Below are 71,446 nucleotides of genomic sequence, written 5' to 3'. Positions count from 1 at the left end.
TGGCAGATGGAAAACCCCAAAGTCGGCACGGAGCTTCGTGGTGAGACCAAGGTTGCTGGTCTGCAGACCAAACTCGGAATTGAAGATGCTGCACAATTTACCAAGTAGATTCGTCCAAGAACAAAATGATTTCTTGGGTCCACAGCTTTGAGTAGATTTCAGATGATTTATTTCTAATCCAAACTGTATGGCTAATATACTTCTACTGTGTTTAGATTTCTGATAAAAAGAGAAAGCAGTTAGTTAGCATGTAAACTTTCACCCGCATGAAACTCCATTATGAATGGGCCAGCTGACTCATCAGCATAGCCCAGAAGTACCCAGGCTCATGGTCACAGAGTAATGGAGCAGGAGGGGAGGCTGGGAGGGTGGGGCTCTTCTCCATTGATTGAGGACTTTCTGTTCCTGTGATGCATGGTGTTGTTCCATAGTTGCTGCATTCCGCCTCCCGTTGACATCTGGCTTCTAATGCATTATTGACTCTGAGTCTCCCACAGGCCCATTTTCATGTTGTCATGCCTTGGCAATAAAGATGTTACAGAGATGGGGAAGTGGAAAGGATCATAAGTCCCTTAAGTAGCTCCCTAGCCCATTGCTCTCTTGTACCTGAAGGCAATAGTGAGCATGCCATTAAGTGAGTGCCGGCCACCTACATATTTTGCAGGGCCAAAAATATAAATGCAAAACCTGTGTCCAAAAATAGAAATTTCAACACTGTGACAGCAGAGAGCTGTCAGTCAGGTGTCAGAGCCGTCTAAAGTCATATATACCCACAAAGCCAACCCTAGAGAGGAAGTCAGAAGATGGGTTTTTAGAAACTCACTCTCTTCCTCTCCTCCCCCTCCTCTCCCTACTTTTATGACTAGAATGGCAGTGTCGTCCATTGCATGGTTGAATAAAAACTTGTTTCCGTGTGTCTCTGCCCTACCTTTCTTCTTCTCCTCCTTCTTTTTTTTTTTTTCTAAACAGCTTGAGCTTCTGATCAAGACAAGTCTTACTAGAGGCCACTGATTCCACAGAGGGCTAAGTACCCTCTACCTTTGGTCTGACTGTGATAAAATGGTTTATCTAATCTATGATAAGAGTATGTACTATGCAAACATGATTAGAGGGGAGAGTGCGTGGTCTCCTGGACTCATAAGCTTCTCCGGTCATCTGACAGGGCTTCCTAAATGACAGTGATTCTCCATAGATCCGGTTCCATCCTCCACACTTAGAGGTCCAGATGAGACCCAGGACATGCCCACCTGTGAGGACCACTCTTTGAGGAGCAAAGCTGGGAACTACCCTGTCCCTTGAGGAACACACTAACAGCAGGGGCAGAATAAGCACCTGAGATGGGGCTTCTCTGGGCATATGTGGGCTCTGGGGGTAGAATACACACCAGATTTCAAACACCCCAAAACAAGAGAAAATGCCCTGTTAAGAACAGTGTGTTTATTGGGTAAAATAAAATATGTTACTAAAATTTCATCGGTTTTGTCTTGTGAAGTTTATTGGTGATGACATGTTCAACAAGTTCAGCAGAGCTTCCTGTGTTCTTCCTCTCCGGTGGATTCTGCTCTCTCAAGAGCAGGAGCACAGAACCAGCCCAGGGAGTGACACACTGATGACTGAGTTCCTCTGGCAAGGAATTACTATGCCAAGTTTCTCTCCCTACTCCAACTCTCTTTCTCGGTCTCTCGGTCTCTCGGTCTCTCACAAGACAATCTTTTAACATAAGAATATGTCAGGCCAGAACAACTGGTTTTTAGAGTTACTTTTCAATTAGTTGAGCATTGCTTCTGGAGTCAAATTCGCTGTATAGTTTTCAATCCTGATATATTTTTTAAACACTACATCAGCCTATTCAGTGGAGTGTATGAGGATAGGAATTAGAGGTCTAAAATCTGAATTCTGGTAGGATGTCATGTTTACTATGTTTCAAAATAACAAATAAACACACACTGCAGTCACTGCAGCACTTTGAAAGATTCAGGTAATTTTTTTTCACAGTATCATTTGCAGATATTATGGACCAGATTCTATCCACCGATGTTAACTCTCCAGAGGCATTCCATGAATGAGATATCCATGTTCCGAATTTACAGACAGCAAAACTGAGGCAGAAGGAGGTAAAGTAACAACTGCTAAGTGGCTGGGTCAGAATTTAAACTCAGGCAGCCAAGGCTACACTATGCAAGCGCCTGCCACAGTTGGCTAGCGAGTGACTTGGTTAGATTACTAAAATGCTTTAAAAAGCAGGGTCATCTAAAAAAAACCCCTCCAGCAAAGTCTTTAGTGTTTATCTTACTTTCTATCCCTGGGGAATTTATATAAACCTAAAAGAAGCATTATAGACAGGAACTCATTCCCACACAATTCCCTATGCTGCAGGCTGACCAGATCACAAGTGGGAAAATCTGTATGGAATCTGATACAGATGCACACACACACACACACACACACACACACCATGCATTACATTTACACACTCAGACACACACTACACACTATAAACATACTCAAGCACACACATCACACACACCATATAACACACTCTCACACATTCGAACACACATGGACACATACACACAAGTATGCACACACATGCACCCCACATACAAACACACACATGTTCAAGCATACACACCACACACACACACTCACACACATTGGAACATGCATGGACACATACACACTAGCACATGCATGCGCACACACACGCTGATGTGTTTCAGGCCAGCAGCATACACTAAGCATGCTGGCTTTTGAACAGGACCATCTTCCCAGCCAACTCCTGTCATCTTCAAGAGTTCAACTGAGCCTGCTTGACCAAGATGAACACATCTGGGTTTATTGTCTGTTTATGTTCCTGCTTATCTGCAGGGGGTGGGAGGTTATAAGACCCTCACCTGAGTATCCAGCCCTTCTCTGCCCTAATTGTACATGCCCTCAGGTTTTCCAGGAGAGGCTGGAGCATAATGAGGGAGTAGGCTCCATTGACAGAAAAGCCCTGATCCTTGGTGAGTAAAAACTTCAGTTTCAGCCTGGTGAGGGAGGAGTACCCACCCCTCTCTAAGTAACCCCTCACCTATGTTCTATATGGAAGCCCCAGTAAATTCGTTGGTTCCCCAGAATGAACTCTCATAGAATTTTGCCTCAGTTTGTCATTGGGACTTTAGGAGGAGGGATAGTCACTGTCTTATGTCTCCCCTTGGAAGGAATTGAAAGCAACCGTGGTGCATGTCAGTGGTCCCAGCATTGGGAGGTAGAGACCCTGGGATCAGAAGATCAAGGTCATCTCTTACTACATAGCAAGTTTGAGACCATTCAATCTACATGAGATCCTATTTCAGAAACAGAACAAAACACAAAACCCATTAAATAGAACTATGAAAGCCTGTTTGTTCAGGTCTTGTTTTTGAGACAGGGTCTTACTTACTATGTACCCTAGACTGACTTTGAATTATCAATTTTCCACCCTCAGCCTTCTGAGTTTTCAGATCACATAAATGCACCAGACAGTCAAACAGCATTTTGCAGGAGTTTCATGGTTGTCTGTGTGCTCCTTACATTTAAATGCAGATTTCTGCCAAGTGTGGTGGTGGTTCACACCTGTTCAAAGTCTTTCTCAACTATGTAGTGAGTTAGAGTCCAGCCTGAGTTATGAGAGACTGTCTTAAACCAACGAAAACACAAAGGATAATAAAAGCAGGTTTCTAGGTATTAGGTCTGTCAGGTAAATCTTTAATAAAACCTCAAATGATGTAGGAACAAAACGAACTCTGCAACAAGAAACAAAATAAATGATGGGTTTGGATCAAATTGCCCAGAAACATTGTGTGTCACCGTTAATGTCAACACCTCAAAACCAATATCACTCTTTAATTACTGCAGCCTTCCCAAGTCTGGAGTTTTCCAGACAGCTCATTTCACAGAGATGTATTTACTTTGAAAAAGTATACTCAGCTAGCAGCTGTGGTTCCATCAACCTAAGGCTCAGTCATAAAATCCTTTTATATTTCTCCCCAGGCAGTAATTACTTGATACCCTTAAACATCTGTGTCAAACACAAAAGAAATTGTTCTGGGTTTTCCTGCCTTTCCATTGCTCAAAATCATAGAAAACAACAAGCAACTTTTGTGGAGTCCAAGGCATCAGAAATCTTAGTTGTACTTTGGGAGTCGAACAGAAGCAACTCATTGCTGAAAAAAATATTAATAAAACAAGCCTCCATTGTCATATAGTGAGTCCTCAGGGAGTATAAAACCCCTGGTTTCAAAGCTAGAAAATATGATGGAGAATAGACAAACCACAGAAAGGGTTATTGTTGCCACTGAATCTTGCATCCCTGTAGGGTCCTAACCTTCTGTCTTCTAAATCAGCCCAAATGAGGTCCCTCCTAGTGGAGTTCTTCCTTCCAGTCCTCTGATGCCCAAACTGGATCATCCGAGGATTGCTCACTTCAACAGAGTGTAGAGGGTGACATTAGCTTATTACCTGGACTCCCTGGGGCTTGTAGATCCACCTGCCTCCCTCAATTCATTATCAGGACTGCTGTTCTGTTCTTACACTCCACACTTCCTGGTCACGTCAAAAAGATAGTGCTCTACATTTGGAACTTTGTCTCTCCCAGTGTTGTTAAGAGGTTTAATAAAGGTGACTTTTTAGCCATGCTGCGTGCCTTCCCTAGGCTGTTTCCTTTCCAGCCCACCTCTGCTCACTTTTACTGCAGGGTCCTTGAGCTCCTGCTGCCCCTTCTTCCCTGCCAGGCACAAGGCACAGGTCACTGAGGGTCTGGGTGAACAAGGACCCTATTCTCCTTTACTCTGTCTCCAAATCTTACACATATCCACGCCTCATCCCAATGCCACTTCTTCAGCCTAAAGGCTTCGCTCCCTCTCTGAGTTCTCAGGGCACTTCCTTCAGCCCTTTGCATTCTTCTCTGATGCCCGCCCATGGCGGTATTTCCTCCACTGACCGCCATCTCTTCCAAAGGTGGACCACCCACAAAGCACTTCCCACTTACTTTGTTTTTCAGAAAAGAAGGTGTTCTAATGGGCATGGTTTTCCGACTCACCTTTCTGAATGTACGTACATTCACAATGCTAAGTATTTTTAGAGTGCAAAGTAATTTCACTTTCACCTACTAATATCAAGCAATAATGGTAACTAACATTACCACATTTCCCCTTCACTTCTTTGAACTTTATCTTAATCATGATATTAAAAATCTTGTAAAATGCAGTTTGTGATCTTATTTATTAGACAGAATACACAAAATATGACACAGGATTGTGTGTGGTTAATGCAAGATCTTTTATTCAAAACCAATTGCTCTACTGAAAAAAAGCAATGTCTTCAAGGGCTAGAATAGCGGGAGGACACATTAAACATCCCAGAACACTAACTAACAACTCAGCTGCAGTTTTTGCTCTCACAGATTCTCCTTGTACTTGAAACTTGATGAAGGAAATCATTGTTATTATTGACAACAGTAGAACATCTCTTCTTTTGAAAATTTCCATTCATGCACATAGTGCATCCTGGCCATATATATAACCCACTCCCTTCCTCATGTTCCCCCAGACCCTTCCCAATAAATCTTCCACATCACTCTCAACTTCATGCAATGTGGAAGTAGATCGCTTTGTCAATAGGACGAATTAAAAAGTAACAACCAAACACCCCCTACACTGTTACACGAACACATCTGCCACTGTATTCTGAAAAGCTAATGAATAATACATCTATTCATCTCATGTAATGTTTTCATATACATTATGCTTTGCCTTGGGACTATTCTGGGACCAATGATGACCTAGAGCATCCTAATCAATTTTCTGCTATTATGCACATGGAAAGATTAGGTCTCCAGCAAGAGAATGGAAAATAGACGACACTGGGCTTATATTGAACTTTTATGGTGGCCTGGTAACCAATTATTTAATTGAGAATGATGTTTCTCAGCAGGGTATTGTTTGCAAAAGAATTTCCCTAAGTCACATAAAGAGCAAAAATCAATTTCGAGAGCAAATATTGTGTTACTTAATCTCCACTTTCCATGTTTGCATTGTTGCTATGGGGAAGTCATTAACCCATAGACGCCTCTGCCATCTCATTTCCAAGACAAGGAGGATGGGCTGTGACACTGATTGCTTCCCGATGTGAGAGCCAGGGTAGTTCACTGCATTTAAGAACTCTCATGAAAGACAAAAATATGTGATGAAAAACTGCCATTTGATTACTTGTTTTAAAGAAACAGTAAATGTGCATTGTTCAGCCATCACAGAAGTACATTCCAAAACTGAATTGCTACCCATCCCTCCCTTGGCATAGCATCCCTACTCTACGAGTGTGAGGAAGTCAGTTCAGTGCTCACGCCTCAGACCTATACAGGGCTGTACACACCAGTTCGCTCTTCCCTCATCCACACAAACCCCATGCTGTCTTCTAACCCCAGGAAGTCTCAACTATCTGGATAGTTTGTGTAAAGCTGACTCCAAATTGCAGCTGCAGGCAAGACAAGCCCTGGATTTGGACTAATGGCATCAGGGGTCTTAGGATTGACCAGGCACACCTAAAACGTGAGGGTACCTTTTCCTCCTCTCCTGCTCATGGTGGGAAGAAAGTGAATGTTTCCTAGGGCCCCATAGGTAGCCTGGCCATGTGAGCATGGTCCTGAGTGGTGTGCTGTGTGAAGGACAGTACACGGAGGTTTTCAACTAAGTTACCTAGTGTTGGGTGAGCAGGTGACAGGGGGGCAGTCATCTGCCTCTTAAAGCATCTTATGTAAAATCTTCAGAGCAGCTCCTTCCTGCATCTGTGCATACAATGGCCACAATAAAGACATGATGGCTAGACGATCGATAGATATAAAGGTCAATACTAATTAATTATTACTATTTAATAATAATGCTTGGCTAACGGTACTCAACCCGTAGCTAGACAGCCTTCACAAGCTGCACTCAAGAAACACATAGATTACACATTTAGATTATCATAATTAGCAAAGTGCTCAGCTTTGGCTTAATGCAGAGAAACAGAAACTATGAAGTCAGAAGTGAGGTATACACCAACGGCATGGACTCTGGGTAACTCATGACCTCTCTGTGCAAAGATCTGGCAGGAGCTTGGGAAGATGGAATGGGCTAGAATTGTGGCAGTAATTAATACATGAAGAAGAAATATGAGACTCAACCAGGTCAGAGGAGACTTGCTCCATGGGCCTTATTGTGAATACCCAGCTTTGTGTTCAGAGGTGAGCATTCATTCGTAGTCTTCATATAGAATGTGTCTATTGTAGATCTAGCAAGTCTCTTAACACTTTCTAACTCTAGAAATTAAGACAACATGTCCCCTTTTGCCACAGCTCCTTCCCCAATCTTCCCCCAGCCCCATCCCTGATCCAGCAAGATTTTTGAGAAATCCCATGATACCAGGCAATGTGTTACAGTGTGGGATTACCTGCAGAGAGCCTTGGCTATTTGTGAAGCTGGGAGGATGAAATCTAAGTGGCAATGAGATTCCCAGCATGTTGGATAAGCCGGCAATGTGGGGCATCCACGGGAGAAAGCTGCAAGCACTGAATAAAGCAAGGTCAGGAGAAAAGTCTATGGGCTGCAAACTAAAGCTATAGGGGTGCAGGATTACCCAAGCCCATTGGAGCTCACACCATAGGTGTGCAGGGCTACCTGAGCCCACTGGAGCTCACATCAAAGCAACATGAGTCCCAGATGATTGACATGAGCTATTGTTAAATGTTTGTCTTGTTATATTCTGATCTTGCTCTGGTCCCATCCCTCCTTTCTGTGTCACCATCCTTCCCTCTCTTTTGGAATGGGAATGTTTCACCTGTGCCGTTGTATACTGGAAGTCTAACTTTTTTTTTGCAGAGGCTCACAGCCAAGAGATGGTCTTGAGCTTCACTATAAATGTTGGGCTTCAACTTTGAATGAAGCTGAAATTGTTATGGCCACAGGGATTCCTGAAGTTGGGCGAGCTGTGTTTCACATGGTGAGATAGTCCGTCGTGAGCCTTTGGGGGCTGGGAGTAGAAGTCTATCGAATCTGAAATGTTCCCCATGGATTCTTGGCTTTGAATACTTTTCCCCTCATCCCCACCCCCCCAACACACGTGTACACACACACCTGCAGCTGGTGGTACTATTTTGGAAGATTCTGGGAAGCCAAACCTAACTGGCAGAAGTAGGTCCCTAGGGGTAGGCCTCTTAAGTTTGATTCATTTGCCTCACATCCTGCTTCCTGGTTTGCCATGAGGGCAACCCTCACCACATCCTACCAGCAAGAACTGAGATGTTCCTCCATGCCCTTGAGAACATGGTGGACTGAGATTCTCTGAACTCAAGATCCCAAAACAATACTCCTTCCCTAAAGTGGCTCCTGTCAGACATAATGGTCACAGCAAAAACAGGTAAATTAGTGGGTCCTCTCCCCCACTGTGACCATTTCAGCTGTTTCCAGATTGTGTTTCACTTCCCAAATAGTGGTGTATTTTTTCTTCTTTTTCTTTAATAACTCACTGAATCTACAATTTTCATTTTCAAACATGGAGTTCCCACACTCAGGACTTTCTGAGCTCTGTGTGCTTATCTCACAGTTCATTTGCAAGTCAAGTGAGAAGACATGAAGATATGGACAAAATTATAAACTCAGTGTAATCACACTTCCACTCTTACCTAGCCTAAAGAGACTCTGTTCATCCTTTTCCTGAGCATTCAAAGACTGGAAAAAAATTAACTTCCTTTACCTCCTCAGCTCTCATCTGCTTTAATACAGTCATGGGGTTATCTATTTGCTTATTATTATTATATTGCAGTAGTCCCCTTTGTCCATAGTCTCCAATAGATGCCTGGAAATACAGAAACCATGTTATCTCTACTGTGGATACTGACTATGTCTTCTGTAGTTGAGGGGGAAGCCACACGGCAGCAGCGTTCACCTGTCCTTCCGTATTTGGTCAGTGCTTACACCCTTACTTCTGTACTTTGGGTCCGTTATTAAGTGAACTTAGAATTGCCTGCACAAATACTGAGGAACTGTACAGTTACTGAGTAGTTTAGGAGGAAGTAGCACACATCACGGGCACCCTGAACAGAATTGATTCCCAGGAGGAAGAGACAGGAAGGAAACAGTGTGAGACTTTATCGTTCTATTCAGCATGGCCCACAGTAAAACTTCAACCTGCTTATTTCTGGAAACTCTCCATTTAGTGTTTTCTGACTATACTAAGTGAGTCTGTGAATCTGGAAACTCTCCATTTAATGTTTTCTGACTATACTAAGTGAGTCTGTGAAAAAAGGGGGACTTTATTTTTTAGTTGTTTGTGTTTTATTTGTTATTATTGTGAGTGTAGGTATAAATGCATGGCACACATTTTTACCTGATATTATTTTTAACCAATATTCATTTAGTCTTGGTCTGCGTTAGTCACTTTTCTATTTCTATGATAAAGCATCATGACCAAAGCAACTTATAATAAAAGAAAGCATTTATCTGGGGCTTACAGTTTCAGAGAGTTAGCATCCATGACCACCGTGGCAGGGAGCATGGCAGCAGGCAGGCAGGCACAGCACTGGAGCAGCAGCAGAGACCTCACATCTTGAGACACAACCACAAGGCACTGGGAATGGTTCCCACCTTCTGAAACCTCAAAGCCCACCCCAGTGACACATCTCCTCTAACAGGGCCACGCCTCCTAATCCTCCCCAATCAGTTCCACCAACTGGGACCAAGTATTCAAACACATGCATGTTTAAGAGTCATTCTCATTCAAACCAACACAGGTGCATACCTAGCTCTTTATTGTCCATCCTCCATTCTGCAACTCAGCTCTTCCATCTGGAACCGCCTCCCTTCTGCAGGTAGTATGTCCTTTCAGATTGTTTCCAGTGAGAATGGAGAAGATGATGACAATTTTTTTCCTCCTGAAAACGCCTCTACATTGCCCTCCTTCAAACTTAGAAACGCTGAACAAGAATAGTCCAGGAATGGTGGTTATTTTTGCCCAGGATACTGAATACATTACCCATTCCCCACGTTCAAGTTGCCTTTGAGACATCAACTATCATGATAAGCATTGTGCCTTTACAGGTCTTTCTTTTCTCTCTACCTTCTTCCAAGGTTTCTTTATGATCTTTGTGTTTTTTGTTCTGATGGTATGGCTGTGATTTATTTGTATCCATTATGTTTGAGGTTAATGAGATCTCCATAGTCTAAAACTTTGTTGCTTTAAACAATTCTAGGCCGGTTGTTGTGGTGCATGCCAGTAGGATTTGCTGAAAGAGGCAAAGGCAGAAGGATCAAGAGTTCGTAGCCAGCCTGGGTTACACATTTAGCCAGGCATTGGTGGCACACGCCTTTAATCCCAGCACTTGGGAGACAGAAGCAGGTGGATCTCTGTGAGTTCAAAGCTAGCCTGGTCTACAAAGTGAGTCCCAGGGCAGGCTCCAAAGCAATACCAAGAAATCCTGTCTCGAAAAACCAAAAAAAAAAATTAAATAAAATTCTACAAAATTCTCATTTTTGTCAACATAGTGAATTCCATCCAAGCCAGCCCAGGCTAACATAAAAAGACCTTGCCTCAAAAAGAAAACATACTAATAAATAAGTAAAATGTTTTAATATGAATATAGTCATCTTCCACACAACATTTCCATAAACAAAGGTGCATGTGTGCATTGTTGCAAATGACTGTCATCCCAGCCAATCAAATGCCATCCTGGAGAGTTAAGCAATTCCCGCTTATAAAAGCATTATTATTCCAGCTGGGCTTCTTGACTATTTGCATCCCCTCAAGTAGGGGTGGAGAGGACTGTAAGACCCTCGCCTGAGTATCCAGCCACTTTCTACCACTCTGCCTTATAATTTGCTCACGGCCTTGAGAGGGGCTAGAATTTTTAAGCCGGGGAAGACTATGGAAGAGGGGGGATTCCACCTATGAAATGATGGGGAAGCCATTATCCCTGCTGGGTAAAGGCTTTTCAAGTGTGGCCCGTTAGGAAGAGGAGCACCCACACCCTTGTGAGTAACCCCTCCCCACGCTCTTTATGGAAGCCTGGGTTTGTTGCTGGCACCTTAGGAAAATGGATGAACATTGCTCACAGAATTTTAGCAACATACATACACATGTGTACATATGTATTTGACTGACGTAGGAGGGCCCAGCCTGTTGGAGATGGTGCTATCCCTAGATAGGTGCTATCCCTAGATAGGTGGAAGTGCATTGTATAAAAAAGCAAGCTGAGCTAGCCATGAGGAGCAAGCCAGTAAACAGCATTCCTCCATGGGCCCTGCCTCTGCTCCTGCTTGAGTCCCTGCCCTGACTTCTGTCACCGGCTGTGCTCAGGACAGATATGTCAACTAGTGACCTCCCCAAAATTGCTTGTAGTCATGGTATTTATCACAGCAATAAAAAGTAAACTCAGACAATAGCAAAAACAGTGTGTGCGCACGGACGCATGTTTGTTTGTGTGTGTGTGTGTGTGTATGCATGTGTGCATGTGTGCATGTGCATATGTGTGTGGGCATGTGTATGTGTGTGTGTACACGAGAGTGTGAGTTGTGTGTCTACCATTTGTGCTGTGTGCCATAAAGCCTTGGTGCGTAGCATGCGAGAGCATCTAGGTTTATGTAATTACACTCCCTAATATTCAAACAACAAGGAAATCACCTAACAGCATACTTCTCATAACACAGCTCTGTTGTTAGGTGACTCATGGCTGTATATTATATTCTCACTCTGATAATCCCACAGCCACCGAGATAACAGATCCATCAAGTCCTCAAGTTATAGCTGAGCAGAAGCGCCAAGTAAGATGAAGCCATAAGCTGGGGGTGCTGGATCAATGCTGTAAAAGGCAACCCTAGTAGTTTAGATTCACTTCATTGAACCCCCCACTCATTTCCCAGCTTCCAGGAAGAATCTACAGTCAAAGTTCTTCATCTCTTCTCGCTCCCCCATGTCCTGGTCCCCAGAAGGAAACCTCTCTAGAACCTGCACAATCTATGTCTCCATATCTGAGCTGAGATAGCTTGTCCTTGCTATAGAAAAACGAAAGTAGAAAGTCCTCTGAGAGCTGTAATAGTGCCCCAAACCACTGCCCAAACTTAACGCTAATCATTAACACTCGGTTCAGTTGTCACTGAGGTCAAAATGCATCTCAATTACATGCAGGAAGTTGTAATCCAATATCTATGTGCAGATGCAGTCACCAAACAGCCTGGAATAGCAAGGACTTTAAATTTGTGCCTATATGTATGAATAAGGGGCAATAAGGTCTCATTCAGACTCTGATATTGTTGAAAAAATGAATTCCTATGAAACAGTAGCTTGATTTCCTGTAATCATTTTATAAACTAGAATAATCTGCCAAAGGGTAAATATCAATGATACATTAAGGACCCAGAATTCTATACAAAGTGCTAGAAACAGATAGAGGCTCCAATCGGAATGCTTCTACTCAAGCAGACTAGTGGAACATCAGCATTATTGCCTTCTAGTATCAGATTTTAGTCCAAATCTAAAACATCAAAAATCTATAAATATTATACAATAATGGGTGGGATAGTGCATGAAGTTTTTTCTTCAGATAACTAAAAATGAGCTTTCTAAGTCTGACTTAAATGTAACTCAGTCCAACCACAAGTAATGATTATGCTGAAGAAGACAATACAAATTATCATGTTTGACAACTGTTTATACTCCTTCCTATGACAAAGCTGTGTTAATCAGCCTTCTGCTGCTGTGACAAACGCCTGAGGTAAATGATGCAGAGAACACTTTTATCTTAGTTCAGGTTTTCGTCCAAAGTCAGCTGGCACCAGTTGTTTGGGTTTGCCATGACACGGTGCGTCACGGCAGGTGCTTCAGAGTCACCATTCTCAGCGTGGCAGCCAGGAAGTAAAGAGAGACAGAAAGAGCAGAAGCCAAACACCCCTTCCAAAAGCATACCTCGGTGACACGCCCTCCTTCCTCCTCTACGGTTCCACCGCCTCCCAGCAGCACCTCAGACCAGAGACCAAGTCTTCAGGGCCCTTGGAAGACACCTCAGACCCACACTTAGCACTAACTATGGAGTTAAGCGGTGCTTTTAAACATCTTCAGTGTATGCTCTGGTGCATGACACTCAATGAAGACTCACCTCAAATTCTGTACAATTTCAATGATGTAATTTTTCCAATGGCTTTAATCAAACAACTTTCTCTCCTACCCCACTAATCAACACCAAGTACTACATTTATTTACAAACACACACACACACACACACACACACACACAGTCTCTGTCTCTAAAAGCTTAATAACTGCCAATTTCAGCTGTGACATCTATTAATAAATTGATTTATGACCCTAACAAACACCGAGAGCTGCTTGCTGCATGTTCAGCCATTGATAGTGAACACTTGGGGAAGATTAGCTGACGGACATGTGAGTAGGGAACAATACACCAGCTACCATATACCGTATACTGTACATATGCCATACAGTCCCTGAAGCAGGGCTAACTTGGTCCGTTTTTAATTTTGTATAGCTTTTACTTTATAAAACTTATAACTGAGATAATCTATAAGCAATTTGTAACTTGAAGGTATGTTATCTAAAAGACAGAAACAATACCATCTGACTGTAATTTAGAAGAACATTATTAAGAAAAGTAACATAAGCAGATTGCAAATGTGTTTCCCTGTGTGGGGGGGGGCGTGCATGCACACTTGCTTTAATCATACTTGAATCTCCAATCTTGTAAGCGTTAAGATGGGAATAGGTGTGTTTTCTGTGACTTTCCCAATCCCTTCTAATTAATTTGATTTAAAGAAGTGGCATAAATGCTTCCAAGGAGGAGGTATTTTCAGTAAGGAGTCTGAATGAGAAGGATTCTGTAAGGAAACTCTTTCCTCAACACCCAGTGGGTGTTCACCATCAGTTACCTGCTGGTGTGATGGTGCCCACCATTAGTTATCTGTGTGCTTGGAGGAAGCTGCAAATCCTCCTGCACAGAAACAGGTTCGGGCTCTGGAAGGAATGTTTCAAGTTAAACCAATAGATCGAGTGGCCAAGGTTCCTAACAATTTCCCTCTTGTGTCAGTAGCCTCTGGGAAGCTGGGTGTGAGTCCCTGTGGCCACCTGCAACCTTCCTTCTCAGGGAACCACTGAATGTAGGAATCTGCAATGAGGAGTGAGCTTCTGCTGTTGGGATCCTGGAGGCAGTTCCAACAGAGTCAGGATGGTAGAAGCAGAGAGCATCTCATGGTGATGTCTAGCTGGCCTCAAACAGGAGGCAGGTATAAAAACTGCTTTCTCGGTGATTTAAATTTTTAAAAACATTTTTCAACCATTAGACACAAGTATTTAAAAAATATTTGCAGGGTTTTCATAATAGAGTTTTTTTTTTCGTTTTTGTTTTTGCTTTAAGAAAAGAAAAAGAAAACACTCAGGAGGGGCTCAGGAGGCTCCTGACCTAGCCTAGGAGTTCCTGGAAGCTGAGAGTTGCTGGGAACCAACAAGAGGGTTGGATTTTCTTTGGAGGTGTGGCCACCTCCACACCCCAGTACAGCTATAAGTGCACAGGCAGCACTAATTAGACTCATGGGTTATTTTTAAAAAGAGAAGGGAGCATAAAGTTGGATGGGAAATGTGTTGGGGAACTTGTGGGGCAAAGTCAGGGCAGATGTTATCAAGATACATTGCCTACTTATATGAAATTTCCTAAGTCTATTATTGAGAATATTTTTAACTCCAAAATCAACACCTATACTCATATACATATTCACCATATTCAGTTCTCAAACTCTGTGTGTGTATGTGTATACTCACGCGCTCATGTGCCAGGCTGGTGTCAAACTTGCAGTAATCCTCCTGTCTCTGTTTCCCAGTGCTAGAACCACAGGTGTGCCCCAGGACACCCAGCCTCATACAAGGTATTTCAACAGGCTGAAAACTATAAGCTCTAAACAAGGATAAATTTAAAAGCAAATCTAAAAATAAAAATAAAAAGCAGAGCATAACACAGAGGTTCTGAAAAGTAATTCATCTGTTCTCCCCATTGTCTGTTCTCACCATTGTGTTCCCACAGCTGTCTTGTTCAAGGCCTAAATTATTCATATAGATTGTAAATATTCTTTATTTGTATACGGGGTGAGGTGAAAAAAACCTGCCAGGGCAGGTGCAAGACCTGAAAGAACCCCCCTTCCTCACTCTTTTGGATACCTGTGTTCATTACAAAGAAATCACCACCACCACCCCACATACACTCACACACACCAGAAAACCTTCAAGAAGTGCCTCTAGTGGTCATTTCTGGGATACGATGAAACATATTGCTGTACAAAAGAGGGGGGTTGGCAAAGTGAACTGTGTCATTCCTGAGGTGACATGGCAGCAGAGGAGGAGTGTCTCTCCTGAACTCTATAAAAGGTCAGCTCTCCAGCACCAGGAGACAGACAGGCTGTGCTCCAACTCCAGGCTACAGGTGTTGCCTCCCAGGATCCCAGATGGATTTCAGCCGTCGAAGCTTTCACAGAAGTCTGAGTTCCTCCTCACAAGGCCCAGCACTTAGCATGAGTAGCTCCGTGTACAGGAAGGGGGGCGCGCATCGCCTGGTGGCTGCACCCAGCGTCTATGGTGGGGCCGGAGGCCACGGCACTCGCATCTCTGTCTCCAAATCTGTAGTGAGCTATGCGAGTGATCTCTCCAGCGGAGGGGACCTGTTTGCTGGCAATGAGAAACTGGCAATGCAGAACCTCAATGACCGATTGGCAAGCTACCTAGAAAAAGTGCGGTCCCTGGAGCAATCCAACTCCAGACTTGAATTCCAGATCAAGCAGTGGTATGAAACCAACGCGCCTAGCACCGTCCGGGACTACAGCCCCTACTACACGCAAATCAAAGAGCTGCAAAATCAGGTAAGTCATGAGACCTGTGTTTTCTACATTACTGTTTAGTAGTATACTAGATTAAGGGAGTGAGTGAATGCTAGGTGAATTCAAACACATGAAGCAAATTAGGTTGAATTTTATAACTGGAAAATGTGAAAAAATGTGTTTTATCACGTAGCATTAGTGTAAACAGGATGAGCTTAACCCACCTAATTACATATAAAATGTGATAATCTTATCATCCAAAATTACAGTCTGTGTCTTTGTGGTGGCTTACAATACCAGGTCTTCATGGAAAGTAATCTTACTTTTTTAAAAGAACTCCAAGGGTTTCTGTGTGAGTTTCCCACTAGTCTTCACCAACTTTGAAGACTCAGATCAATTTAAAGAGATTTTTCTCTTTTCATTCATATAAATGTTACAATTCAAGTGTCATCCTGTTATGGGTATAAGTAATAAAATGGTTCAGAGTGGAGACAGACTACAGACATTAATAGTGTCTGTATGACTGACAGATGGCTGGATGGTGGGTGGCGGGGTGGATGGAAGGAACAGCCTTTGGTATGTCCCAGGCTAGTCTGGACCGCTCCTCTCTCCTGCCTCTACCTCCTCAGTACTGGGATTAGCCACCAGGCACAGTTTTGCTAAGTGGATTTTTTAATGCCCTGTTTAATTATCTGCTGACCATCATCAAGCATTTTATAAAGCACTTCAGCAATAATAAAATATTCTATTGCCCCCAATTCAAATTTATTACAGTCACATCACAATCTGTTCCTGTGTGTCATCCAAGACAGGTGGGGTTCTCTCTCCCTCTCTTTACAAACCCAGTGGAGTAGAAATGGGAGACTTTGCTCCTGGCTGGCGAGGTCAAGCACAGAACACCATTTGCTTTGCTGCAGCATTCTTATCTAATCAAGGAAAGTGTCCCTTTCTGTTTTGCTTATATTTAAAATGATTACCCTTTAGAGCAAAGGCCATTGACTTCCCATAGGCCTCTTTTCTGGAGCTGTGTTATAGGTACCAGTGCAACCTGATTCAAATTCACAGAAACAATCGGCTCAGGAAGCTAAGGTGATTACATCAGCCTCAACAGGGCGTTCCTGCAGGCTTTTGCTGAAACACATTAAAAAGTATTGTTCACTAGCACCCCTCTCAGGGTTGGGGCTTCTGAATTGACTCAGGATTACCCATAATACCTCGGAGCAGCCATTAGTGCCTTCTAGCTGAAAGCCTCTCTAGGGACCTCTCTCCAGGAATAGCCACTGAAAGAGAAGTGTCATTCTCGTGTCTTCTAGAAGTAGACTTCTAGTCTGCATGCATCCTAAAGAATACAGTGCTTGTCTTGCAAGCACAAGAACCTGAGTTCGGTCACCCAAACCCAGGTTAAAAAAAATTGGAGAATGATGGTGTGTTCTTGTTATCCCAATGTTGGAGAAGTGGGGACAAGCAGATCCCTGGGGCTTGCTGGTCAGCCAGCCTGACCTACTTGATGAGAGGCGATGAGAGACCCTGCCCCTCCCCTAAAAAATGTGGACAGCACCTAAGGAATAGCATGCAAGATTGTCCTCTGACCTCCACATGTATACACCTGTACATATGAGCGCGTGCGCACACACACACACACACAAAGAGAAAGAGAGAAAGATATACAGACAGACAGACAGACAGAGATCCAGGGTGTGTCCATCCTTTCATTCTAGTGCCTAATGCCTACCAAATGGCAAGTTCTCATTCACCAACTATCTCATGGACACTAGCTGGGTACTGAGCATCACACATAGAAGAATGTGTGCGTAAATAAAGGGCATGGACCAAAGCAACTGTCACTCAGGTAAACCCAGGAAGGCTGTACAGAAACAGGTTCACTGCTAGCACTGGAGGATATCACTGAAGGCCCCCTTGAGCTCACTAGGTGAGAAGGACTAACAACGATGTTCCAGGCATGACACTTAATAATGTTCAGTGATATGAAGCGCAACTTTCATGGGTCAGACCAAGAGTCCTGTTTTAACTCCATGGCATTAATACCTGTGTCACTGCATTAATAAATACTTGTGTCACTGCTGCGCTTACTTATTCTCACATCCTGGAAATGGACATCACTTCCCATGTAATTACAGTTGTCTCTGAGGAAAAATAAAATCGTTTTAAACTCTGGCCCTGATGAAAATGCCATTCTTTCTCTCTCTTATGCTTTCCAGATTAAGGATGCTCAAATACAAAATGCCCGATGTGTCCTGCAAATTGACAATGCTAAACTGGCTGCAGAGGACTTCAGACTGAAGTAGGTTCTCTAAATCACAGTGAATATATAGGTGTGTGTGTGTGTGTGTGTGTCTGTGTGTCTGTGTGTGTGTGTGTTGGTTGGTTGGTTGTCTTGTTTTTTGGTTTTTATTTTTGAGATGGGGTTTTGCTACGCAGTCCAAGCTGGCCCCAAAATCAGCATCCTCCTTATTCAGAATTACAGATGTTTGCTACTGTACCCAGCACTGTGGTAAATTTTTCTGAAAAATAAATCCTTTTAGTAGTTTTATTCTCATTTATTTAGCATGTATATATGTATGTGAGGAGGGGGGAGAGAGCGGGAAAGGGATAGGAGAGGGGCAGAGAGATGTGGAGGTCAGAGGACATTTGCAGATGTCTCATTCCATCACATCTGGATAAAATTCCAGATGTCAGGTGGACAGTAGGTGCCTCTGCCTGCTGGACCATCTCATTGGTCCTGAAAAATAATTCCATTTAGCAGCCTTTCATCACACTTTGGATGTGCATATTATTGTGAGCTAAGAAACTTCTATTACATTATATCAGAATCTTAGGGATTAAGGGCTGTTAAAAGCTATGTGATCCTGCCCAGAACTCAGAGACAGACATCATTCCCAGGATGCTAAAATTTGTTTACCCACTATTGTTTCTGAACTTTTGCCTCTTCACCCACTTAACCTAATTCTATCATTCTGAGTAATAACAAAGCAACCCAGAACTCCATTTCTGAACACACGTCATTCTGTGACGTGAGAACCACACGTCTCCACTGGGTGACCCTCCACAGAATCATCCCATGGAGCCATGTGGCCGCCATATCACACAGCCAGATTCCATGGATGACTCCTGTACCTCCCAGTGGGCTAGCGTTTTACCATCTCATCCAGCCAACCCAAGACCCAGATCCAGCCAATGATTAATACCCTTGTAATTCTGTTCACCTTCTTAGACACACTCACGTGATCACATTCCTTCCAAACTGCTGAGCGGTAGGGCTTCCAGGCCCCAGTCTGTAGGGCGTGTCCACACTAACAGCACCGCATTTTAGAAGGACAGGTTTTGATGCTAGCAGAGATGAGGAAGACGGAGATCAAAAGGTAGACCTGAAGGTGAAACAGTTAGATTCGTGAAGCCCAGTCCCACTCGGTCAGCAGCCGTCCTGCTGCGTTATCACTCGGCTTGCTTTGGTGATTTGATTTGTGTCTTTGCTAGAAGACTGTAGAGGAAAAGAGATGACTAAGATGACTCACATTGTATGCATCTGTTTAACAAAATAATAAAAATAAGTTCACCCTGTAAAATTTATGTCTGTGTTGTTAGTTTCTGGAGTGTTTGAGGGGGTTGTTTGTTTGATTTTTTTTTAACTTTTTGGAAGGGGTTTGTTTTGGGCTTTTAGCTTTGCTTCCTGTTGTTTTTGCAGCGCTGGGGATCAAGCCTAGGACCTTATATGCAAACACTCTACCACCCAACTATTTCCCTAGCTCCTGCATTTATAAACTTTTCAAAAGTTACATCAGACTGCAAGTGAACAGAAATATATAGATATAAATATAGATAGTCTTATGTGAATGGACATTTGCCTGCATGTATACCCTGGAACTGGAGTTACAGATGGTTATGAACCACCATATGGGTGCTAGGAATTGAACGAGGGACCTCTGCAAGTGCCCTTAGCAACTGAGCCATCTCTCCAGGCCCAGTGACAGATTATACTACAGAATGAGTGATCTGGTTCCCAGGTTCTTATTAATTTTTCACAAATATGTGAAGGGGACTGTTAAAAAGTACAGGAGTTGGTCTATCTTACATTAAATCATCTCCTCTATAATGGCTCTAGGAGGACTGTTATATTTGCATCTTAATTCATTCCCAGGTTTGAGACTGAGAGGGGGATGCGCATAACTGTGGAAGCTGATCTCCAAGGCTTGAGCAAGGTTTTTGATGATCTGACCCTCCAAAAGGCAGACTTGGAAGTTCAGATTGAAGAACTGAGCAAGGACCTGGCCCTCCTCAAAAAGGAGCATCAGGAGGTAAGAGCTATGCAGGAAATGTTTAGGGAATGATGAGACAGCTCCGAGAGTAAAAGAATAAAAATGAGAGGAGGAGAAACAGGAAGGAGAGGTTACGGTGACAGCGGTGCTGCTCACGGTGATGAACACAATGTCAGTCACGACAGCAGCCCTAACTTCTTGGCATGAGGTTTCTCTCAGTTAAAAAACGAAAAGTGGTGCTCGGACCACAGGAAGCCTGCTTCCTGTTTCCTTTCATCTTTATTCGTGCCAAATAAAAGAAGTCCCAAGATTTATGATGTCTTTTCCTCCCAGCCTGATCTGAGAATATGTTTCAGACTAAACTCAATCAGAATGTCACTCTCCTAGGAAGTTGATGTCCTTCGCCGGCAGCTGGGTAACAATGTCAATGTGGAGGTGGACGCTGCTCCGGGCCTGAACCTGGGAGAGATCATGAATGAGATGAGACAGAAATATGAAATCTTGGCCCAGAAGAACCTACAAGAGGCCAAAGAGCAGTTTGAGAGACAGGTAATTCTAGAATGCGAACAGATGTGCAGCATCGTTCTACGGGAGAGAACCAATGTTTTCTTTCTCCTTTTCCGTCCTTCTGTCTTTCTTCTCCCCCTCCTTTTCTTGCCTTCCTTTCTTCCATCCTCTTTCCTTGCTCATTTTTCTTAATTCTTGGAATTTTAGAGTGAAGCTCTGCAGCAGCAAGTCACTGTGAACACGGAGGAGCTGAAAGGAACCGAGATCCAAGTCACGGAACTGAGACGTACCTACCAGAACCTGGAGATAGAACTCCAGTCTCACATCAGCATGGTGAGCCCCTCTGGCCTCCCCTGCTCCATCTAGTCTGTGCTGATGGGGGCCTGTGTTAGAACTCTGGAAGCACAGACCCTGTAAGAAGTAACCTTTCCCCTTGCAAAGCCAACAAGGAAACAGGCCCAACAGCTAATAATAACTACAACACACAAAGAAACCAAGGTGAGGGCAATGAACTGTACAAATACAGAGGAAAGAGTAGATCTTGAACATTCCACAGGGGAAGTCACATTTATCCTAGATCTTAAATCAAAGGTGAGCTTTAAGTTAGGAAAAGAGTAGGGACATTGCAGGATAAGCAAACACCAGCCTACAGCAAGCTATGCCAACAAAACTACCAAGTTGACTCTATGGCATTCTGCTTCTGGGGTCAGGGATAAAGGAACATACTAGTCTGGATCATGTCAGTGTAGTGGAAAGAAGAGAGACGTAGCTGAACTGTGGGGCAGCTCTTAGAGTTGATTCTCAAGGGGGAAATAAAACCTTCTCAATTTTGCCTGCATTTCATCAGCCAAAGAATGACATGATCAGTCCTGGCCCCCAAGCTTTGAGGGATCGAGTCCTCCACTGACACCAAGAATCATATAGCCAGGCCTGCCAAAGGCATGGCCTCTTCCCAGGGCAAGGAAGTAAATGTTGACCATGAGGCACAGTGTATCACCCTGAGGAAAACAGTAGGCCCAAAGCTCTAACAAAAGAAACAAAAATTCACAAGATGGCAGGCATAGCTGGCTGGCTGGGTCTGTCTAGATGGGAAGAACGAAAGAGCTAGAAAAACATGTAGGGCTCAAAGGCTGCAAAAATTCTTCCCAAAGACAACAATTACACCCTCCTTGTCTGTCACTCTCAGAAAGAGTCTCTGGAGCGCACCCTGGAGGAAACCAAGGCTCGTTACGCCAGCCAGCTGGCAGCCATCCAGGGAATGCTAAGCTCCCTGGAGGCCCAACTGATGCAGATCCGGAGTGACACCGAACGCCAGAACCAAGAGCACAATATCCTCCTGGACATAAAAACCCGGCTTGAGCAGGAGATCGCTACCTACCGCCGCCTTCTGGAAGGAGAAGATGTAATGTAAGCACCTCGGGATATGTGCCCCTGATTGTTTGCAGCTCCCTTTCTCAAGGCAATCCCCAGCACAAAGGCAATTTAACACTGAGAGATGAAAATATACCAGAGTATAAAACACCCAACTATCAATAGCCTTTAAACAAGGTCTTGGGGCAGACCCGAGTCAGAAGATGGTTCTCTGAGTGATTAATTCTTATATATTAAATCTTGTGTTGAGTGTATAATTGAATGCATAATATCCCTTTGAAAATCCTTGCTGACTGCTCATGAGTTAAACCAGAGGCCACGGAGGCCCGTGGGAGGTGGTCTGTAAATGAGCAGGATTGGAGCAGCCGCCTGCAAGGATAAACCCATGGACACGAGGAGAACACAGATTTGAACCTCCATCTTAACTTTATTCTTCACTATAGAAATTTCCAAAAGAGGACAAGTAGGTCGGTTTGATACTAGGTGCTTTTCATGTTAAAAAGTAGAGCACTCCAGGGTGGAATAAGCATGGTCCAGGGGACAGAAATAGGAAAATAACATTTAGCTGCCCAGCAACCCAGACTTCTGAAAGCAAAAGGATGAGGAGGGAAGCTTCCCGGCTTTGACATGGGGATAATGCTTACTTCCTCTTTCTTTCTTTTCTTTTTGCTTTAAAAAAAATGACTACACAGGACTACAGAGTACCAGCTGAGCACTCTGGAATCTAGGGGTAAGTGTTCTACACATGTGCACTTATCCCATATGCAGGAATCTCAGCAACCCTCTGGCAACTGTCTGCCGCTGAGGAATAGTCAAAGGTCCTCAAAAGAACCAGGTTTCTATTTATTTACCTGTCTGTTTATTTACTTATTATTTATTTAGTGGGTCTCTGCATGTATGTGCGCCCATACATGCTTGTGTGTATTATATGTGTGCATGCATGTGTGCCCCGTGTGTGTGTGTGTGTGTGTTTGCATATGCCCATGCCATACTGCACATATGAAGTCAGAGGACAGCTTCATGCATGCCATCACATCCAGTTTGCTTTAAAATAAATAAAAAGTGGGTTTCACGACCAGAACTCAGATCCCCACACTGTTTTAGTAAGCGCTTTACCAACTGAGCTATCTCAGCAGCCCCAAGACATCAGGGTTCTGAAAAGCTTGTACCTAACGGAATCCATCTAAGTGGGGATCTTGGCACACCCCCTGTGACAAGGCGATTTTCTTAGCCTGTGCTATTGCAAAGGCAGCAATCCTGGAAAAGAGATGTACATCTAAAATGTGAATTTCACTCAAGATTGTCTATTTCTATCTGAGGTGAGAAAGTGAGGGATAATTTATAAATTTGAGGAGAGTGATATATTGTCTGTGCTTTTTTAAAATATATAAACCAACATAAGACTGTATAAGAAAAAGAATAGGTTCAGGGTTTCTCTTCTAGGAAAAGGAAATAAATAAAAACAGCAATAATTGAAAGCTGAGAGGTATAACAGGACAGCCATGGTTCCGAACCAACCTCTGATGTTTAACACACACACAGATATCAAGAAAACCAGGAAGATTAAGACCGTCGTGGAGGAGGTAGTGGATGGCAAGGTCGTGTCCTCCGAAATCAAGGAGGTGGAAGAGAGTGTATAACCTGCGCCGAGGGGAGGCTGCTCCAGCTGAAAATGAAAAAAAGTGGCCGTCAGAAAACATCAGCACTGTGTAGTGATTACGGTGGATGGGGCGTCTATTTACCAGTCTCTGTAATTAAATATAAATGTTCTCACTCCGCGCTGTAAAGTGCTTGCAAGATTGAACCCAGGGAGTACTAGAATATTTAAGCATCATCACTGCCATCTTCATTACAAGGCACATTCATCACAAGCCTAAAGCTCTCTGTTGGAGGAGTTCTAGCAAACTGCAAATAAACTTCCCAATGTCTCAGTTTTGGTTTTGTTGTTTCTGAATTGCTAAGGCCCCCTGTGGGGATTCCATGGGTTCTCCATGGAGGCAACTTCCTAGATAATCTCATTGGATTTTGTTTCCTTTTATCAGGTCTTTGCCTCCCCCCCCCCACCTCCTTGTCTTTGCTGCCTCTGGTAATTCAATGTAGTTCTTTGAATAATTTAAAAGAATTTCCAATCACAGATGCTGAACAGAATTGAGTGTTGCTTTATTTGGTGAATCTGGAGCATGAGATGTCTCTCACAGTTCTGGGGCAACTGCTTTCATGAGACACAACCTCATACTGAGAAATTCACCTTTGTAACATGTGCACCTTTATGCTCATGGGTTGTACAATGATTACCATTAATCCTAAAACATGCCCATCACCCCCAAAGACAAGGCTACTACCCAATGACAGTCATTCCCAGTAGACGATGATTCTGACACCAACCTTGGTCCCCACCTGTATGCATACACATGTGTACACACACCCACACATGCATGCACATGCACCCACACACATGTGCCCACACAAATGCAAATATGTATACGTATTAATGGAAACAGAAAATAAAAAAGCCATGAGCAAATGACACATGTGCTTTTGCATTTGAATGAAAAATAACTGCTCTGTGTGTTAATGGGAAATTTTAATCTGCCCTTTATCATTTGTTTCCTTAATAGATTGGTCAGACTTAACATTTATTATGAGAGTTTGCAAATAAGCATGACTTTTATGTTGATTATTATATGAAATATGGTTAAGCAGTTCACTTAAAACTACCTAATATTTATTGAACACTTACTGTAGGCTAAGTAGTGGCAAGCATTCTGTCATGTCATTTTCACAATGCCACAAGCTTGAAACTATCCAGTAGATGCACATGAACCTGTCAGCATATAATATCTAAAGTCTTCATACGATTGGACTTTATCAGATCATCTCCATCTTACAAATGAGGATCATACACGAAGACATGAAATAAATGTTTTTTCCCAGAATTATAATTGGCAATCACAGGGAACTGCTGAACCTCAGGGATGTCTAAAGCATCTTAATTAGCAAACTGAACACTGACAAGTGACTGTGACTCACTCCTGAAGTAGGCATATGTCCTTTGCTGCTGTCCTCTGTCATTTTTACTCACCAAACCTAACAGCCAGCAAAGCAAACAGCAGTTAACTCTGCACACCTACTTCAGACTCCAGGCTTCACTCGGCATGACTAAGTCAGGAAAGACATTCCCAGCCATGTCAATCTCGTGCTTTTTCTAAACAAGATTCACCCTCGTTTGTTCCTAACTTTCCTTCCAAGTCGTACCAACTGGTAAACTGCTTTTAAATACGTAACAAATCTTAGCGGTGAGTTCTTTTTAACCTGCCAAGACACAGTCCAGAGTGGCCTGAAACTTTCACAGGCAAATATCAGAGACTACAAGCCTGACAATTGAAAGGAAAAAGAAGCAGAGGCTCCAGAATTGACCTTTATGGTGTGGCGATACAATGTGTTATAACACCATTAACCTTTATGGTGTGGAGATACAATGTGTTATAAATAACATAATTGACCTTTATGGTGTGGTAATGCAGTGTGTTATAACAGAATTGACCTTTATGGTGTGGCGATACAGTGTGTTATAACAGGAAAACTGAGAATCCTAACTCTGTGTCATATCAGAAAATAGAGGGTTTTTTTCTTTTCTCTTGCTTTTTGGCTATCCCTGTGTATTTTTTTCCAAAATAATCTTTCAGAGAAAACAAAAGGAGACCACATGTACATGTAGAACCAGATGGTCAGTTCCTCCTTCCAGTTCTGCCAGTAATTGTGAAGTAAGTATTCATCTCTGTGTCTGTTTGCATACAGGCTTAGAACCAAACAGTGTGTTCCTGCCATGGGTACACAAGCCCAAAGGAAGCTGGTCCCTCTGAAATATAGGATGACACAGTATCGGAGGTCCGAATTAGCATCAGGCACAGTTGGCGGGATGGTGGTGGTGCTCACCTTTAATCCCAGCAGTTGGGAGGCAGAGACAGGAGGATGTCATGAGTTCGAAGCCAGCCTGGTCTACAGAGCAAGCTCCAAAGCTACACAGAGAAACCCTGTCTCGAAAAACAAAACAAATGTCAAGCCCAGTGACATGGCCTGCAGACCTTCTGCCCTCCCCGTTACTTATTAGGGGTCAGCCCCAGATATTTAACTACATTCCCCAAACAACAGCTCTAGCATAAACGTTGGCTGGTGATTTTCTGTGTCAATTCTCCTGCCAACATTTGATTTCTCTTCTCTGAACTCGTTAAAAAGTCGCTGCATCAGGGCCCTACTTCATTTATTCCTCTCCCCACCCACTGCTCCTCCAGAGTCCTCCCTTGCTTCCCAGAACAACTGAGCTCTGGGGTACAAAACTCAGCCTCATCCACAACCTTTGGAATTCATGCTCATCCTAGCCCAGAAGCACAATATACAGCACAAGCAACCCCATTTCTTCACTTGTTCATGGGGTTTCAAAATGCAATGTACAGCAAGAGGTGTCACAGTGAAAATGACCAATGAACTAGAGCAAGTGTGAGTCTAATTTGCAGGAAGTGGATTCAGGTACAAATAGCACAGGGGAACTTAATCAGGGAACTAAATGACCAAGCCACGGTGGAGATGGTGAGCATGTGCTTAATAAAAATCTAAAGATTTATAAAACAGGACATAATTTTCCCCATGTTGAATATTCCCTAAGCTGTGCAAAAACTGAAGCTATATAAGACACACATATATGTGTGTGTATAATATTATGCACACACACACACATTTTTGCAGTACTGTGGATCAAATCCATGGTCTTATGCATGCATGCTAGGCAGGTACTGTGCACCAATTCAAGAAGACATAATTCTTTCTTTCTTTCTCTCTCTCTCTCTCTCTCTCTCTCTCTCTCTCTCTCTCTCTCTCTCTCTCTCTCTCTCTCTCCTCCCTCCCTCCCTTCCTTCCTCTCACTCTATATGTCTCCTTCTCTCAGTTTCCTGTGTACCCTAGGCTGAACTCCAACCTATGATCCTCCTGACTCAGCCTCTCAAGTGCTGTTAATAGGAACATTGGCCACCACACCCAGTGGAACCTTAATTCTTATTAGCAACTCACGCTAACCCTGGTCCTTTCTCTCTGTGCCTCAGCTTATGCAATCACTTCACCAACAAGCCCAGGGTTGTTCTTTCTTGAAGCATCCCCACCTTTTTACCCGTCTACATGGCTGTCAGAGACAATTACGGTCACCTATAAACCCTCAACCACAGAAACTGATAACTGCTACCAACCTCCAACCAACTGAGCTAACAGGCCTCGCCATGGAGGAGGGGGCTGATGAGCACAGCATCCTGACTTCAAGAACAGGCATTGAAGAAGAACTATGGCTCTTCCCAACTTCCAAAGTTATCCCCTCCTACTTGAGTTCAGAATTAAGTTTTAGTCAAGTATTCCAGAAAGCCAAAGCAGTGCATTTTCATTGACACGGTTAAACAAACTACAAATAAGTTCTTTCAGACATGCTGGGTACAGCATGAAGGTTTTTAGCCATAAAATAGGCTGGGCCTCAGGATAAAAGATCAATTAGATGCCTGATCTCTGCTTAAGAAGCTTGTGGTTCAGGAGAACACATGTGTAGAAACATTAAATGTGTATTATGAAAGCTTAATGTGTGGATATGGAGAAAAACTATTTAAAATACACATATAAGCATTAAAGATGCGAATCATACACTTCAGCACAAAATTGGTTCCAAGTTCAAAAGCACATGTCATTCATGTCACACTATTATGTGCTCACAACTGCTAAGTGGTGGTTTTGGTTTGGGTGCATCCCTTTTGACTCTGTAAGCAAATAGCAGCCTCTTTTATTTCTATCGTGATAGATGGAGCCCCTCGGCCTTGGGTGAGTGTTGCTTGTGAGTAATGGTTAACCACAATGTCGGCTCACTTACACTTTATAATATATCAGGACATGACGCCAGAGAACAAGATTCAAACTAAAGACACATTTGCCTATGTGTTGGCAGAATTTCACATGGTGTCATTTATCATAAGCTGTGGAAAATCATTTTGTGGGTCTTGGCTACACCCTTAGAAGTTTCAGGAAGGATGGAGCCAGAGAACTGCAATCCACAATTAGGGAGGCCAGAGTCATCTCGTGTCCTTTCCAGTTTCACAGAGAGCAGCAGCAGTGTTGCCCTGTCTGTAGAACACACTGCAGATTCAAATTCTGCCTCTGCCCTAAATAAGTCAATGTCCCGACCTTGAGATGGCTCAGTTGTATAATGGAATGAAAGTACCACCATGAAAGCCCTCTGAAGAAGTCTGTGACCTGCTTGCTTGGTTCAGTGTCTGAACAACAGCAAGAACATGAGAACTGATAACAGCCCAAACAAGGACGAGCTCAGCCAACAAACCTGGGACATAGCTTGGAGAGAGTCTTGGTGAAAGGCCTCCATCTGGGGCTGCGTTTCTTGTCATTCCCAATTAACAACTTTGCGTTCTCCCAACAGATGAAGCTGGTGGGTTGCAGACTCTCTCATCAAACTTTGTCTGCCTGAGATTGCTGCCCATCCTGCGTTCGCAGTAAGTGGGTAACTTCTGATGTTCGCAGTAAGTGGACAACTTCTGATGTTCGCAGTAAATGGACAACTTCTGATGTTCGCAGTAAGTGGACAACTTCTGATGTTCGCAGTAAGTGGGTGACTTCTGCAAACCTCGTGCTTGGAAGCCCCGCTTGTTCTTCGTGACTGTGAGCAACCATGTAAGTGCGGGGAATTGAACCCCGGTCCTCTGGGAGCATAGCAAGTGTTCTTAAACACTGAGCCATGTCCCCAACCCCTGGATAAAATTCTTAGGATGTGCTTCCCAAAGCTTTCACATAAATTTAGTAAGACAGACTTCCGTGAGTTGTTCTATGCTGCAAAACTGCACCCCTCCTCATCAGAGCCATCAACTGGAAAGGCTCACTGGCTTCTTAAGTGTAGAATTGTAATCATTTCTTATTTTGGACCGTGTTGGTTTTTTTCTTTGTAAGTACTGGTAATGGTGAAAGGCTGACACACAATCCATCAAGTTAACACATTTATTCCAAAATTCCCAAGGGCAATGCTGTTGAAGGAATAGCAGTGAACATTCAGCCAAAAGCCCCAGTGTCCTGGTTTCTAAGGACACTTCTGATGTAACTCTAACATCCAACTTCCAAACAGCACTTTGCCATGTTTAACTGTTCTGCTTTCCAAAGTCAAAAAACCAAGAACCATGAAGCACCCTAACAGCAAAAATTTTTTTAGAATCTTGAAAACTAAAATTCTAGTATCTACCCAGAAAATTTATTTGCTCCCACCTTCCACTAAGGCACTCCTCGTCTGCCTCTGAAACGGTTTCTACGGAAAGAGCTACAAGCCTGATTGGCTGGGATAAAAAGTGTTTCCAAGGGAAATAGACAAAGAGGAGGGAGGCTCTTCAGGAAGCATGAGGCTTCCGAAGGGTTCCTTGGCATTCCATCTGTTCTTTTCCTCGTGTCTGGGAGACTCTGGCAGTGCTGAGGATATAGGCGAGGAAACACTTGAGGGTGACAGATCCCTAACGACAGTGTAACTGCCCCACCCAGCCTTCTTACTTGTGTGACAGATGTCTACTGGAAATGATTATTCAATTATAGCTACATCAGTGAATTTTCATGATGCATAAATCACCTCCTCACTGAGCTGGCCAGCTGGGGTAGGGGTGGGCATCCTCGTTGGAATGCAGAGTGAACTCTTCAACTGCAACGCCCACCTCACAGTCTATAAAGCCGTGACCCTTCTGGTAGATCAGCACTGTCTCCTCTCTGGGGTCACCACCTTGCCAAGCTCCCTCTCCAGCAAGGCCATGTCACTCTCGGTCTGCACCTCTGGACTGTCCAGGAGGTCGTCCTCTCAGAATGGGACGGCAGCAAGACCTTGGGGCGCATCTGCTTCCAGTGTTGCAGGCGGCTATGGAGGGATGGCCTCCGGCTTTGGAGTTGGCTGTAGGGGCCTCATTTCTGCTGCTTCCATGTTTGGCTGTGGCTCTGGCTTTAGTGGTGGCTCTACATGCTCCTTACCAGGACTTGGCACTGCCTATGGGGGACCTCTGGGAGGTAGCTTGGGAGGACTGGGAATAGGGGGAAGCTCGGGTGGTGGCTCTCTGTGTGTCCTCTCTAACAATGATGGAGGGCTTCTTTCTGGTTCTGAAAAAGAAACCATGCAAAATCTGAATGATAGACTAGCTTCCTACCTGGGTAAGGTCCATGCTCTAGAGGAGGCTAATGCGGAACTGGAAAACAAAATTCGAGAGTGGTACGAAACACGACGGACTGGAGACTCTGGGCCCCAGAGTGATTACAGTAAATATTACCCACTGATTGAAGACTTAAAGAATAAGGTAAGTGGAAGGGTTTTAGAAACCTTTGTTATATTATTACAATATTTTATATTAATAAATTAACTTAGTTTTTTTAAAACTAGATTGTACTTAGAGAATTTTCTCCTCCCAAGAAGGGCAGCTCCCATTCATGATAAAAATGACTGTATTTCCATAGTCTTCCTGAAATGTACATTTCTTAACTTTTGACATTATTTTATCAATAACTTTTCTTTTAAAATGAAGCTGTCAGCCGGGCAGGGGTGGCACACGCCTTTAATCCCAGCACTCGGGAGGCAGAGACAGGCGGATCTCTGTGAATTTGAGGCCAGGCTGGACCGACAGCCTACAAAACAATACAGAGAAACCCTGTCTCGTAAAACCAAAAAAAAAAAAAAGAAGCTGTCTTAAACCCTTTGGGGATTTTTGTTTTGTTGTGGTGCTGGGGAGAAAAAGCAGGGCTTCAGGCATGTGACCAAGTGTTCTCTCACTGAGCTGCATCTACAGCCTTTGCCTTAGGAAAACGGAACTGGAGACCAGGACACTGGGTGAGGTAATCCAAGCCCAGAAAGGCAAATGCACTCTGCTGTGTTTCTGATGCAGATTCTCGGTTTTGGATGCTGAGATTTCTATGTTTGAGTTGAACTGGGTGCCTGCCCAGGCAGAAAGCAAGAGAGGAGCCACAGGGAGGAGAAACTTAAGGGGGAGGTAATAAATCATAGGCCGAGGGAAAGCAGGGGGGCAATACGGGCCGGCATGAAAAGCTTCAAACAAGGATGAGGTGGAGGTGGAGAGGAAGGTAGGGGTGAGGACAGAAGAGCAGTCGACACTAAGGATGCAGGAAAAGCTGTATAGAAACTTACTCCTTGAAAAGCTCAGAGGAAAGTGATTTAAAAATAGAGTCTGAATGGAGGAAGAAAAGATTTATTTAGCATGGCCATTTACTCCTAATGTCCAAAATGACATTTGGGAACTACAGCGTCTCCCTCTTTTCTTCCAGATCATTTCTGCCAGCGTTGGGAATGCCCAGGTCATCCTGCAGATTGACAACGCAAGGCTGGCTGCTGAGGACTTCCGGGTGAAGTGAGTCTGGGACACCGATGACAGATAACTCCTTCCTCCCCCCACTCCCCACTTCCTGCTTCCCAAAGGAGTCAGCTCTCCTCAAGCCCACAAACCCCTCACCTCCAGGGCTCTCTTAAATCCACACACACTTAAAGAACCATCGAAAGCCAGACAGTTCACTTTATACAGCTTTAAAATTTAGGTTGCTGCCACCCGGAGCTATGGATCATCTCTTCGTAATGACTCATGATTCAATATGATAATTGTGTCTACGTTTAAACCTGAATTTTCAATGTATCAAAATGAACTAATAATATTTTTGCCAAGGGGTTAAAACGGAGTGATTGTTCCCTGATGACACATACAATGGAAAGCTTAACCATGCATTTATTTTTATATCCCAGTTTCTTTCCCATACCCTACCCTCCTAATTTCCTTTCTGTATTACAAAATGTCCCCACAGGAAGTTGTAATGACAATAGTCCAGAACCTGTAAAGACCCAGAAAAAGCTACTAATGAAGTATCAAGGTTTAAAACTACCCACAAAAAAGAAAAAAAGAGAAGCTATTAGCTTATCACCAGCTAGCTTTAGGCTATCTTAGAGTCAAACCACAAGGAACCTTCTAGAGTTCACTGTTGGTAGAAGGTTATTGCCTCATTATTTCTTCATTTTCTTCCCTTCTCTCCAAATGGGCAGGAAGCAATCATACATAGACACAGAAGTAAAGTCACAAAATCAAAAATTGCTTCATACACTCTTAATGTATTATTTTTCCTCTTTTTTTTCATGGTCTCGTGCATCTCAGGCTGGTCTAGAACTCACTATGCAGCTGACAATGACCTTGAACTCATGCTCCTCCTGTCTCCACTTCCCAAGTACTGGGATTACAGGCAGACACCACTGCGTCTGGCTCTCCATGTACACAGATCCATGCATCAAATAGCCCTGAAGATGGCCAAGGCCGCATGGCAATGGTGTGTTAATGTTGACTTCCTAATCTGTTGCCACTTGGTTTTCAGGTATGAGAATGAGCTGGCCCTGCGCCAGACCGTGGAGGCCGACATCAACGGGCTGCGCAGGGTGCTGGACGAGCTGACCCTGGCCAGAGCTGACCTGGAGGCGCAGGCAGAGAACCTGACTGAGGAGCTGGCCCATATGAAGAAGAACCATGAGGAGGTCAGAAATGGCTTTACTTTTTTCTCCCAGATCCAAAAATTACAATATTGGATTTAAAAAGCTATAGAATGTACTATCTCTGTGTTAAAATGACTATTAGTTTTGGTGGTCTTGCATTGCACCCCAGCCCCCACCCCACCCTCTCTCCCCTCTGTGTGTGCATGTGTTATGGTACTCTTTGCTAAGGTTTGCTAGATTAGAGTATTTGACTCAGGATGGCAAAGAGTATTCTGACTTTGTTCTTTCCATTATTAAGTAATGGCAGGACTTTTTGTTTGTCTTTCAAGACAGGGTTTCTCTGTTTAGTTGTTGCTGTCCTGGAACTCTGTAGGTAAGGCTGGCCTTGAACTCAGAAATCCACCTGCCTCTGCCTCCTGAGTGCATTACCACCACCCAGCAATGGCAGGAATTTTAATTATCTTCATTAACTATTTTCTTTAAGTACGGGGTATTTTTAAAGCTAAAACAAAAGCCTGCAGATAATACGCATGCCACATATGCTAGAGAAATATAACCACTATAAGGCATCACAAGGAATTCTGACATGGGTATCAGAGGCTGGGGCATGGAAAGAAGGAAGGGATGCAGGCAACAGGCTTCTAAGGAAGCTTCTGCTGTGGTGTGAAACAGTGTATAAGTCCAGGTATCAATTACAGTCCTAGCTTTGCAGCAGTTGCTGGAGCAACCTGCACCAGGTCCTTTTCCTTTCTGTAAAGTACAGGAAGAGGGTGTTCTAGAGGCAGAGTCAGCAACCACTGGCACTGACCATGGAGTCCTTTGTCATTCAAGAAATCTGTGAAAATATCTTGGTTTCTGGTTTTTTTTATTAGAAGAAAAATAGGTTTTCAAGCTAAAAAAAACTATGTTGATGTCTTGCATTAGTATTTTGCTTTTATACCAACTCAGTCGAAATTATAATCTTGTTATTATCATGGGTGAAAAGACCCTAGAAGGCAAAAGTACCTGGGGGCACTAATTATGTGAACGCCTACATCCTTTGCTCTCTGCTGCTGTCCCTAGGAACTCCAAAGTTTCCAGGCAGGTGGGCCAGGCGATGTCAATGTAGAAATGGATGCTGCACCTGGAGTGGACCTCACCAAGGTCCTCAATGAAATGAGGGCCCAGTATGAAGCCATGGCTGACCAAAACCGGAAAGACGCAGAAGCCTGGTTCCTTGAAAAGGTGACACAAGACAAATTCAGTACATTCCCAGAAAGCCCTTTGCGCCAGCACAGAGCTCACCCATCCACCCACTTGGCTGTTGCAGAGCGGAGAGCTCAGGAAAGAGATCAGCAGCAACACGGAGCAGCTTCAATCCAGCAAGAGCGAGATCACCGACCTGAGGCGCATGGTGCAGAACCTGGAGATTGAACTCCAGTCCCAGCTCGCCATGGTAGGGCAACACGCGGAGCGAAACGCGGCATCCTTTAACTTCCAAAGAAAATGTTGCAACCATAGTATGCTGGACCGTGGACTGCCCTCTTGTTTGCAGACCCCGACGTTGCTCTGTCTCTCTCTCCTTTGCAGAAAAAGTCCCTGGAAAACTCACTGGCTGAAACCGAGGGTGGTTACTGCTGCCAGCTGTCTCAGGTGCAACAGCTTATAGGCAGCCTGGAGGAGCAACTCCAACAGCTACGGGCAGATGCAGAGCGCCAGAATGCCGACCACCAGCGGCTGCTGGGCGTCAAGGCCCGCCTGGAGATGGAGATTGAGACCTACCGCCGGCTGCTGGATGGAGAGGCCCAAGGGTGAGCAGACAGACAGTGAGATTGGAAATATCTCAGTGACTGATGGGCAGTAGACTCCTGATGCAGACTGTTTTTTCTGCAATGGAAGAAGAGGTCTGTAGTAGATTAAACATAGAGTAAATCTTGCCAGTAATCCCAACACACAGAAGGCTGAGGCAGCAGGAGCCCAAGTTCTAGACCAACCTGGACTACATCTTCATAGTCAGACAGTCCCCCAGGGAAAAGAGGTGGGCTGGGGAGTAACTCAGAGGGAAAAGAGTTTGTAAATGTGAAGAACTGAGTCCAGAATCCCAAAACCCACATAAACTTCTAATCTCATCTCTCCTACTGAAGTTGGAAGGTGGAGACAGGAATATCCCCAGAAGTTTGTGGCCCAGTGTGTCTCAAACAAGGTGTAGTCCAGGACCAACCTGGGATGTCTCTGACATCCATGTGTGAAGCTGCAAATACATCTTTATATTTATACACATGAACATGCACGCACATACATCATGCACACACATAATACACAAAGATTTTTTTTAAAAAAAGAGGAGGAAGAAAGGATAAAACAAGAAATCTAGGAAAACGCATGCCTGAAATTTATTAAATACTATACAAAATGTATCTAGCCACTATATTACTTGATACTAATTAATAAAATTAATAAATGAACACTTACATGTTCTAGAAGAACCATCTGATGACCCGATGCTAGGGATGATGCCTCAATAGCAGCCATCTGGACCACCTGCATCCCACAGTAGCCAGCCTGCCATAAACAGTAGCAGCCCAGGGTGGAGGGAAGAATGCTCCAAGTTGTAAATTAAGAAAGCTGGTTTCTGAGACCAAGCTGCCTCCCCTCTGTGCCCATTGTAGGCGGTTCAGAAACAAATGTGTGTTGACCCAATTGGTTATCCTTGTGGTGCATCATTCAGCCAAGAAATTTGCAATAGCATCTCTATTTCTCGCTGTGGTTGTATAGGCATTCCTAATGTTTAAACTCAGACAGCAGATACTCCTTACCCAGCAATCCTGCGAGCCCAGCCTTTGTTTTCTTTACAGGGATGGTTTTGATGAAAGTGTATCCCTCACTGTCTCCAAACCTCAGACACCATCAGTCGATTCCTCTAAAGGTATGGAGATGATCATTAAAAATAAACCAGAATCCCACTTTTAATGACTAACCTGTAAGATCTCATTAAGTGTTGAGCGTAATTAACTTATGATGTATTTCTGTTCTGAGCAGAGGACACGACAGTGTCTCTCCTGAAGCAAGGTGAGCAGTGGGTGGTGTATTAAAACTCTCAGCAGGCTGAGCAAGGGAAATTGTGTTCCCAGAAGGTGTGTTGAGTATCACACACACTTCTGAGATGTTTTAGAATATTCCAGGCCTGGTGGTGCTTGCCAGCCATCCCAGCTCTTGGAAGACAAAAAAAGGAGGATAATGAGATCTAGGCCAGCAAAACCTTGAGCTGAAGGAAAAAGAAAGGATGAGGGGAACAGAGAGATGGAAGGAGAGATTGAGTATTTTGATTTGTGCACAGGACAGTATTGAATGAATTTTCATTTCCACTGAATAAAACTATTTTAGTTTGTGGTAGTGCATGCCTTTAATCCCAACACTCAGGGAGACAGAGGCAGGTGGATCTCTGTGAGTTCAAGACCAGCCTGGTCTATAAGAACTAGTTCCAAAGCCACAGAGAAAAACTGTCTGGGGAAAAAAAACAACTTGGTTTGGAATGGAAGTCACTTCTGAGAGCCTAAATTTGATGAAAAGCTTAAGATGAACAAGAATAAACTTTGGGTTGATAATTGGTTCTTAATAATCATTACCCCCCTTTTCTCTGTTTTTACTTTTAGACCCAAATAAAACTCGAAAAATCAAGACAGTTGTGCAGGAGATAGTGAATGGTGAAGTGGTCTCATCTCAAGTTCAGGAACTTGAAGAAGCAATATAAGGCCTCACATGGCTCCTCGGGAACACAAAATTTGCAACTAGAAAGTCTTGCTTCCATAGCTTCCATATGCTCTGTCAATTCAGTATCTGTTTTGGTGGTTTCCCCTTCTTTGGATTCTCTGTTCACATTGCATCTTGATAGTATGTCTGAAATGATACCAATTACTAGTCCTTGTTGCTATGATGATTGATCTTCATTGTAAACCCAAATCATCTTACACCTTCCTGGGCCTGAAGGAGTCTTTCCACATGGTTTTCTTTTCTGGTCACCTGGATCATTTGTTTAATCCGAGAACTTTGAGGGAATAGCATTGTTTTCACAGAGCTAACTTTGATTAAAGACTACTGGTAAAGTGAAGTGTGTGCCTCCTTGATTACAATAATAATGCCAAGGACATAGACACAAGCTATCAAGATATTGATAATAAAGTACATAAGCACTCAGACCGAAAAAATGAGGTTGGAGATTAAGATTATTTTAAGGGGCTGTCCTCTGGGCCAGCCCATCGAGGTCACTGAAATTTTGTGTTTTCCACTATAGGAGACTTGTTCTATTCATTTTCTAGGGCCTCATTTCATACAGTCAATGAATCCCTGTACACTTAATTCCATTCATGAGTCCCTATAGAATGGAAGACAGGAGAACCAATGATAAACAAGCCTTGGTCCTTGTCTGAGGACAGAGGTAGACATCTACAAGGCGTGGTGACACCTTGTCAGAGGGCTGACAGAAGTTCCAAGGACGCATGGGGGAAGAAGGGGTCAAGTTATTTAGGGGCAACTAAATGTTTCATTCAGAAACCAACCAGGCAGTGGAGAGAGAAAGGAACAGAGCGTGTGCATGTAACAGTATCCAAGGGTGGAGACCTGCCTCGCTTGGTCCTCCTTTCTCCTATCTGGCAGTGGTGAGGCTGAGGGTAGGGCTTTATGAGAGTGATTCAGGGCCAAGGCCAATGACAGAAGTCAAGCAAGCTCTGAGATAGAAGATAACCAGAGTCTAAACCGGAGTAGATAGTGCATTGATCTAGGTTGTCAAATCCAAAGGTCCCGAAAGAAAGCAAGGGTAAATCAGTGAGGAAGACCCAGGATTCCAAAGTCAGACTGGGTTCAAGTCCCCGTTCTGTTCCTTCATCTTGAGTAACTTCTCTCTGCATGCCTGTCTCCACATGTGTGTCACATGCTCATTACCTTGCAGGTGCACACATCCTCGGCCATGTATGTGCAGGCCAGAGCAGAACATTGGGCTCCTCCCTCTAGCGCTCTCCCCCTTGAGACGGGCTCTCTCACTGAACTGGAAGCTAGGTGGGCTGGCCAGGGAGTTCTCTGGCTCACAACACTGGGTTATATGTCTGACTCATAATGCTGAGTCATATGTCTGGCTCACGACACTGGGATCATATGTCTGGCTCACGACACTGGGGTCATATGTCTGGCTCACGACACTGGGGTCATATGTTTGGCTCACAACGCTGGGATCATATGTCCGCCCTGATTACTGTGTGTGTGTTGGGGATTCTAACTCAATTGCACATGCTTGCAGAGCAAAGGTTCTCTTTCCACCTCTCCAGCCTCCAGTTTTGTGAAGATTAAATGAGGCGGGCTACATAAATCAACAGGAACCTAGAAAGTGGTGTCCCGAGGCAGCACCCAGTTGAGGCAGAGAAAGGCATAGGGCGTTTTCTTTCTTTTTCTTTGTTGCAATGCCCAGGATCAAACCCAGGACCTCAGTATGCTATGTAACTGCTCTACTACTGAGCTGTGCACTCAATCTCAAAGTGCTCAGTGTGGGTCCCATTAGTGTCCACTATTTGGAACCAAAATGGGATGGAGAAGCCCGGGGAAAGAAGTGGGCAGAGGAGAGAGGAAGCTGGGAGATTTCTACAGCTGAGAAAGACCTCAGAGGGTTACTCCAGTTTTTGTCTGGTTTGCTTCCTGAAGTCACCTTCCTCTAAGTGTTTCTAGTGGCTTTGGGTCCTCTGTTTGTCTCCCTCTAGTATGCACTCGTCTCTATGTTTAGGTATCCTCTTCCAACACCTGTCATGGATGAGCTTGACCTTTCAGACCCTAAGAGATGCCCTAGGTCTGTTCCTGAGCAAGATCCTCAGTCCCGAGTGACAAATGATGTCACTGCTGTGGTCTTCCACAATGCTTATAAATAGTTATTGCTTTAAGCAATATGTTTCCCTTATAGTTACATCTGAACATCTGAGTGACGACAGACTTGAAGGATTTTAAAGGGGGTATGATCAAATGCAAACCTAATGGTCATTCCCAGGATATCTTGGTTTTTTAGACTTCCCTTGTTTTGGAAATGCCACCATCTCTGCAATATGGCTCAGAGACATCACTCCCACTGGAAGCCTCCTCTTAGGTTTTTGTCTATGAACCTTGGGCTCCATCCTCCCATCTTCCCTCTATTCTTATTCCCTGGTTACTCTCACATAGTCCTATGTTTTTAACTGTTGTCTATACTTTGGTTACTTCTTGAGATGGCCTCCACAATGATCCCAGTTATCCTCACCTCCTGTGGAAGGAAGTGGCATAACATGACCTCCAAGGACAATCCTAACCCTTATATTACTCAACCCAACCCTAACTCTTCCCAACACTGAACCTAACTCTAACCCTAACCTAAATAGTACAAAGCTATCTTGGCAGAAGGAGGGAAGTGACGATGGGAGAAGGCCATGGAAGTGACTGTGGTCAAAGTACTTAAAATATCGAGATTAAAATGCTATTTGCTGTTCTTTGCTCTCAGGCAATATCAGATGCCTACAGGGTTATACTAAGGGAAGTCCGCTGGCTAAAATATATTGGTGATTTCACAAATTCTCCCACCGAGGCTCCAATGGCCAGGACTTAATGGAATGGCAGCAGGTTCCAAGTCACAACCAGTTTTTTCACAATATCTTTGTGGGGTATTCTCCAGTCTCCACTTGGCAATGGAAGTCTGGAATTTGTATTCTCACTGGCAAGAGATGCAGTTAGCACAGCATCCCTCCTAGTCAACTTGGACTGCTGTGACAAAACACTTTAGACCAGGGGAAGGGGGCATAAAAGACAGAAGGCGATCCCTCACAGTCAACAGGCAGATTGGGTGTCTGCTCAGGGCCCACTGCCTGGGCACTGGGCACATGGCAGAGGATGAAAGACACATGCATAAGGCACTGATCCCTTCCGCCATTAGAACCTCCCAAAATGCCCCGCCTCTTGATGCCAGCACACTGGCAACTATATTTTAATATACGTATTTGAGGAGAACACAAACTTTCAGGCCACAACAATGACCTCATGAGAGTCCAGCTTCTGCCACCAGACCACAATCCCTGATTCAGCCCAGTTGTGAAAGACCCCTCGACTCTGCAAGACACAACTTGTGAAAATGTCAACGCTCAAGGGGGCGGGGTAGGGGGTGGTAGCTAAGAGATCAAATAGCAGAAGACAGGCATATTGTTTCCAATTATGTTAAAGTCTAAAATTTTGCAAAATTTAATTTCTTATTTAGATATATAGTCGTTGTTTTGTCTAAGCTAAGAAAAGACCTGGAAGATTCATTGTATGCTGAATTGTTATAGCCTTCTCCTGGGACTAGCAAGGGGCTTCAAAAATATGCTCTATTAGTCCTTCTATGTATGTCTTAAAAGTTTAGCAAGCACATGTATTGCTCTAATAATCAAGAACAAAATGGATTTTAGTCATCACAACAAATGTGTTTGAGGAAAGGTTAACAGAAGAGGGGAAACCACCCAGAAACATGCAAAGCAAGACTCCTTTTGGCTTGGTAAGAGCGCCACCTGCTGTACCCTTTAAAAACTACCCCCTTTGTTCAAATCACGAGATTAGAATATCAGATTATAAACTTTATTAAAAAGGAAGAAGGAAGGCAAGAGAGAGGGGAAGAGGAGCGAGCAGAGAAATAAAAAGAGGTTTCTTTTCATTATCAACTTAATAAGCTAAGACTGTCTTATTTAACTAGTAATCACTCCCCAGCAGGTCCACTAGACAGTTTATGGAAAACCAAGTAATTAACGTTTAGCATACCAGGAGGGCAATCTGATCATCTTGAGCTCTTCAAAATGTACTTCAGTATTAAATAAAATGAAAATGTATTCATAAAGCTTAGTAAATGACCTTTTGTGAAATAAACATTTCTTAAATGTTAGATTTTAATATAAGATTAAATTTTATTAAGATTAATATTGTGGGCTGGGGAAATAGCTCAGTCAATAAAGTAATTGCCACATAAGCATGAGGGCCTGAATCTGATCCCAAAAATCTCAGAGACTGAGACATGTGGATCTTTGGGGCTCACTACTCAGCCGGCTCTAAATTAATGGTGAACCTCAGTGGAAAGAGAGACCCTGACTCAAAAAGCAAGTTGGATAGAGCCTGAAGAACTACATCTAAGGTTGACCCCTGGCCTCCACAGGTATACATACATATGCTCATGTTTCTGTACACATACGTGAGTGCACACACACACACACACACACACACGGAGAGAAAGACTAGTATCACACACTCAAGATAAAACTAAAATGTCAGTGCACTGTCTGTATCTTTTTCATCGCTGCAGCTGGTTCCAAAAGCTGTGGCAGCACCGTCTAGCAACATATTGGCAAAAGGTTATTAAGATCAGAATTCGTGGTCCTAAACCTAATCGCCTGATGAAGTCCACACACTAGAATATAACCCTCTAATTTATAAAGACTAGAAATGTGATAAACTCTGTGGGAAGCAGGACATGGGGACATGCAACAGGAATCCCAGTTAACTCAGGAAGCTGAGACAGAAGGATCAGTTCAGTCCAGGAGTTTGAGGCCAGCCTAGTGGCTAAGCTAAAGAATCCAGGCACAAGAAAATACATCTCTGTGATCCCACTTATATGAAACTTTAGGAAAAACAAGTCTCCTTTCCTATGACAGCAAGTCAGTGGCCTCCTGGGACAGAAGGTGAAGGAGAATAAATGAACTAGCTTTCTAGGGAGGTTCCCAAGACAGCCTTTGGAACTGAAGGCCCTATTGACATGGGTACAGCTAATTCTAAATCTCTTCAAGCTGAGAGCTTTGAGCAGGTGCATTGCTTTGTATGTGGATCTCTCTGCGAAGACAACCTTAAAATGACAGCAGCCAGGCGGGGGTTGCTTTGTCTCCAAGATGCTGCTGCTGTGGAAGCATGGGGGCATGTGGGACCAGCAGGGGTATGCCTGAGTGAGCCAGGGCCTGCTCTGAGCACCAACCTAAATATTCAGGGGTTTGGAATACTATGGCATAAACCCAGGTTTCCTCGTGCATGACCTCGGAGAGAGCACTCTGGCACCTGATCTCTGCTATGCACACTGGGTAAGAGCAGAGTCAAAGGCTGGTGGTCTAAGTTTGGTTCCAGTTCTAACCATTTCTGGTAGCTTTATGTATCACTCTCATCTATAAAGTCATGGTAGACTAATGCCTACTGAGTTGGGGATGTCACACAGTGGTAGAGCTCTTGCAGAGTGAGTTCAATACTCACTCCCAGGAAAAAGTAAAGCACCCACCTCACACAATTATGAGGATTGAAGGAGTTAATTCACTCATGACACTAACTCAATGTTGGTCATTATCAGTTAGAAAACAAAAGCAAAGTCACTCTGTGACTCAAAACATCAGCTAATTTGCATATCATCCCCCTTGACATATATGCTTTTCCATCCCTTCATAGACATTCCTGAATGATTCGAATTATAGAAAATCAATGTGCAAGTGTTCTTGTTCACCTGAAATATTTCTTACCTGATACACAGGCAGGGGATCAATCATATTCTACTCCCTGGATAATAGGTTACCTTCAGAGTCAGATAAGTCCATTTCCCTGCAAGAGTTTTTTGAGCAGCAAATCCCTTCCAAACTGTAAGATGACAGCTCTCCACAGCAGCTCAAATGGAAGGAGAGAGCTCTACACATAAACACACTGTGACCTATAAAACAGGTCAAGGGAACCTTAGCATGTTCGAGGTTTAACTCTTGTGACACTGGGGCTCACAGTGTACCTTATAATAAATAAAGCCATGAACAAACCCATAGCTTTACAGGCATGCAATAGTGTGCTTGCAAAATTCAGAGTAGATATTTAAGCTTTGTAGAAAGCAAGAGCATGGGCATAAAGCATTAGGAAATAATTTCTGTACTCCAGTTTTCCTTAAAATTCCATTGTTGCCACTGCTGATGTTATGTTCCACATATGTTTTCTCTCTCTCTCTCTCTCTCTCTCTCTCTCTCTCTCTCTCTCTCTCTCTCTCTCTCTCTCTCTCTCAATGTGTGTATGTGTGTGTGCATGTATGTGTGTGTGTACCTGTGACACACACACATGCTGCTACAAATTATGCAGAGGTCAGAGGTTGGTGTCATATGTCTGTGTCAGATGTCTTCCTTTGCCATTCTCTGTCCACCTTACTCTTTTAATACTCATTATTACTATTTTTGAGACAGGGTCTCTTTGCTGGAACTGGAGCGAGCCTTTGGGGCTTACATGTGCAGGATATCACACGCAGTTCTGTTTGTTTTTAGCATAGGGGATCCAAGCTCAGGCCCTCGTGCTCCTGCAGCAAGTCCATTCCCACTAAGCTATCTCCTCAGCCCTGTCCACACATTTTTAAGGAGATGCTATTTTCTTCCTCAAAATCATGGTTCAGAAGCAGGCCTTTGTTTAAATGAGACAATTCACAGAGGGTGGTGGGGTCTAAGCCTGAAAGCAGATGGGACTTCAGGCTCTGCTCAGTGAGTCATTGTTTTCCTGAGAAAGTCGCCCCACTTGAGCTGGTTCACCTCTTACAAAAAGATGGCCATGATATCATGTATATTCATAGGAGTTCGACGTTTGGAACTGTGGGAAACGCCATAGCACAGGACACTGTGACTGAGACTGCTCAGTCTGTTCATTGGGATCTACCTCCTACATTTACATAAACATGAAGCTTCCACCCAGAAAAGTATATGTGTTTTCAAATGTTTCATGTACTGGGAACTAAGGGATTGTAAGAATTCCCTTAATGGTACAATTTTAGTTTTCAAGGCAACGGGCCTACAAATAAAATGTTTAAACGAGTTCAGGTGTAAATTTTATTTTTAAGCAATGTCCAGTTGGTTTTATATAGTATTACTTGTTCCTTTGCTTGCATATGAACCCAATGGATTTATTTACCATCGCGTATTTGTAAATATTTATTCTATTGACAATAATGTCAAGCGGTATGGCCTAAAGGCAAACGCATGATGCAGCACCACACATTGATTTCCTTATCAGACTGGTGCAGACGGAGGTGTCATTGTTGTGCATTGGCAAGAGCTACAGTTCCAGGCAGAGCATACACAATTGTTTAACAAAGGTGTGAGGAGGAGGCCCCTGTGTGGAAGATATGACGTTCCTCACTCCCTTTTCATTGGTTTTAAAAGGAGCAACTCATATTAGTAAACATCTGATACTCCTGGGGCGTGTCTTTTAATGGTGTAACACTCTTAAATATTTTATTAAATTTTACATTATATATAAATACTTCCAGAGCGCTTTATGTTTTGGGACATTTATTCTATACTGTCTTGTGTGCTGATTCTAGATGACAGTGTAATTTTGATGTTAAAATGTCCTATCTTATCTAATAGCAGCTGGGTAAGCTAGCAGATAAATCTTTATCAGGAAAGGAAGGAAGGAAGGAAGGAAGACAGTCAGCATCCAACCAAGAAATAACCCTGGATCACAGTCTGCAGAATCCCATCCACACTGGTCAGAATTCACCAGCCAGGTTATATATAAAAACACAGCAATGGTGTCAAGCCTCCGTGTTCCTGTTGTTCACAGGTTGGGGGGTCAGGGTAAGTCTTCCGGAACAGTCTAACTGGAGGAAAGCTTGACTCGGTTCCCCACTGGTGTCCTCAGCTGCAGATGTCTCCCCCATGTGACCTTGGACAGTGTTTGCACAGCTTGCAGGGCCAAGGGAGCTGAAAGTTGGCCAGCAGCAGCATGAGAGTCGCTCAAGGGGAAGGCATGGCTCAGCAGGGAGGAGAGTCCACGAGTGCGTGAGTCATCATTATCATGACTATCCGTCACCTTGAGGGTACACAGGGAGCAGTTGCATGACAGAGGAACATTTCTGAGTGAAGGGATGCTACATGTCAGGTTGTATTTCCCAACATACACTAAAATAGCAAGTTACACAATTATTTGTCAATTTAGACAGGATATATTGTCATACTGTTACCGAAAAGGGCCTGTATGAGTTTTCATCCTATTGAGTAGACTTAAGCTGCATTTTCCAAAGTATTGGCACCCTGAAAACCTAATAATGTAAAACTACATTCCAAAAATGTATGCTGTATATCATAAAATGTGTATATGCTGTATGTGATATGTTGTGGTAGATACACATATCCAAACCTTCCTTGTTATCATGACAATTTATCTCTAAATCACGGTTACTAAACTTATGCCTGATATCCTCAGACAAAACATCAAATGAGAGAACCTTATTTAAACAAGTTCTTATATTTCAGTGAAATTGAACTTGAGCTAAGCAATCCAGGAAAAAAAGTATTCTTCCACCACTGCTGCTCTGGAAATCCTTCTGTTGGGGTTTTTTACCTAGAGTAAGCTGTATACACCCTGAAACTGAGTGTCTGAGTTTCCGGATTCCTCCATTCAGCCATGCACTAAGCTCATTGATCTGGTCGTTATTCTCCACTGCCATGACCATCACAGCCCCATCTGAGCTGGGAGCCACACAGCTTCCGCTTGCAGCCTCTTCTTTCTGCTCTCACCTCACAGAGCTGATCTCATCACCACGTTACTCAAAACTCGTCAAGGACTTGGAGCAAATACCAAAACTCCAACCAAGTCTGACCTTCCTCAAACTGTGGGTCCTTAAGAGAAAAAAACACAGTTCCATCACTACAAGACACTTTGTACCCACTAAGAAACCTTGTCTCAAAAACAAGATGGCCAGTTTTGGTAGCAACACCCAGAATTGACCTCTAGCCTCTACATGCACACACACACACACACACACACACACACACACACACACACACACACACGTCCATGTGCATGCATACACTAGTACACACACGTACAAACATGCACACAATAATGGCATCCAGAACAGTCAACAAAGCATCATGTGTATCCCACTGCAGGAGGTGACCAGCGCTTGTTAGATAGAGGTGCATAGAATCGTGTACAAGTGTGAAAATACTGAACAAAAGCTGCAACACCCATGTTGCCCTCTAGGCAGCTCAAGCACCTAGCATGTAGCTACCATGATAAAGTGCTCAATAAACATTTGTTATAAAAACTTTGGATGCTGTTTTCTGGAAATATCCATCAGATCACAGGCTGGCCGGAGACCTGGGCTGCTCTCAACCTTGGTCAGAGAGGCACATTGTTGCAGTAGACAGCAGTTGGTGCAGAGATGCCCAACTGGTCAATGTGTTGACATCAAGAGACCAAGTGCTCAGCCCTAGATGGGGCAGCTATACGAAGCTCACCACCAAGGCTTGGGGACCATTATGGAAGAAGGACATAAAGAATGTAAGAACTGGAGGGTGCTCTGATGTGCCATGTGCTAAACATGATCATGAACTCACAGCAGCTGTGTTTACTTCCTAATTTTCCATCACTCGCTCATGATAATACTGAACAGATAAACCCATGCTTATCAAGACACAATAGCTAAATAGTTTCCATCACAGAGGAGGCATCAAGAGGATGCCTTGAAAATATTCCACCTGGATCTCTTATTTGTTATCACTCTGTTTAGATATGCTTCAGTCCCCTGGAAATCAATTACTCTTATTTTGTTCTTAATTCTTAATAAAAGAGTTTGACTGACTGTTGCACAGGGGAAAACACTGGGAAAGGTGTTTCCATTTTACTGAGGTAGTCATTGGATTCGGTGAATGTTTTCACTGCACTCTGTGGGGTTAGAAAACTTACCGAAAGCATGCAGACCTGAGCTTGGTCATTTCACAAGCTTACTGATAGAAATCATGTTGCTCAATGACTGGTGACTCAGTAGAAAGTGTCCTTCAGTTTCAACAAGCAGGCTTTTAGCTCATGACATTTTCTAAGGAAATCAACCTGAAGATTTTCTTCCCACACATATTAAGAATACCAGAAGTTGTTTTGACAAAGTAACTTGCTTTTTATTTGGTGTTTATCAGATAACAATATGTGCATAGATGATATGCAAAATTGGCATTTCCTAACTCATCCATACAGAGTACAATCTACTAACTATGGGTATAAAAGAGAATTCTCCTAAAGCAACTGATGAAAGACTAGGTTTATAGGAAATAAGAAGAAGAATGATTTTGGAGCTAGAGAGATGACTTAAAGGTTAAGAAAAAGCATGATTTTAGTGTCAAAATAATCCTCATATTCTAGATCAAAACAAAATGTGTGCCTCTCAGCTCTTATCATCAGGGGTCCTCTAAAATTTACTTTTCTCTCAAACTAATATCGACCTGTGGCAACTGTAAGTGGCCACAGACATGACTGTCAATCATCTTACCTTGATGCATAAAGACGCCTGCCTAGGAGAGAAGATATAGACAGGATGCTGCAGACCTTTGCAAGACAGTGGAAAATGCATAGAGATGAGCAAGAGAACCACTCTTGTGGTGGAGCAGATCTGAGCAGAGCCTACATACCCAAGCAGAGAACTATAAAAAATGATATAACATTTCTCTGCATGGTGTGATGCGCAAGATGATGGGAAAAAATAAACCAAGGCATCTGACCCATAAGAACCCCAAGTTCCTTCACCACGGCAATCCAGGCTTCAGTCTTAGAAGATGAACTCTTAATAAAATGATTTGTGTCACGTGTGTGCCTGGTGTACATGAAGGCCAGAAGACAGCATCAGGTCTCCTGGGACTGGAGTGATAAATGATTGTGAGCCACCATGTGGGTACCAGGAATTGAAACGGAGTCCTCTAGAGAGAATAGCCAGGGCTCTTTACTGCTGAGTAAAAATTTACAGCCCAATGATGAACTTTTTAAAACAAATATGGCAGCATTTACTTAAATGGTTCCTTATTTCAGGAAGTCAGGCGATTAGATGTGCAATGCCATCCCCATCAAAATTCCAATGAAGACTTCCAGGGGACTAGAGAAAACTATCTCAAACTTCATACAGACACACAAAAGACTCAGATGCCAGAGCTGTATTCGTCAAAAAGAACAAAGCTGAAGCATCACACTGCCAGAGCCACACATAAAGACAAGACACAGACAGATGACTCAGAGTAGCAGCCCCAGGATCAATCCAGGAAGCTGACAACCAATTCTTTAAGGTTCTTTATTAGCATATATCAAGTGCATATAATGGAACATCATTATGAAATTTTTATACCTACATATATTGCTTTTGTTCATATTCACATACCAGCTCATGTTCTCTTATCTCCTTTCCACTCCTATAGACCTTCTTCCTCTTCCCAAATAATCTTCATATTTTTTTTTGGTTTTTATGAGACAGGGTTTCTCTGTATTGTTTTGGAGGCTGTCGGTCCAGCCTGGCCTCGAACTCACAGAGATCCGCCTGCCTCTGCCTCCTGAGTGCTGGGATTAAAGGCGTGTGCCACCACCGCCTGGCGTAATCTTCATATTTTTAATATAGATTTGGCATATTATAGAAACATGCAACATCTGTATTTCCAGTCTGACTTACTGTATTTGGAATGCCAACCAACAGTATCCCCCATTTTCCCGCAAATGGCATAATTCTGTCCTAGAAGACCAAAGCAAAGGTAACACCGTGTATCATTGGCCATCTGGAGACAAATCCCTGGTACTTAATGAAACATCTGGGAGAAGATGGGCATACCACCTACATGTGAGATGGAATGATGTTTATAAATGGCACATGAGGTTGATCCATCGTTTACATGCCACTGAAAAACTCACAGGAAAGTGAATTTGGGGCACAGTTCACTGAGAGCACCCATTCATACCATGTACAATTCCCCAAATCAATCCATCAATAAAAATTTTTTTCTTTTTGATCAGAGGACAAGATTGGCTAAAATCCAGTGAAAACCATTTAGTCTGTCATTTGGCATATTTTCCAATAAAAACTTATACTGATTGAATTTTTCATCTTGGAACCAATTAGGCTGTCATATATGTATGGCTCTAGTGTATGAGTCACCCAAAATTATAAAATCTGGGAACAATCATAATGTTTTAATCACTACTCTGCAACAAATGACTGTAGAGCATTCTACAGCAAGGGCTAGCCAAACTAACCATATTATAAAGTACCTACTGATCAAGCAGTATTGGGAAGAGTGTCCTGCCCAGCAGGGGGAACAGCAGCATCTAACAGATGAACAACTATAATATGAATACGCAGGGAAAGTTTGTTTGGAGTGAAACAAAAACCCAATATGTGTTATTAGATTTTGCAACGGCTGTGTTGCAATAAAGAAATGTGATTTTAATTGAAGAGGAAGATAATTACAGCTTAAGAACCAAGTACTTAATCAACACCACAATCAGAGAAGTCTGAGTGACAAACCTTGGCCCCACACCCAAGAAAAAAAGGTGAACCCAGAAAGTTCCCATTACAAATGTGTCAAGACACATGAGCCACCCTGGAGTCACGCCCTGAAATGGGGAGGGGATGCGTTTATGTTCCTAATGATCATTACATTTAAATAATTTCCATGAGTTTACATAAGAAAATGAGTTTTGAATTGTATCTCGAAAGGCTGTCATGTTACTCTGGAGATGGGAATAGTGGGATAAAACACAACACACATTTCTCCAAACAGTATTCCTTGAGATAATGCCACAAACAGAAAACAACAGAAGGAAAAAAACAAGATTAAAACTACAGATTTACAAGGGATGCAAGTAAAATCAGCTCCCATGATGCTGTAGGTGGAAGCCGGGTCTTCTGAGGCACAGGTGAATGGTGGGAAAGACTCTAGGAGACGAAAGGGCTCTCCAGCTGAATGGCCATGTCTGTCTAGCAGATTTCAAGTCAAGATAAAAAAATTTAAGAAATCATTTGTAGCATCTTAAGTAATGTAAGTCAGTGAGGTTTTCCATCACCAGAAATATTCAAGCTGACATTGCAAATATTTGGTAAGGGGTTCTTCTTAGTGTTGGATACTGAACAAGACCAAAAAGGGGAACAATAAGTGGATAACGTTTGAGAATTTCTGCTACAGTATCCAGTTATTTTTTTAAATGTCTTTTTTAAGAGTGTAATGAGGTGTGTTTGTTTTTAGTTGTGTGTATGTGAGTGAAAAACTATCTCTAGGACATAGTATCTAATTCTCCTGTGCTATCTAAATTGTTGATCTCAAGTTTAAGATTTAGACACTGGGTTGGATATCATTTCTTTTGCAGGGATTAAGCAAGATTGCATCATTTAGCAAAGTCCTCATAAAGAGACACAGCTGGAACTTGAAAGGTGGTGACAGTCTCTGAGGTCCTTGCAAACTCTGTTACAGTTAAAGCCATAGCAGTAAATATGTTGGCGCTCATGTCTGTCTGTCTGTTCTGGCATTCTTTCTGTTAAACTGTCCAGTGTCAATAGGAGGAAGAAGGTTTTAGCTTTCTCCATGTTGTTAAACTCAAAAGAAAGACCATGCCTCAGGTCCTTCCCAGGAGGATTTGTATTTTTCATGAACACATGGTCGCTGACAAACAATTTAAGCTAGAAAGAAGAGACAGTTTTCTCTCACACCAATCAAGTCTAGAAAACCAATTGTGATTTCCTTAACTGGAATTATTAAGAGCAACCCAGAGGCAAACCTAGGTTCATCAGAAAGCTGTGTCGTTGTCAATTAGCAATGTCTGCTCTGAATACAGAAGAGTGGCATCAAGGAGGCTCCGTGTGGGTGCTGTGACCCATGTGTGTGATCCCAGCACTCAGGAGGCTGAGGATGAGGATGGGAAGTTTGAGACCAACCTGGGTGTATAGTGAGGCTGTCTCAGAAGAAATGGAGAAAGGGAGGGAGAAAGACAATTGAGAAGGTTTAGCATTTGTTAACTCTGATCTATAAAGTCCCTAAGACTATTTTTCTATTTTACATTATCAGTTCTTGAATGTATTCAGGAAATAAATTGCTTTACCAACTAACTAGTTAAAGTTACGAATGCTTACTAATATTAATCTAAAACCCACTAATGGAAGTATGGGAAATATAAGATAAAGCAAACAAAGGGTTGTCCACAGACTAGATCAACAGATTTTCCTAAAGATGAGAATTAGAATCAATGTAGATATTTTGTCATGGGTCCATAATCTGTTCCTCAGCTTTTCTGGTCCATACATTGAACGTTGCCGTACCTAGATTCACCTGACATTTGACGCCAGGCTACGACAACTGCATTCACATAATATGATGTACAGGTGATAGTTCCAGTTTAACAAAGAGGACCATATTTTCCCAGTCACCCAAGAACACTTTGCTGAGAACTCAGTTTCGCAAAATTCACCACAGTTGTTTTTTCTTTTTAAAAAATCTTTATTGTTGTTGTTGTTTATTTTTGTTTTGTTTTTACATCCCAAAGCTTCCCCTCTTTCCAGTTCCCCCTCTCCCCTCCCCCCCACCTTTGCCCCACTCCCCTCTACAGTTGGTTTTTTTAATTGACACCACATGTCTGTTTTTTATAAATTCCTTATGATAAATTTTATTCAACCAAAATTTTGTTTTATTGGGCTTCCGAGGATACAAAAGGAAGCAAAATGTCATCCTATCCTTACAGGAAGCCATGCCTTCAAGAGTTTGGAAGCTGGAGTACAAGATGGACATATCATTTCATGCGATGGGTAGATACAGACTTACAGTCTCAAACCCTCACTGAGGGCTCCTTGTCGATATTATTTCTAATGTTCTTCTTTTTCAGGCTCCTGCCTGTGCTGCCCACTTCTGGGATCCCTGAGTTCTTCCTTTCTTTGCTTCCTGGAAGGAAACATTTCCTAAATGCCTTTGAAGACTCCAGCATCCAGCCTGCTTCTGCTTACCAATGTGTCCCACACATTCTTATCCTAATGACACCTGTTTTCCTCCTTGCCATTCCTTTGCCGTGTACACTCATTTGGAATGTTCTAGCAACTCAAGATGTAGGTGACTTCATTCTCTCTCCACCCTCTCCTTCTCTAACGATAAACGAGCTGACTCCTGTGCCCTAAATTATCTGAAAAATTGTTGTTCCAGAATCTCCATGACAATAGTATAGATGTTTTTCTCTTGGCCCCCCCTTCTCTATGGTCTCTCTCTACAGAGTGTGAAACTCACAACCTCAAATAACCTCTGTCTGGACGCTGCCGGGTGAATTACCATGCTTCCACCCACACTGATTTCCAGAGCTTTCTTGGGCTTCCAGACCACTCCTCATTCACTTCTTTGGCTGGGTGCTCGTCCTCTGAGCCAAGCCTAACTTTGAAATTTCCTCCCCATTCAGTCTTCACCTTCAGTTTGTTCTTCTTCGTAGAAGTCAGGCGTTCCCGATGCCTCATCTGCTGCCTCATGTGGGTCAGCTTCTCCTTCTGCTGTCTCTTAACCACACATCAGTCTCAGGGCTCCTCGCACTTTGCATAAGCGGTCAGATTAAATGATCTATGAATTATGAGGACTGAGGCTGTGAGTGTAATTTTAGTTAATACCTAGGGAGTGATTCACTCCCTAGTCACGGAAGACAATGGTAACTTGCAGGATCTTTCCTGAACATCCTAATTGAAACACAAGTTTGAATCTTTCATAGTGTTGGTCAGCACATGTGGAAATTCTCTTCTCTCTTGCCTTCTTCTAAGTTCTGCCTCCTGGTTCTCTCTCTCTCTCTCTCTCTCTCTCTCTGCCTCATTTACATATTGCATGCTGTGGTGTCCTTGGTCTTCTGTTTCTCCCCAGGGGATTTTGTACAATCCATGCTTTCTCTTTGCCAGTAACTTCCAAGTACAGCCACACACACTTTCCTGAATCCCACCCACTGCCATGGCATAGCTAGACTTGGTTGTTCACTGGGTGCCTCCTCGCCAATCTTCCTATCCCAAATTCACTGTCTTTCCTACAAGGCCTGCCTATCTTTAGTATTCATATCAATTAATGATATTCCTCCAGCCCAAACCTAGGAACCTCTTGTCATCTTAGACTCGGCCACCACCCACTTGTAACCAGCCACAGTCAAACACCACCATTTAGTCCCTCCCTTTCCTTCCTTCCCACACCACTGCTCCCTTCTTGGTGTCTCGTTGTCTTCTTCCCACCTCAGACACTTGAAAACTCCTATTTTGACTTCCTACCTCCATTTTCCCTAAAATCCTTCTAGTCCAAGCTTAAGCTTTTAAATGTTGAAGTCGCGCTTGTCTGCTATTTAATGTCTCTCATTTGTCTACTCCAGGATTCAGGAAAGGAACTTCCCAACCTATTTTCAGGCTTATCTCTTGGCACCTATGCATATCAACTATGTCCAGCCCAAGTTTTCAGTTTGTCCTGTGTGTTTCCAACTCCTCCACACACAGAGGCCTCTTTGTCTAGTGTGTTGTTTCATGTAATGACTTCCCATTTGTTACTGAATGTGCAGCTCCGTGGCTTCTCCAGAATCTCGATTCTATTTGCCTGTAATTTACATGCGCAGTGTAAATCTGTACTAGGAAACTCTCCTGCAGCAGGCGTTTGGGTCTCCTTCCCAGAACTTAGCCCTCCCTCTTGAAGAGTTGGCTTCCTTAAGGATCAGGACTATGTCTCTCTCTCACACCTTAGCATCTACAGAGCCAAGTGTCTAACATAACACATGTAGAGAACAGAGAATAACTATTATGCAAAAATAAGAAAACCAGAGCCAATCCCTGTCTTTGTCCTTTGGGACAAGGGGCTGGAGACAACAAAGGGCTTTCCTAACCTTTCTTGTTACCGCAAACCTTATGGTCAAGTTGTGTTAATAACTGGAACAATACAGAAAAATCTCTTCTCTCGGGTTTTCACCCCCACAGTGTCCCAAATTCCACTCAGATCAAAGGTGTATTTTTTTATCTAAATATCTTCGGTGATAATCTGAGCAGCTTTAGTGACTACCTCTGCGTTCCTACCCTCCTCTCCCATCAGTAAATCACACGCCTGAATTAAACTAGCCAGATGATAATCCACCTAACACCTATTCTCACGGCACTCTCCACAGGAAAGTGGAGGCCAACAGGAGAGGACAGACTAAGCTGGGATGTGACTTTGGGGTGTCGACCTCAAGTAACACAGGATTATTGCTGACGATGTTGGGTGGGGGGGGATGCTGTAGAAAGAAGAAGTCAGCAAAGCAAATATCTAAAATCAACCATGGAAACTCGGGTAGATGCTGGCTCCTTTCCTTAGCAGTGCAGGGAACTCCCTCTCTCACACTCCGTGCAGCCCCGCCTCTACACTGGGGCTTGGCTCCGCAGGGGAAGAGCTCATTGTCCTCTGTTACTTAACTCCTGTTAACAGTGGTTTCCACCCTCTGCCCCCATTATCTTTCCTTTCATCTGGTAAGGAGGTGCAGGAAAAAAAAAGGGTGAGCTGGTTTCTGCAGTCCCAAGACAGCAGCCACAGAGGTGACTCCATCTCAGCCCACCTGAGCCAGTCTCTTAAGGGCACCAGTGAGCTGGCTTTCCAAGGCAAGGAAGGAGTCTGGGCTTCCAAAGAACAAACACGCCATGCATCCTCCGCTGTTTCTGCCTTGTGAGCCCTGCACTGGCACGCCTTCGAGAAACTCAAGCCAAGCGGTGAAGATGTGCTACCCTAGTCTGCAGGCAGACTGCCATGTTCTCAGTCTTGTTCACTCCAGTACCATGGCAAATTATTATTGTTTCTGTTAATTCACTTTGAAGTTTGGAGCTGGGGTGAAATGTATCCCTCCTACTCTCTTCTACCATATCCTCTAAGTCACTCATTAATATGATTCCTTCCTCCCTCCTGGAAATGCAAGAACTCCCCTCCCCCTACCTGTGCCCTGTCAATGGGAAGCAGAGAGGGTCTGACATAAGCAGTACTATGGACTACTCACCAACCATGCCCTATGAAACCTCCTGCTACCTCTAAGACCTCTAAGAAGAGACTCCCACTCCACCTAGTATCCCGTAACTCCACCTGGAGCCCTGCCTGTGCCATCTGTCTGTCTATGGTGTTAACAACTCTTCTCATAAACCTCTTATCTAAAAGGCCAATCCAGCCCAGTGTTCCCCTGGAATCCCCAAACCTTTCAGAGTTTCTTTTCCTATGCTACAGGGAGCACACCAGAGATGACCACTCAGACACAGTGTATAGCCAATTGAAAGTCTTTGTTCCAGTTTTCTGGGACCACATCCAAGTGTTTGGGGACCTAGAGGTGACCCCCAAGTGTCCAGAACAGGGAGTGTGGTTAAAGGCAGAGACTTCATTGAGGCATCTCGCACAGCAGCTGCAGAGTGGTTTTCTAAGAGTAAGCAGTTGAAACAAATAGTTTTAACAGGAGCTAAGATAAATTGTTGTCCCACTGGAGTAGGTAATGATGGAAAGCAGTTTTAAGAAAAGCTAAGTTAGCTAGAGCATCCTGACCTTTGGCTCCTAGAATAGAGGTGAGCAGCTTTCCATGGAATTCTCCATCAAGGAGAATAACTTCTACTTAAGGATGAAATGGGCTCAGCAAAAGGACAAGGCGGAGGACTTGGCACTCTCTTGCCCAGTCACACCTGTGGCCATAGTGGTGCAAATCCATACATGCATATGAGGGTGTCCTACTCAATTGTCTTTTTTTTAACAAGGTTACACTGAACCTGGAGATCATCAACCCAAGGGATTCTCAGGTCACCACCCTCTCACATCTTGGATTACAACCATGAGCCAGCAGACCCTGCTTTTTATACCATGCTGGGGACCCACACTAGGATCTTCATGTTTGCATGGCAAGCACTTTTCAGACTGAGGCATCTCCCCAGTCTATCCATATGTACTCTTGAAAAGGGGAATCAGACTTTTGCTGGAAGCTGGCCTTTTAAGTGGGCAGAGTGAGATTTCAGCCCAACATCTTCCCCCTCCTTCTCAGCAATATCTGAAATTCCTGTCTCTAGGAACAGTCTTTCATTTCACAATGAAAAGTAGCGAGCTTGAAACACAGAGGCTAGCGTTCTGAACCGCATAGGGTGAATAGGCAGTGTTTTATCAATGTTGGTGAGCAGCACCACGCCCCTTGACACGAATGAGAAGTTAAAGCACAAGAAAGCCCACAGCGCCCAATGAGGTGCAGAGAGGTTCAACAGGAAGAGGAAGAAGACCAGGGTGATGATGCCAAAAACCAAGCATGACTCCACTGTTTGTTCAAAGGCAATTCAGTCCAGTTTGAGCTGACTACCTAGACACTAGTCTTAAGTACACCTGGTACCCAGAACCAGTGTAGTTCAGATGCAGGCCTAGAAAGACCATCAGTGAAGAAGCATGTATGACAAAAGCATATGACCAGGGCCCAAAACAGCCCCATAAACTGCACTTCAAATACTGGCTAAGTCAAAAGGAATGTTCTTCAAACCTGGATGCCTTAAAATCTCTTTCACTTAGTTCAGTTATAGGTAGCAAACGTCACCCTCTCCTAAGACAGCCTGTGACGAGAAAAAGGTTCCATCTTCGACACAGCAATTTTTATTTCTGGAAGATTTTGGAAGCACAAAGGGAAGTTTAGTTCCGGGTCTGGCAATGAAAGATCAGGTTTAAGACTATACGATCTAACAACAGGCTTAGTGTCCGTTCCAGCTGGGCCACCAACTCATCACTGTGCTGTCGCCCTAACTTAGGTTTCCTCCTCTGTAAGCAGAGACTAGTAGTTTCTGACTTCTGGGTTGTGAAGTGGGTTCTCTGAGAAAACACACATAAAGACCTGACAGTGTTTAACAGAGTAAGAGTCAGTGATGAAAGATGTTGCTTGTCTGAAACGCATCCACCCCTACCAGTGCTGGGGGTCTGGGCTGGGGCCTAGAGCAGAACTGTTCTTACTCCTGATGGTCTCCATGTAATGGACTAAAACCACAACCAACATTACAGGATGCAGGGTCTTCATTTGTAATCAAGTCCAACATCTTATATAACTTATCTAAACCAGAAAACGCCTCTATTTGCAGTGACCAGCAGTGAATGCAAAGGCTCGTGGCTATTCAAGGTTCAATGGTCAAACGCTCAGTCCTAAATAAGACATTTATACCACCAACAGTCCCCAAGGCTCAGGGGACACCGTGGAAGAAGGGAAAAAACATAAAATCCAAGTGACGGGAAGCATGGCTGTGAGATGTCATCCTCTTGGGCACAACACAGTCATCTCAAACATGAACACAGAGCAACTGCTGTTACGTGCACTGGGCCTGCCCAAAACTGGCCCTGTCAACAGTCAGTCATGGGTAGGGGCGGGGCCTTGGGGCTCTGCCCCTTACTCTGGACCTACTAGCTGACAATAGAGTCACCTTTAGTTGTGGACTCACTGGTGAGCCCATCAGGTCCTGGTGAATTGTTCCAAACCCATAGCCACACAGAATGCCCTGATTAAACTCAGTGAGCCACAAAACAAAGCAAAGGACATGAATGTGGGAAAGGAATAGAGGGTTGGTGACAGAGTCAGAAGGGAGATAACAGAGGGTTGGGGACAAGAGTAATCAGAATGTGCTATATTCATGTACGAAATTGTCAAAGAATAAATTTAATTACCGTTTTAAAAGAAAGAAAACCTAGAAAATTCTACTTAGCCCCACCTTTTAACCAAAATAAACATGTAGAAGCTGAGGAATTTCGAGCCATCAGGCGCACTCCATGGTCTGGTTCACTAGCACGTTAAGTCAGGTTTGCGCCCGGTATTGCACTTTATTCCCCAAGACTTAAGAGTTAAAGCCTGAAGAAAGGGACTAAGCTCTGTAATGGGAGCTAGCAGCTTCTGGAAAAACCAGCAGTCTAAAAGGATTAAGGCTGCAATTATGCATGGTGGCTAATTGCACCGATTTAATGACTGCATTGGGGCTGAGCACAATCCTGACAAAGACTTGAGAACCTCCAGACACCCAAACAGAGGAGACCCCCAGGAAGTGTGCAGAGCCACGGAGTGCAAAGAAGACCTGCAAACCTGGCCTCCCCAGGACAGCACCACTCACCCACTCCTTCTTTTTCTCTCCAAATCACTGTGCCATTTTTTCTAGTAGCAATAGTAAAGAAAATCTGCCTACCTTAAAAAAAATAATAAAATCCCTACGTACTCATTAGTTTTCTAAACCACAATGCTGGAAAATGCAGTTTTAAGTCATTTCAAAGGAGTTTGAGAAGTAAATAAATGTGATGAGATTCCAGCAAAGCCCTTTCAGGAAGACTTTTGAGCAAACTTCATAAAGTTGCCATTAGGATTTGATGAGACAAAACACAGGTAAAGTTCTTACCACAGGACTTGGAACTCGGAACTCTTAAGCTTTACATACCTGGTCAGGGACTGACTTTCCAAATAGGATCTGCATACTTGTTAAGTGTGTTTAATCCAAAAAAAAAAATAAATCATCTTGGAATGTGATCAGTCTCCAGGCCTGTAGAGCCAGAATGGTCACGGTCAATTTCCGTCACACCACTGCATTACATTTTAATGGTTATTTAAGTCTAGTCTCCTGCATTCTTTCCTGCTTGGGAAAACATGTGACTCAGAAAAAGAGCTACATTTGTTATAGAACTAGTCATTTGTTTTTTTAAGTCAGGCATAGAAGAATTTTCTGAATAATAACATTAAGAGATTAATTTTACTCTGTATGATTTCCCTTCAATTTAAGCTTTATGTATTTAATTAAAATAGCTAGGGAAGCAAATTATTACTGTGCAGTTTAACCTCTATGTCCCATTTCTAAGCGGAAATCTTCACCATTCTATTTAGATTTGCATAAATTTCACAAGTAAGAGTGAGGGGGAGTTATGTTCAGTTTATACCCAACCATTCTTTAAATTTAATCAACATGAATGAACAACAAAGAATAGTCCTAAAAGAATTATGAGAGTGAAAACCAGCTGCCAAATTTTGATGGGTCTCTCTTCAGTCTTTTAAGATTGGAGTTTGTGCATATTGGCTCATTTGGTTCTTCCAGCTTTCCTGTTTTCTTATGAAACCAAAAATGGATATTACATTTCTACTTTCTGTTCTTTGCCACTATTTCCCTCCAAAGGCAGCTTATTCATCATAGGCAACTGTCTTTTACAGAATGGTGTTAGCTTGACCAAAAGAAGAATCCTGTGATAAATAAGAGAAATTTAAAGGCTAAATCATATCATATTTAATCTACTTTACTACATACTCACAGGGTACTTAAAGAGAAGGCCAACCGATAAGTGCCCAAAATTCAGATTTCATAACACAACTACTTATCTCAGTAGTTTACTAGCATCAAGAAAATATCAGCAGATCAAACAAATGACTTAATTGAAGAAGGAAAATGCGGGTTTGAGGTCTACCTAGTCTCAGATACACACCAAAGGTATCCTGTGACTGTTGTGCAGAATCTTGTATTTCTTCCTCCAACAAAGCATTTTCACACTCACAAGTGTCATAATTTTTTTACCAAGCAAAATCAACTTTTGACTTAGCCCTTCAGTTTTCAACTTGTAAGAGTATCAATGCATTCAGGACAAATGTTCAGAGAACAAAAGCAAAGAGAGTGGGGGAAGGCACTCAAAACTCCTTAGAGAACAATAAGTTTCTATGAGGTGTGCCAAGAATCAAGGAAGTATCACAAAACTCAGTGCAACACAGGAACTAAGAGAGAGACCGCCACAAGCTAGCCTAATAGTGAAAAAACTCTCATGAATGAGATGGCCTCTCAGCCGGTCTGCTGCTGAGGTACGAGGATTTGAATGCTGCAAGCAAGTCATCCACAGGAAGAACCAATGCTATTCCAAACTGAGAGCAACAAACAGGGGCCTCAAGGCGGAACCATGTGTGGTGTCTTGATTGAAAGTGAAAAGGAAGGCCTGCTTGTAATTAAGCAATATTTTAGGAAATGCTAAACGTTTTCACTGAATTTTGTGCTGCTCATATTTTAATTTTTAGTATCATCAGGCTCCATATTTTATGGGATAATAACTTGAAACACAGAAAAGCTGAGTGTCTTGCCCAAGGCCATGTAATTACTTTATGAGAATGCGGCTCTCCTTCTACCCAGCCACCCTCACCGCAGGGGGCATGGGGTTGGCTGGACAGGAGAGAGCCAGGTTATAGAAAAGACTTAATCCAGCATAGAAGCTGGAGCATGCTGATGAGGTAATGACAACACTGCTTCCATAGCATTAATCACGCCACCGTGAACAAACTAGATCTCAAGTGACACAATGAGGAGCCAAAAAAAAAAAAAAAAAAAAAGACTACAGAAGCTGGTGAAATCATCTTGGGGAAAATATCTGAAAGCCAAGATATGATAAAAATTAGTCAGTTCTTGGGTAGTAGAAAATGGATAAAATGAGCTTTAAAAACACAAATGGAAGCAAGTGTCACAGAAAAATGGACAGCGAGTTCATCATAAAGCAGGCTAAAAGTTCTTTCCCCTCTGCTCTCCTCTCTGGCCATTTTCTACCCTCTAACCCTATCCTTTCATCCTCCCTCCCTCTCCACCCCCTCTCTCTCTGTGGGTGTGAGTGTGAGTGTTCATGTATACACACATGTGTATGTACCTGCCTGTGAAGACGAAAGGTCAAAGTTGGGCGTCTTCCTCACTGTCCACCTTATCTTAGAGACAGCGTTTCTCACTGAACCTAGAGTTTACCAATAAACTTGACCAGTTGGTCAGACAGCCTCAGGGATCCACTTGTTTTTCACACAGATTCTGAGACTGACTCAGCAAATACAAGCACTTCCGCAACTAAGCTGTCTCCCATGACCCATTCTTTCATATTTTGCAGCCCTGAGTGGGTTAAGCTGTAAGAAACAGAAATCAGTGATAAAAACAAAAGTACCTGCCTACCTCTTTTTCTATGCCTGCCATCTCCTGTCCTAATGCATTATATTAATTAACTCATTAGGCTCCCCAGGTAACTCCATAGAGAAAGCAAAGTATTCCTACTTTAGAGCAAGGAAGCATGGGCCAAGCTACACAGTTAATAGTGAGCTGGTTTATAATCCAAGCAGTCTGATTCTAGAGTCTACCCCCTGAATCTTCACCACCTTCCAAAGCTACCAGGCAATTTCCATCTCAGTACAGACAAAAGCATTGGAGCAGTGGTGACATAAGATTATCTGCAGATCTTTTTTTAATCTCTGCAGATTTAAGATTATTGAATTTTATAAATTTCCCAATGAACAGGCATGGACCTTATCAATACTTTGTCATAATTACTCAGCTATACACCTCTCTCACAGACTCCCTTAGCATTCTGTCCATATCCTCAAATGTAGCCTAGATTGCTCCATCGCTCTCCTTGGTCCGTGGGTATGTTTGCTTGCCTCTCCAGGGAGCAGGAATTCTAACTTAGTCACCTATGTAAACCCAGGTCATATTGCAGGTGCTCAATTAACCCTGTTGAAGAGATGAATAAATTAAGGAGTATGAATATGGACGACGTGTTCCAGTCAAACTGGTCCACTTCGAGTCTCCACCTGCTTGATGTCTTTCAGTCCTCACTTCCCAGAACAGTCCTCTCTCTGCTGTCGCACACACTGAAAACTCCAACCCACCTTTCACAGGTCTCAGCTCAGTTCCACTTGTACCATGAAACTAGTCCAGTGGCCTCAACAATCTTGAGTGTCAGTTCAGTGTCATGGGAACTAGCATCTCTGTCACCATGCCTTTGATTCCAAACCAGATTCTAGCACAACTAGCTGTGCTCCTCTGGGATAACTCCTATAAATTTCTAAGGTTTAGCATTTTCTAGCTATAAAATTAGACAAATAGTACCTTTCTGAGAGAACTAAGGGAAGACTGAAAGAAAACCATCTGAACACCAGGCATGCTAGAGAAATGAGGGCTCCTGCCAGCCCCCACACTCCTGTACCATTCCGGTGGCACTTAAGTGGCAGTACTTAGATTTTCCCTTCAATGTCTGGAGAGATCTTTAAGGACAGGGAGGGAAGCTCATGCACATACTTTTGAAGATCTCCACATGCCTCACACAGAAACACAGCAGACACGGAGGACAAAGCGATTATGAGGTAGGCTGTGACAATCACATGTGGGTGATGGCAGGGCTAGACTCAGACATTTTCATGCAGCTATGCTGTAGAATTATCACATGGCACCTCTGTGATTTCACTCATGTCAAAGACTCAATTCAGCCAGTAAGTGCTCCCATGGAAAGATGGCTCTCTCCATACTACCTTTCAAATCCATCTTAAACGAGATTGGGGTTTGTATGGGTTTCATTGGCACAGAAAATAAAAAGCTAAAACTAAAGCAAGCCTAGGAAAATCAAAATCCCAAATCTGTGGTGGTTGTCAGTAAAATCAAAAGCTCTTTGCTTTTTCCCTAAGATTCAACACCCAGGCTTCCCCTCTCTGAACCTGCCAGAGTCCTCTTTTTCCCCAGATTTGTCATGACCTCCATTTATTGTACGTTATCTTCGCAAGAATCAGTTCCCATGCTTAGGGCTTTTTGTTTCTTTCTTTGTTGCCCTACTTGCAGGTGCTGACAAGTTAGAGGAGCTGCAATCTGTTGGTATAACCCGCTGCCTAACAAGCACTCTTCACTAATGCGCTCGCTTTCCCTGCAGAAACTATTTCTGTAGCTCTCGCTCTGTGGGATGTGCAGCTACAAATTTAATTTGAAACAGCAATTACTAATGGAATCCTGCCGAGTCCCTGTGCTTTCAAGATTTTCCTGCTTCCATCTTCTTTTGGTTTTGCCTTTTCCTGTGGGGGAAAGCATGGGGTGAGAATTGGAGTCTAACACCAAATCCAGTGCAGCAGAATAGTAGAATAAAGCAAAGCCAAGACTCGACCACACTTCAGCCAGCTACCATTAGGAAAAGCCGCCACCTCTCTCACCTTCCAACACAAAATTGACAAGAACTGCTAACCCTGTGTCAGTAGGTTACTCTAGAGACTTTAAATTACCCTACCTTAAAAGCATTACATAATTCTAAACCATGTGTGAATCTATAAGTATGAATGTATGTATAGTATATTTTAACAAAAGCAATAGCATAGCCCATGGGTATTACAAAACAATTTTATATCATGTAAAGTGCCAATTAAATACTTTACTAGATGTGTGTTTTGCTTGTTTACTGACAAGGAAAATCTAGCTTGAGGACAGAGGTACGAGTCTGGGTTCTAAGTCTCAAAGCAAGCACATTCTATAACCTGGGTTTATACTGTTGCAAGAAAACTATTACTTGCAGCCAAATAGACCCAAATTCTCTCTCTGTAATCAGTCAGAGCTTAAAGCACTGCAGGTTAGTTTGTGGTCTCAAAGTTTCTGCACAGTGGTCTTCATATGGACCTTAACCATGAGTTTAAAAGTATGAAATAACCCAGAAAGCTTCATGGTTTCATACTTAAAATAGTAGTATCATTACATTTGAATATTCCTTAGTTATTCCTTGTGTATAGTTTCCTAGGCAAAAATATAAGTATAGTCTCATTTACCAAATAAAAATCATCTACATAAGAGATTATATGTGTGTGTGTTTATAATGCATACTATGTGTGTATGTGTGTGTGCATGTGTGTTTCCTAAATTGTGTTTCTTAAACATGGCAACTTTCAACACTAATAAAATAGTTCAGCATATTCTGTCTTTGTTGTTTACTTAGTTAATAATCCTTATTACAGCATGATTACAGTAAACACTTGCTACTTACTGCAATTCTTAAAGCTGTTTAAAATATCAATCTGAAAATTCTTATTTCAACTATAATCTGCAATCAGATTTCCTTTTCCATACTTAGAAAATACTGAATACAACCTAAATTAGCATTAGAAAAATCGTTACCCAATGGTCTCCCAAAGGTAAAATGTACTCATCTGAACTCCACCCATTTTCAGTTTCAACACAGTAAGTCTCCTGCTGTACCCAGGGCAAATTTAAAAGCATTGAAAAGGTATTGGTTATTACTGCATATAATTTATGCAATCATCAGTCAAACATGCTAAGCTGGCAAAAAGAAAACCGTACAAGCAAGCAAACCCGAAGCCCTATGAGACACACCCTCTCAGTATATAAAGGCCTGTCACTGTCCTTGGTAGCAGGCACTCCCTGGGCTACACTGCTTCACCATGTCTGTCCGATACAGCTCCAGCAAGCAGTTCTCTTCCTCCCGCAGTGGAGGAGGAGGAGGAGGTGGAGGGTCATCCCTCAGAATTTCCAGCAGCAAAAGCTCCCACGGTGGAGGTTTTAGCTCAGGGGGCTTCAGCGGTGGCTCTTTTAGCCGTGGAAGCTCTGGTGGTGGTTGCTTTGGGGGCTCATCAGGTGGCTATGGAGGTTTTGGCGGAGGCAGCTTTGGTGGAGGCTATGGAGGAAGCAGCTTTGTTGGAAGTTGTGGAGGAGGCGGCTATGGAGGAGGCGGCTTCGGTGGAGGCAGCTTCGGTGGAGGCAGCTTCGGTGGAGGCGGCTTCGGTGGAAGTGGCTTTGGAGGAGGCATTGGTGGTGGATATGGAGGAGATGGTGGCGGCCTTCTCTCTGGAAATGAAAAGGCAGCCATGCAGAACCTGAACGACCGGCTGGCTTCCTACCTGGACAAAGTCCGGGCTCTGGAAAGGTCAAACTACGAGCTGGAAGGTAAAATCAAAGAATGGTATGAAAAGTATGGCAACTCAAGCCAGCGAGAGCCCCGGGACTACAGCAAATACTATCAAACCATTGAAGACCTTAAGAACCAGGTAAGGGGCATTTTAAATTCCAGCTTTAAATCATTTCTACCCATGTAATGGCGACAGATGAAACTGAGCTAAGCATAGCATGGCTGATCACTGTGTCCTGTTATTTTTCCATGTCTGCTGTAACCAAGTCTCATCAAAGATTTTATGAAGGCATGGGATGTCTATCTTCATCCAGCATGTGCATTGCCTGTCTTCCAGGGTGATAGACAACTGAGAACCTTTCAGGTTTTAACAAACATATAATACATTTAAAATATGCTAGATCATGTACAAATGTATGAACTAAAAGAATTTTAAATGGATATATGTGTGTGTATATATATACATACATACATACATACATATTGAGGTTGATAACAAGTAAGCCATATCCAGCACCAACAATGCAGGAACCACCAACTTTCCAATATTGAAATGATATACTCCTGTCTCTAGGGAATCTGTAAACCACATCTATAAATTCAGATTATATGCACTTACAAGAATTTATAACAAATTAAACAAATACACATGTGAGTCGCTCACAAAGCTGCAGTACAAAGAAAAGTCACAAGCCATAAAGGAAAGAGTCATAATTGCAGGAATACACCTACATAATACCAGCCAATGTTCAGAAAGGAATCATGGCTACAGAAGAACTGAAAGTGCAGGGGAAGATTTTATTATATATTGTACTATAGATGGCAAGTTTGTTATATTCTATGCTTAAATTAGCCTCCCTCAAAAACTCTGGAAGAGAACTATATAAAAATGCAATATACCTATGCGGCTCTATAAGCCATAAGCCCTCCTGACCTTTTGTCTCCCTCCAGATCCTCACCCTGACAACTGACAACGCCAATGTCCTGCTGCAGATCGACAATGCCAGACTGGCAGCTGACGACTTCAGACTGAAGTACGCTAAGTGAATGTGGTACAAATAAAGGGGGTTTCAGCAGCCACCTTGGATGCCCATGACAGCGTCCATAGCTTCCTAAACTCACCCAGAGTGAGACAATCCTGAGCTGCCAAAGAAAGTCTGAATTGTAGAAATGTCTTCTGGGTAATCTTCAAAGGAAGGTTTTAAAGTAACAGTTAACTCTTTGTATCGAACTATTGGTATTCCCTACATGAATTTGTGCATTACATAAGTTTTTGTCCAGGTTGTATCTTCCTGGGCCTGCACCTCCAGTGTCTGTATCCTGCTTGTTTCAGGTATGAGAATGAGGTCGCCCTGCGCCAGAGTGTGGAGGCCGACATCAATGGGCTACGCAGGGTGCTGGACGAGCTGACCCTGAGCAAGGCTGACCTGGAGATGCAGATCGAGAGTGTGACTGAAGAGCTGGCCTACCTGAAAAAGAACCACGAGGAGGTGATACAAAATTACACTTCCCCCTCAGGGGAAAAAAAAAAGTTCATCTTGGTCATGGTGCATTCATTAAATCTAACTCTTCCTCAAATAGGAAATGAGAGACCTTCAGAACGTGTCCACTGGTGATGTCAACGTGGAAATGAATGCTGCTCCAGGAGTCGACCTGACTCAGATGCTGGACAACATGAGAAGCCAGTATGAACAACTTGCAGAAAAGAACCGCAAGGATGTAGAAGCCTGGTTCAATGAGAAGGTAAGGTAATTCCCCTTCTCAGCGAAGCTCGTGGAGGTTTTGGTATCATGCCCGGATGTTCTCATCTTTGCCGGTTTCTAATCCTCTAGAGCAAGGAACTCACCACAGAAATTGACAGCAACATTGAACAAATGTCCAGCCATAAGAGTGAAATTACTGAATTGAGGCGCACTGTTCAGGGTCTGGAGATCGAGCTACAGTCCCAGCTGGCTCTGGTATGTTAAATCTTGTAAAACGGCTTCCATTTTATCCTGCAATGTTTCATACTAAAAATGAGTTGGGGGCAAGGGAGTGGAACCGAAATTGCAGCTTGGGGGAGGGGGAGAGACTGTTAGCACTGAGGCAGTGCTCAAACTGCAGGGCTGCCAATAGGCACAAACCCTACCCATTTCCCTTCCATGACGCCTTACTGAAGAATTTCCATGTTCCATTGACTTAATAAAACTTTCTTCTCAGAAACAATCGCTGGAAGCCTCCCTGGCAGAAACAGAAGGTCGCTACTGCGTGCAGCTGTCCCAGATCCAAAGCCAGATCTCTGCCCTGGAGGAACAGCTGCAACAGATTCGGGCTGAGACCGAGTGCCAGAACGCCGAGTATCAACAACTCCTAGACATTAAGACCAGACTGGAGAACGAGATCCAAACCTACCGCAGCCTGCTAGAAGGCGAAGGAAGGTATAATGGAAACCTGGACAGTTCCCCAAGTGCTCTCCTTCAGGATTGCACACAGCCAAGCTTACACAAACCCAAGGAAACGCCAGAGGGTGGGGCAAAGGAGGCGGGGAGGGGCAGAGATGTTTTCAGAAATTCGGGCTGTGTGTATAAACATTTATGGATGGATGAATGGATGCGTATTAATAACGAACTTGACTGGATTGTATTTTCTCAAAATGCTAATCTGGAGAGCAACTTCCAAGTCAGAAGCGACCCCATTTGACCCTCACACTCTGTTTAGTTCCGGCGGCGGACGCGGCGGCGGCAGCTACGGCGGCGGAAGTTCTGGCGGTGGAAGCCACGGCGGCAGTTACGGCGGCGGAAGTTCCGGTGGCGGCGGCGGCAGCTACGGCGGCGGAAGCTCCGGCGGCAGCCACGGGGGCAGTTCCGGCGGCGGCTACGGCGGCGGAAGTTCCGGCGGAGGTGGTCACGGCGGCAGTTCCGGCGGTGGCTACGGCGGCGGAAGTTCCAGCGGAGGCCAGAGCGGAAGCGGAGGGTTCAAGTCTTCCGGGTCCGGGGGCGACCAGTCGTCTAAAGGACCAAGGTCAGCAGAAATCAACTGGGGTAATCTGAATTAGTTTTAATTTTCTCCAATGGTTTTGTTGCTCTTTAAACTCAAGAGCTGATTTTAAAATAATGAAAATCTCCAGTTAGATTTTTATTTATGTTTTTAATAGACGTCAATTTTGGGAAAATCCCATCTACAGCTTGGAAACGATGTATTATCTTACTTTTGTAGTATTAGCTTGTTAAGCTAGGATCCCTACAAGTCGTTTCATCTAAGTTCTAATTTTTTTTCTATTCACAGATACTAACAAAACCAGAGTGATCAAGACGATTATTGAGGAGGTGACACCTGATGGTCGAGTCCTTTCGTCTATGATTGAATCAGAAACCAAGAAACACTTCTATTAAGCTGCGCAAAGAAGAGTCTCTTCACACAGGCCATTGCACAGACATGGGGAAAACAAAATGTCCAAGAAAACACTTCTGTCTTAATGGTCTACAGAAATAGGTTCACTCCTTGAGAATAAGGGTCTAAAAGGTGTTTAGTGGTTTCTGTATTTCTTCTTTTCATTTATCAGAAAGTGTTCTTTTGTGGAGAAAAAAGAAGAAAACTTTCTCATCTACTAATGAATTTCTCATTTACTAATGAATTTCAATAAACTTTCTTACTGATGCAAACTATCTAAATTTGTCAGAATTATTATTTAATTGTGTGGGTGTGCTCAGTCCAATAGGAGTAATGTGGGTGAAAAAGTCCATAATTCCCCCCAAAAGTTACATTTTCTAAAGCTACACAATGAGTGGAGAACTCCCTGCTCTCTGGCTTTAAATTGTTTCAACCTTGGAAATTTTGAAATCATCTCAAACAAGATTCCCAAAATAAAAGGAAGCTTCACAATCTATTATTTCTCATCATTTCTGATTGTATTTTCTTCCAATTATGACATTGGTTCTCAATTCTCATACACTATTTAAAGATATATCTTCCATCAAAAACATAACAAGCCGGGCGTTGGTGGTGCACGCCTTTAATCCCAGCATTCAGGAGGCAGAGGCAGGCGGATCTCTGTGAGTTCAAGGCCAGCCTGGTCTACAAGAGCTAGTTCCAGGACAGCCTCCTGGAACCTCCAGAAACCCTGTCTTGAAAAAAAAAAAAAAAAGAAATATAACAAAAATTCTACCAGTCCAACAAAAATCATATCAAAATTATTACATGGCCAGTAAAGTTATTTTGTGTGTGCCAAGTGATACCAGTGTGCCCAAACAGACATCTCTAAGTCTCCTGCTTTCCCCAATTCTTTTGTTATTGATGTGACCTTGTCCTTTCAGTATACACTGAACCAGTTAGACCCCAACGTGCTGGCTAGTTTTGTGTCAACTTGACACAAGCTAGAGTCATCTGAGAGGAGGGATCGAGAAAATGCCTCCCTAAGATGTAGGCTATTGGCAAACTTGTAGGCATTTCTTTTCATTAATGACTGATGGAGAATGATCCAGCCTGTTGTTGGTGGAGCCACCCCAGGCCAGTTGTCCTGGGTTCCATAAGAAAGCAGGCTGAGCAAGACATGAGGAACAAGTCAGTAAGCAGCTCTCCTCCATGGCCTCGGCATCAGCTCCTGCCTCCAGTTTCCTGCCCTGATTTCCTTCAACGATGAACAGTGGTAAGGAAGCATAAGCCAAATAAACCTCCTCAAGTAGTTTTGGTCATGGTGTTTCATCACAGCAATAGTAACTAACCGACAGTACTCTTCTTAGAAGTAGTAAAAGGGGAAAGTGTCACTTTGCTTCTGGATTGCCTATGTCCACTGAATAGCAACTTCGGCAACCTTCTTGATTTTAATACCAGTGTTTTTCAAGATCTGATTCCTGATCCCTTGCCATTTCTGTGGGACTCTACTAAATAAACCCTACCCTGATATATAACACACTTTAGAATGCATCCTCGGGGAAAGTGCCCTCTTCAGACAATGAGAAACAGACTTTCTTTTCATATCAAGAGTCTCTATTAGAGAAACTTTCTCAGTCTATATATTTTGAGGCTCCTTTGTCAATCTATGTACTTTTAGACTCCTTTGGTATACTAAATTGTATCCTGGTGTAAATCTAAACTAGATTATAATACTAGTAAGGAGAGAACTGGCTCTGTGTTAGGTTTCACTGTAAACTCCACCCTAGCACAGTTTTCAACACTAATTGTTAAAGCCCAATAAGTACTGGTTGAGCAACAAAATTAGTGAGTCATATCCAAATAAGTAAATGCAGTACCTCCCAGGGTGAACCCAGAAATGCTGGGGACTAAGAATAAAAAAATATTCACTTACACTGTATGACAATGCAAATGAGGCCAACTCTTTTATACAATTATTATGTGATTATTTTAAACACTTGTAAATAAAATGGAAATGATTCAGTTGAGCCAAAAAGGTAAAGGGTATCCATGACACCCAGGACCTTCCATATTCTAGAAGCTTGGTTAGCTATCTGCCTTCAGTACTTCTTTCCTCCAGTAATAGCAGCCCCAGTGTTACCAGATAATTGTAGAAGAGTGACAGACTATACCATGACCAGTAAGAATGCTTCCAAATGTGCATGTGGGGAGAATCATCCAAATGCCAAACAACCAAAGCAGTGGGGCACTCTGTCTCCTTGTTCCTCTGGCATTGAGAAGGTAAAGAGTGAAATGAACAGTCCCTTTAAGGAGGTAATAAACACCGTAAGCATTAATGCAGAGAACCCTCACACGTGGAGAAGAGGAGGACGGGGACAGCAGAAACAACCGTTGGAGAAAGGACAAGGCTGCTAACCATGTCAGGGGTTTGTTGTAAATTTGAGTATCGATGGTAAAATCTTTTCACAACCAATCCCAGGACCCTGCTGAATGAAAAAGAAGACAGAACCATGCCTAAGTGTGGTTGAGAAGAAGTTTTTATTGTAAATAAGTGGGAAAGCACAGTCCGAGACATCAGGAAGAATCCAAACTGGGCATGGTCAGCAGAATAGACCAGACCATGAGAAGAGAAAGGGGGAGAGTGAGAGAGGAAGAGAAGAGAGAGGAGCAAGAGAGGGGACCAGCATGGGGAGAAGGACCAAGAGGAGCACATGAAAAATGTGGCCAAGAGCCAAAGAGAACCATAGTGTGTGGCCAAAATGATGGTTACATAGGAAAGAGAAGCTGAGGAAAGGGAGGCAGAGCTCAGGGACTGGAGAGGTTTAGGCTAGGAGGCAGGGATGAGAAGTATTGAACAAGCCAGGATTCTGTAACAGGTACTTGCACTGCTCAGAGTTTCCACTAGTCATTTGTCCTGAGTTTCTTCCAGACTTTTTAACACCTACCCAGAGGAGAGTTTAGTGTGCCCAAGAATTTAATTCAGTGGCTAAAGGGCATCCATTCATTCAACAAGCACAAGTTGTGCAAAGTATGTCATACACATGCTACATCTTGAAAAAGAATGTTAATACAAGCCACTTCTTGTCACATATGCCGCAGAAGATGTGTCCATCAAAAGATCATGCACAAGCTGTCGAGGCCCTCAAAATGGCATGTCAGAGAAGGTCTCTAGAAAATGTGACTCTCTTGAACCAATCCTGAGGATGGCAGAAAGCAGCTAATTAGAGCGAATGAGAAATCTAGGACAGCCAGGGATGTGTTTACAATGCACAGCACCCAAACTCTCCACTACAACAGCTCTAAGAAAACTTCCTCAGCATCATGATTGCTTATCCTTAATTCAATCATATCTGGAAAGCCCATTTCATTGTGTATGGGAATATATTCACAGTCCCTGACAATTACAGTGCAGACTTTGATGAGAGACCATTCTATTTCCTACTACAAGAATAATTCTTGGTTCCTCTCTCCTCCATTCACTCCTACCCTTACCATGACTAGTCACTGCCAGGTGCTGTTTAGACTGTCTTCAAAATGATCACTATGCCATGTAGCTCAACCCTGACTTGGGTCACTTTAACATCTCCCCAAAATTACTGTGGCCGTCTTCCTAATGATGTCTCATATTGGTGCTTATTCCATCACCAGTCACCCTCCTTATGCCAGCCAGAACAACAACAGCAAAATAAAAACCTCCCCCCACTTAATTTCTCAATGGTTACTCTTCATGTCCAGAAGCAAATTTTAATTCCCCCTAACTCAATATATCCCTCTTATCAGCTGCCTCCTGATATGCTACCATCCATGCGTCCTCCAGTTTCTTGAAGGCCCTACACTCTTCCTTCCCGTTATGATTCTGCTATGGTTTGAGTGTGTTCCCCAAAGGTTCATGCGCTCAAAGTTGATCACTAGAATGCTCAGAAGTTGTGGGACTCCTACTGCGAGATGATTAGATCCTTGTGGGCAACCACCCTTGGAAGGAACCAATGAAGTTCTTATGAGATCTGGGTTAGTCTTCTTCTGAAAGTGCTGCTGTATAAGAGTGATCCAGAGAGATGGCTCAGCAGTTAAGAGCACTGACTGCTCTCCCAGAGGACCTGAGTTTAATTCCCAGCACCCATATGGCAGCTCTCGGCTGTCTATTACTTCAGTTCCC

General features: G+C 43.3%; 3 protein-coding genes and 1 long non-coding RNA gene across 6 annotated transcripts; 3 read left to right on the top strand and 1 right to left on the bottom strand.

The window, feature by feature from the left end:
• The first annotated feature begins 15,428 nt into the window (after positions 1-15,428).
• On the top strand, positions 15,429-23,945 carry Krt20 (keratin 20). Its single transcript, XM_005075981.4, has 8 exons — positions 15,429-15,904; positions 18,082-18,164; positions 20,019-20,175; positions 20,524-20,685; positions 20,851-20,976; positions 21,830-22,050; positions 22,707-22,744; positions 23,557-23,945. Exons 1-8 carry the CDS (start codon positions 15,494-15,496, stop codon positions 23,652-23,654), a joined length of 1,296 nt encoding a protein of 431 aa, XP_005076038.1. The 5' UTR covers positions 15,429-15,493; the 3' UTR covers positions 23,655-23,945.
• A 5,584-nt stretch (positions 23,946-29,529) lies between these two features.
• Positions 29,530-36,635, top strand: Krt12 (keratin 12). The gene is made up of 8 exons (XM_005075980.4): positions 29,530-30,368; positions 31,348-31,430; positions 32,434-32,590; positions 33,611-33,772; positions 33,858-33,983; positions 34,118-34,338; positions 35,383-35,453; positions 36,181-36,635. Exons 1-8 carry the CDS (start codon positions 29,709-29,711, stop codon positions 36,276-36,278), a joined length of 1,578 nt encoding a protein of 525 aa, XP_005076037.2. The 5' UTR covers positions 29,530-29,708; the 3' UTR covers positions 36,279-36,635.
• Positions 36,636-63,303: 26,668 nt separating this feature from the next.
• LOC121141495 lies at positions 63,304-65,274 on the bottom strand. Of its 2 annotated transcripts, none has more exons than XR_005878437.1 (2): positions 64,874-65,274; positions 63,304-63,970 (listed from the first exon to the last, which is right to left on the bottom strand). It is a non-coding gene; the product is annotated as an uncharacterized LOC121141495 (long non-coding RNA). The 2 variants fall into 2 exon arrangements; XR_005878436.1 differs by having other exon boundaries at positions 65,062-65,274.
• On the top strand, positions 63,476-67,583 carry Krt10 (keratin 10). Of its 2 annotated transcripts, none has more exons than XM_013117577.3 (8): positions 63,476-64,078; positions 64,891-64,973; positions 65,273-65,429; positions 65,521-65,682; positions 65,772-65,897; positions 66,139-66,356; positions 66,637-66,939; positions 67,204-67,583. In XM_013117577.3, the coding sequence occupies exons 1-8, from the start codon at positions 63,476-63,478 to the stop codon at positions 67,208-67,210; spliced, it is 1,659 nt and encodes a 552-aa protein (XP_012973031.1). In that variant the 3' UTR covers positions 67,211-67,583. The 2 variants fall into 2 exon arrangements, with proteins under 2 accessions (XP_012973031.1, XP_012973030.1); XM_013117576.3 differs by having other exon boundaries at positions 66,637-66,959.
• The last annotated feature ends 3,863 nt before the right edge of the window (positions 67,584-71,446 follow it).

This window comes from Mesocricetus auratus, unplaced genomic scaffold, assembly GCF_017639785.1.
Source record: "Mesocricetus auratus isolate SY011 unplaced genomic scaffold, BCM_Maur_2.0 Super-Scaffold_100007, whole genome shotgun sequence".
Taxonomy (NCBI): Eukaryota; Metazoa; Chordata; class Mammalia; order Rodentia; family Cricetidae; genus Mesocricetus; species Mesocricetus auratus.
This window is presented reverse-complemented; position numbering and strand designations above follow the sequence as displayed.

Coding starts and splice junctions, on each gene's coding strand:
- Krt20 (XM_005075981.4), top strand. CDS start 15,494: ATGGATTTCAGCCGTCGAAGCTTTCACAGAAGTCTGAGTTCCTCCTCA. Junction 15,905..18,081: donor TCAAAGAGCTGCAAAATCAG/GTAAGTCATGAG, acceptor TATGCTTTCCAG/ATTAAGGATGCTCAAATACA. Junction 22,745..23,556: donor GAGCACTCTGGAATCTAGGG/GTAAGTGTTCTA, acceptor ACACACACACAG/ATATCAAGAAAACCAGGAAG.
- Krt12 (XM_005075980.4), top strand. CDS start 29,709: ATGCAGAGTGAACTCTTCAACTGCAACGCCCACCTCACAGTCTATAAA. Junction 31,431..32,433: donor GCTGAGGACTTCCGGGTGAA/GTGAGTCTGGGA, acceptor CTTGGTTTTCAG/GTATGAGAATGAGCTGGCCC. Junction 33,773..33,857: donor AAGCCTGGTTCCTTGAAAAG/GTGACACAAGAC, acceptor TGGCTGTTGCAG/AGCGGAGAGCTCAGGAAAGA.
- Krt10 (XM_013117576.3), top strand. CDS start 63,476: ATGTCTGTCCGATACAGCTCCAGCAAGCAGTTCTCTTCCTCCCGCAGT. Junction 64,974..65,272: donor GCTGACGACTTCAGACTGAA/GTACGCTAAGTG, acceptor TGCTTGTTTCAG/GTATGAGAATGAGGTCGCCC. Junction 65,430..65,520: donor TGAAAAAGAACCACGAGGAG/GTGATACAAAAT, acceptor TTCCTCAAATAG/GAAATGAGAGACCTTCAGAA.